Source organism: Chiloscyllium plagiosum, chromosome 26 (genome assembly GCF_004010195.1).
Source record: "Chiloscyllium plagiosum isolate BGI_BamShark_2017 chromosome 26, ASM401019v2, whole genome shotgun sequence".
In the NCBI taxonomy this organism is placed as follows: Eukaryota; Metazoa; Chordata; class Chondrichthyes; order Orectolobiformes; family Hemiscylliidae; genus Chiloscyllium; species Chiloscyllium plagiosum.
In genome coordinates, this window is record NC_057735.1 from 11,250,175 (window position 1) to 11,322,263 (window position 72,089).

The 72,089-nt window shown below is 42.5% G+C and overlaps 2 protein-coding genes across 3 annotated transcripts in view; both read left to right on the plus strand.

Annotated features, from left to right (window-relative positions):
* The first annotated feature begins 14,960 nt into the window (after positions 1 to 14,960).
* LOC122563080 lies at positions 14,961 to 27,384 on the plus strand. The gene is made up of 7 exons (XM_043716486.1): positions 14,961 to 15,052; positions 17,333 to 17,641; positions 17,773 to 18,096; positions 21,693 to 21,813; positions 23,207 to 23,295; positions 23,835 to 23,887; positions 24,612 to 27,384. Exons 1-7 carry the CDS (start codon positions 15,016 to 15,018, stop codon positions 24,921 to 24,923), a joined length of 1,245 nt encoding a protein of 414 aa, XP_043572421.1. The 5' UTR covers positions 14,961 to 15,015; the 3' UTR covers positions 24,924 to 27,384.
* Positions 27,385 to 61,504: 34,120 nt separating this feature from the next.
* LOC122563083 (CMRF35-like molecule 5) overlaps positions 61,505 to 72,089 on the plus strand; it is a 12,863-nt gene continuing 2,278 nt past the window's right edge. For both annotated transcript variants that reach the window (XM_043716492.1, XM_043716493.1), the window contains exons 1-4: positions 61,505 to 61,631; positions 64,493 to 64,825; positions 67,116 to 67,164; positions 70,336 to 70,446. In XM_043716492.1, coding sequence (XP_043572427.1) covers positions 61,592 to 61,631; positions 64,493 to 64,825; positions 67,116 to 67,164; positions 70,336 to 70,432 — 519 coding nt within the window. In that variant the 5' untranslated portion in view covers positions 61,505 to 61,591 and the 3' untranslated portion in view covers positions 70,433 to 70,446. The remainder of the gene's footprint in view (positions 61,632 to 64,492; positions 64,826 to 67,115; positions 67,165 to 70,335; positions 70,447 to 72,089) is intronic.

A 72,089-nucleotide genomic window follows, 5' to 3' on the forward strand; every position in this document is an offset into this window, starting at 1 on the left:
TTCATACAAATTTCCTTATACAGTTGTAGAGTCATGGAAGCAGACCTTTTGATCCGACAAACCTCTTAGCACTGACTGAAAATGAAAGTCAGATTCTGGAATGATCTTGTCTAAGCCCAACGGATAGTTCCCTAGGAACCCTGGGTAACTTACTCTCAGTTGGAATTGTTTTGGAGGTGTTGGTATTGGACTGGGGTAAAGAAGATCAAAAATTAGATGACGCCAGGTATAGTCCAAAACGTCTTCAAATAAACCTGTTGGACTATAACCTGGTGTCATCTGGTTTTTGACCTTGTTCCCTTGGAATTATAGACATTGTAATTTTTATAAGCTAATTTTTAACTCCACACAGACAACCCATGCCGTTGAACCAGTCTGCCAGTATTTGCCCGTCTCCATGGCTATCTCAAAACTGCTTCAGAAGGCATCGGGCTGATTTAGTCAGACACTTCTGAGAGTGAAAACAATTCATAAAGTTGCTATTATCTTTCCATGGCAATAGGAATGCTCAGTCATGTGACTTCCCCCACAAGCCTTCCACCTCCATGACAAGAATCCACTGGAAAGGCAATATTTTCTCAAGTTGTGATTGAAGATTGTTTTGCCCAATTGTTTTAAATAAGCTTCAGTATTAACCTTTTTTAACTGGCGACTAAGCTGCAACTGTTCTCACCACTGGGAACTCTGCTGCCAAGAGGACTGAATCAAGAATCCATCTCGACACAGTTCCTTGGCAATTTACCACCATCTCCATCCCACTACCTGGAGACTGGTAAAATTTCACCAGTTAATTTTCACTCCATTTAAAGAGATTTTAAAATGATACAAGATGATATAATAATGGAGAATACATGATCAATCATGTCTCTTAGCACAAGAACTGTTAATATATTTCCCTCTTTTAAAATTGCTATTATCTTACCAGACAATAGGGCTGCTTTCTCCTTAGAGAGGCGGAAGTTGAGAGTGAGAGTTCACTGGTGGTGGTTTATGCAAAAGTGAGGACTGTAGATACTGGAGCTCAGAGTCAAGATTGAAGTGGTGCTGGAAAAGCACAGCAGGTCAGGCAGCATCCAAGGAGCAGGAAAATCAACATTGCGGGTAGGAGCCCTTCATCAGGAATCATGAGGGTCAACACACGTCAGACAAGGGGTGAGATTGATAGTGCCTTATTGCAACCTCAGCAGGTGTGGGAATTGAACTCATGCTGTTGGCATTGCACTACATCAGAGATCATCCTGTCAGCAACTGACCTACAAAATGCTATATTAGATTAGATTAGATTACATTACAGTATGGAAACAGGCCCTTCGGCCCAACAAGTCCACACCGACCCGCCGAAGCGCAACCCACCCATACCCCTACATTTACCCCTATACCTAACACTACGGGCAATTTAGCATGGCCAATTCACCTGACCTGCACATCTTTGGACTGTGGGAGGAAACCGGAGCACCCGGAGGAAACCCACGCAGACACGGGGAGAACGTGCAAACTCCACACAGTCAGTCGCCTGAGTCGGGAATTGAACCCGGGTCTCTGGCGCTGCGAGGCAGCAGTGCTAACCACTGTGCCACCGTGCCGCACGTAATATATCTTCTCTTGAACATATTATAATTCCATGCGACATAGTTCTCAAGTATTTTAGAGTGGCATTATTAACTATGAATGAAATTTAAAAAGGACCAAAAAATATTTCTTTAATGTGAAAAAAGCTGCATAATCATTTTAATTTGCCCAAAGTTTTACATGTTCAGTACATACTGAAAACTGGAGTAGTAACAAATTCTCAAAAAACACCATCTTGAATTTGCTTTTATTTCATTTCTTTTTGAAGTGCAGTTCATTAAATATTGTTTTGTGAGGCTCAGTCACAAAAGTAGGTGGTTGGTTTATATTACTCTTCACAGAAAAAAACCTTCTTCCTTCCAGTCTAACATGAATCAAGTTGCTTAATCTCTTTCATTCCCTTTGATTTACACATTACAATGTAACACTGCAATAAACTTATTGTTCATCATTACAATCTCTTCATTTAGGATCAAGAAACTTTGAAACACTTAGATTAAAATTCCCATTATCTCTTGGCTACAACTTGGTGAATTCAGTTCCATGAAATGTTCCTGCAAGATGTTTTTTGCTTTCGCTATGGAAAATAAAGAGCATAAAGGCATGTGAAGGATTAAACATGAGGACTGGTGGAATGTTACAAGGATCTGTGGAATACTCCATCAATCAGGTATAGAACAATGGCAGTATCATTATGTTAGTTCGGCAGTATAATTAGGTTAGGTACCAACTGCAGCATAATCAGGTTAATAAAAGCACATGACATACAAGTAAATGTTCGCATGATGTAATAGGGTCAACCTAGGGCTGAAGACCATTGTAGCAGATGTAATAGTAAATATCTAATCACAATATAGTAAAGTTAAGAATAAGCTTGAAGTAGAAAAAAACCATAGTGGCAGAAGTAGAGACATAACATGAACGAACATCATTGGTTTGTTGCATAACTGCAGAAAGATAGCCCTGACCAACACAATTGGACATGCTGATAAACTCGAAGAAAGCATGATAACTAAAAGGTGTAAAAAATAACAGACCCTGAGGTGCGGTGCAATCATGAATTCACTTTCTGGTTGTCACGGCTTTTGTTTGCAAATAAAAGATCATCTGCTTGAAGAACTCACCACGTCTCCTGGTAATCCTCCATGGCATCACCCACCAATTTCATGCAGAATACCTCATGGACAGAAACCTGAATTGTGCATCTCTCTGTTTGGCAATCCCCTTTCTTTTTAAGGCTTCCTTCTTCCAATTAGGTCTCTTTTTCCTCCCCTTCATCACATTTAAACGTTCATGTATCTTGCTCCCCTTCCCCTTTCCCCCTTTCCGCTTACATTTAAAATTCTTACTGGCATTCTACTAAAGAATCCCTCCCTCTACAAACAGTTATTCTCCACACAAGACTATTGATCTGAAAGTTATTAAAGTCGATCCAGTCATCAACAGGCTGCTCCTCTTCCACATCGGGACACAACGTGGCAGCAATTTAAACATTTTGTCATGAAGCATCTCATCCGGAAAAATCTGTAAATTATTTCTGTTATTTTACTATCCATACACTGACAACAATGTGTGATTACAAATAATCTTACCTTTACTGCCCTCAAGGTCCTGCACATTGATCTCTCTCTCCCCTCATGAACCATCCTTTGCTGAACTTCAATTCTCTTCCTTTCCCACTTGAGGTCTCTCATCATCTTGCCTGGGTCATCTGTTGTATCTGCCCCTTTAGCCCTGAAAATGCAGTCCCTGAGCCCACTATGAGTCCACATACTCCCCTCTCCTTCCTGGATGAATCCCTCCTTCTCCGTTCGGAGTAAGGACCCTTCAGCACCTGTACCCTCCTTCACACTGATACCCAGCTGACTCCAATCCAGGCCTGTCACTCAGGCTGCTCTCTGGGGGTGGGGCGGGGGGAGGCAACATTTCGATGATGTCACACACGGTGGAGTTAGAGCCCACTGCGGGCAGCACAAACCCAATTTCAAGATTGTCCCAAAGCTTGACCAGTGGGGTAAGAAAATATCCCGACTGTTTCGATCATTCCCTGGGAATTTGGAACACCCTGAGGCTCTGATAAGGGTTTATATTAATGATTACCTTCATCACATACCAGATGGAATGCAGCTGATTAAAATGAATCTGTGTATATTAAACATTTCTTTCCAGTCAAATTTCTGAAATATTTCTCTTCAGTGTCAGGTGCTTTTGGACAAAGAAGCACATAACAGGAATTTTGGGAAGAGTGATCATAATATACTGTCTCTACGAAGCACGGTGGTACCAATCAAACAGGAAATATTGGTATCACAGATGAAGTTGTCAGTGTAAGGTTATAGCAACGACAAATTGGCCAAATGAGAGTAGAACATCAGTCATTGATGACAAAACACAAGGAACATTTCTTGTCACAGTGATGAATCTTCAATGGGGAGGTGCAGGATGGTGTGGGATTGGGATTCCTGGCATTTACCATGATCTCGTGTCTAATGTAAATCTGCACATGTCTGAAGGTAAATGTCTCAGTGATTTTCTTAAATTACTCTTTACTGATATGTCTGATCAGTGTTTAATCCAGGATGAAAGGGGGTGACAAAGCGTTGGAAGATATTTGATTATTCAATCTCTCAATAATTGTTTATTTACAACAGAAGCCATCCCTGTTCCTGGGCTTCGATTTTTATCCAAACCAAATGTCTCATGTTCTGGAGGTTCAGTGACAATCTCCTGTGATTCTGCCCGGGGATCTCTCCCCATTCACTACACATGGTCTGAGAAGATGCCATCTCAAGATTCAATGATCTCTTACACCAATAAACTGTTTGTGTGTTGCAGAAACTATTCAGTTAAAACACACCTAACTCATGTTGCCTGTGTACGTCATGGAGATGGGGAGCCTCATCTGTCTGTCTCATGGATCCGTATCATTCAGTTGATGGAAAATCACTGGAAGGATGGAAGTGACGACTACCAATATCAGCAAGTGATAGCTCCATGTGAAACCCATGGTTTTAAACAATTGGGATATCAGGGTGTAGTTACCAGCCCAAACCCTTTAACAAACCCAGATGGAACACACCAACTCACAGATTCAGGGAAAAAGTGAACAAGATCATCTTTGTGTGGAACTACAAGAGATAAGAGGGATACAAAACAAATATTTGGCGCGAGTCTTTGCTTTGGTGAAAGACATAGAGCTACAAATCTTCTCAAAACTCGCAAAGACATAGCGGCTAGGGAACTCAGGGAAATAAAAATGATGTCATGAAAATAGTCCACATTACACAAGAGGAAGTGCTGGAGGTCTTAAAAAACACAAAGGTAGATAAATCACTGGGATCTGATCAAGTGCATCCCGGGACATTGTGGGAAGTTGGGAACGGAATTTGGGGAGCCCCAAGCAGAGATATTTGTATCATCCACAACTACAGGTGAGGTCCCAAAGGACTGGAGGGTGGCTAATGTTGTGCCTTTATGTAAGAAAAAGCCCAGGAATTGTAGAGCTGCGAGTCTGACATTTGTGCTGGTTAGGTTGTTGGAGGGGATTTTGAGTGACATTCATGTCACAGTACAGGTGACCCCACTGCACTATATGCTCTCTCTCTCTCTCTCACACACACTCCTACAAACTACCACACTCACGTTACCCTCTCTCATACACAAGCTCTCTCTCATATGCTCACACATATACAGCCCCCACACTCACACCAAATCACACAGACCATCTCACAGACTGAGAGCCCATTACACTCACATGCATTCACACACTCTTTCATATGTACTCACACCTATCCCACACACATTCACTCAGTCTCCCTTGCACACATACCTATGTTTCTGGGGTGCATTTGTACTTGCAGTATTACATTTTAATTTGCATAAATTCATGTAAGATTCTGTAAATCCCACTTTAGAAATAGAATCAGTCTGACCAAACATTGGGACACAGACTTTAACTTCACACCTTAAATGCATTATCTGAGCTGAGGTGAGTTATTTGGGTGGAACTGAGAAATAAGAAAGGGATGATCATCTTATTGGGATTGTACTATAGAACCCCTAGTAGTCAGAGGGAAATTGAGAAACAAACTTGTAATGATCTCAGCTATCTGTAAGAATAATAGGGTAGTTATGGTAGGGGATTTTAACTTTCCAAACATCAACTGGGACTGCCATAGTGTTAAAGGTTTAGATGGAAAGGAATTTGTGAAGTGCGTACAAGACAGTTTTCTGATTCAGTATGTGGGTGTACCTACGAGAGAAGGTGCAAAACTTGACATACTCTTGGGAAATAAGGCAGGGCAGGTGACTGAGGTGTCAGTGGGGCAGCACTTTGGGGCCAGCGACCATAATTCTATTTATTTTAAAATAGATGTAGATTAGATTACTTACAGTGTGGAAACAGGCCCTTCGGCACAACAGGTCCACACCGAACCTCCAAAGAGAAACCCACCCCCCTCTAATCCACCTAACACTACGGGCAATTTTGCACGGCCAAATCTCCTAACCTGCACATCTTTGGACTGTGGGAGGAAACCGGAGCACGCGAAATAAACCCACGCAGACACGGGGAGAACGTGCAAACTCCACACAGACAGTGTGAGGTGGGAATTGAACCTGGGTCCCTAGTGCTATGAAGCAGCAGTGCTAACCACTGAGCCACCGTGCCACCCTAGTGATGGAAAAGGATAGACCAGATCTAAAAGTTGAAGTTCTAAATTGGAGAAAGGCCAATTTTGACGTTATTAGGCAAGAACTTTTGAAAGCGTTTGGAGGCAGATGTTCGCAGGTAAAGGGACGGCTGTAAAATGGGAAGCCTTCAGAAATGAGATAACAAGAATCCAGAGAAAGTATATTCCTGTCAGGATGAAAGGGAAGGCTGGTAGGTATAGGGAATGCTGGATGACTAAAGAAATTGAGGGTTTGGTTAAGAAAAAGAAGGAAGCATATGTCAGGTAGAGACAGGATAGATCGAGTGAATCCTTAGAAGAGTATAAAGAAAGAAAGAGTACACTTAAGAGGGAAATCAGGAGGGCAAAACGGGGACATGAGATAGCTTTGGCAAATAGAATTAAGGAGAATCCAAAGGGACTTTACAAATATATTAAGGACAAAAGGATAACTAGGGAGAAAATAGGGCCCCTCAAAGATCAGCAAGGCGGCCTTTGTGTGGAGCCACAAAAAATAGGGGAGATACTAAATGAATATTTTGCATCAGTATTTACTGTGGAAAAGCATATGGAAGATGTAGAAAGTAGGGAAATAGATGGTGACATCTTGCAAAATGTCCAGATTACAGAGGAGGAAGTGTTGGATGTCTTGAAACGGTTAAAGGTGAACAAATCCCCAGGACCTGATCAGGTGTACCCAAGAACTCTGTGGGAAGCTAGAGAAGTGATTGCTGGGCCTCTTGCTAAGATATTTGTATCATTGATAGTCACAGGTGAGGTGCCGGAAGACTGGAGGTTGGCAAAGGTGGTGCCACTGTTTAAGAAGGGTGGTAAAGACAAGCCAGGGAACTATAGACCGGTGAGCCTGACCTCAGTGGTGGGCAGGAGAAAGTGAGGTCTGCAGATGCTGGAGATCAAAGTTGAAACTTTATTGCTGGAACAGCACAGCAGGTCAGGCAGCATCCAGGGAACAGGAGATTCGACGTTTCGGGCACAGGCCCTTCTTCAGGAATGTTCGCAGTAGGTTGAAATCTTCGAGGAGAAAGTGAGGTCTGCAGATGCTGGAGATCAAAGTTGAAACTTTATTGCTGGAACAGCACAGCAGGTCAGGCAGCAAGAAGAAGGGCCTGTGCCCGAAACGTCGAATCTCCTGTTCCCTGGATGCTGCCTGACCTGCTGTGCTGTTCCAGCAATAAAGTTTCAACTCAGTGGTGGGCAAGTTGTTGGAGGGAATCCTGAGGGACAGGATGTACATGTATTTGGAAAGGCAAGGACAGATTCAGGATAATCAACATGGCTTTGTGCTTGGGAAATCATGTCTCACATATTTGATTGAGTCTTTTGAAGAAGTAACAAAGAAGATTTATGAAGGCAGAGCAGTAGATGTGATCTATATGGACTTCAGTAAGGCGTTCGACAAGGTTCCCCATGGGAGATTGGTGAGCAAGGTTAGATCTCATAGAACACAGGGAGAACTAGCCAATTTGATACAGAACTGGATCAAAGGTAGAAGACAGAGGGTGGTGGTGGAGGGTTGTTTTTCAGACTGGAGGCCTGTGACTAGTGGAGTGCCACAAGGATCGATGCTGGGCCCTCTACTTTTTGTCATTTTCATAAATGATTTGGATGCGAGCATAAGAGGTACAGTTAGTAAGTTTGCAGATGACACCAAAATTGGAGGTGTAGGGGACAGCGAAGAGGGTTACCTCAGATTACAACAGCATCTTGACCAGATGGGCCAATGGGCTGAGGATTGGCAGATGGAGTTTAATTCAGATAAATGCGTGGTGCTTCATTATGGGAAAGCAAATCTTAGCAGGACTTATACACTTAATGGTAAGGTCCTAGGGAGTGTTGCTGAACAAAGAGACCTCAGAGTGCAGGTTCATAGCTCCTTGAAAGTAGAGTCGCAGGTAGATAGGATAGTGAAGAAGGTGTTTGGTATGCCTTCCTTTATTGGTCAGAGTATTGAGAACAGGAGTTAGGAGGTCATGTTGCTGCTGTACAGGACATTGGTTAGGCCACTGTTGAAATATTGCATGCAATTCTGGTCTCCTTCCTATCGGGAAGATGTTGTGAAACCTGAAAGGGTTCGTAAAAGAATTTATAAGGACTTTGCCAGGGTTGGAGGATCTGAGCTATAGGGAGAGGCTAAACAGGTGGGGGCTGTTTTCCCTGGAGCGTCGGAGGCTGAGGGGTGACCTTATAGAAGTTTACAAAATTATGAGGGGCATGGATAGAATAAATAGACAAAGTCTTTTCCCTGGGGTCGGGGAGTCCAGAACTAGAGGGCATAGGTTTAGGGTGAGAGGGGAAAGATATAAAAGAGACCTAAGGGGCAAGTTTTTCACGCGGCATGGACGGGTTGGACCGAAGGGTCTGTTTCCACGCTGTACATCTCTATGACTCTATGGCACCTATTGTTAAAATCAAATTTGAGAATGTAACTTTTTAAAAGTTCTATAATTTACATATAAAGGAATCAAAACTAACTTGGTCATTCGAAATGATGAAAGATTTAAACTAAATTTGTTTAATATTACGTTCCATGACACTGCAATCTTGTTGCTATAAATTCTGTGTCTTATAATTGTGCTCCACAACCACCTGATGAAGGAGCAGTGCTTCGAAAGTTAGTGCTTCCAAATAAACCTGTTGGACTATAACTTGGTGTTGTGTGATTTTTAACTTTGTCCACCCCAGCCCAACACCAGCACCTCCCCATCAAGGATATTACAGGACAGCACAGGGGCTGCTGGATCCCCCAGGAATACATTGTCCAGCAGGGGACAGTGACCAGCTCAGTGTCTGGAACATTCCTTTACATTTGACAAGGATGAGAAAGGGGATCTCAGGAATATAGTCCCACCAACCTCAGCCTTTCAAATGCTTTAATAAGGATACAGGAGCATCAATGTCCAGGCGAGGATCCAAACACAAATTATGTTCAAGCTAGGTCACTACCACATCTCTCCAGACAGGGGGAGTTAGAGAGCAATGAATTCAACAAAATCCATTGTTCACAACAAGCCGTGAGGTTCCATTGGTGAGGAGAGCTCTCTTGGTTGTCTGGAAGTGAGACCCAGATGAAACTGAATATTTTTTGATGTCTCAATAGGAAGTGAATATACTTGTGCAGTCTCTTCAACAATGTCACCAACAACAAGATCATCTTCAGACCCAAGTCTGTCTGTGAAAGATAGAACAATTTCATTGTCAAGATTTCATTGATTCCAAATGAGAATCAGTGATTTAGCATAAAGGCTTACATTAATTTTCAATTTCAGAAGATAATTTATCAGAATGGAAATGAAGCTGATATTATATAGTGCTATTCTGTTCCCTTCCTTATAATGGTGCTATTTATGTGATTGGAAATTCATAACAGGAAGTTCTGTACCAATTTTCTGTTTGAACTCGCCCAGATTTTGGTGCTGTTTTCAGCATTAAAATTCAATGCTAAATTATTTATCTCAGCTCACGGTGTCTATTACAGACCAGCAATGAGAGCTTTTTTTAAGCCGGGGTGTTCTGGAGTATCACTGACAGGGACATTACACTCTCTGTTGGCTTCTGCTCTTCCATCCTCTTCTTATACATTATTCCCAAACTGAGAGGGTGGGAAGCTATTTGGTTCCAGCTGGATAAGACTGGCCTGTTAGCAGGTGCAAGGATCAGTGTGGGATGATGATATTCTGAGTTCCTCACTCACTGAAGAGACATCTCACCCACTGGAATATCACACCAGACTGCAGTGCCACTTGTAAATGTCCAACCATTTAACCTTATAATCCACACGTATGACATTGGGCTGACCATTCCAGGACATGTTACTGCAACTTGTTTCATTTGACCTTTATCTGTTGTTCATTTCTGTGGCTGTAAGGTACATTTAGACCAGAGGCTGTTCTGAACATCTGTTGATTTGTCAGGACTGCAATAGCCACACCTTGTCTACCAGTGACAGGAGCTAACATAAAGACTGCCTCATCAGGTTTAAATACCATGACAGGATATACTACAGCACTGAAACTTGTTTCTTTTGACTGCTGTATCTGCTGTACATGTTGGTAATAAATTAAACTGTAATTTAAGTTTCCCACATAATTCCCTGAGCTGTGCTGCTTTATTTTGCTACAATGCCCTGCAGTGTAAACAGGGGATAAATGTTTGAAACATCAAGCAGTCTTGTTTACTTCAAATTATTTTGTATTTCTTCTGTTTTACACAGTTGTGTTGTCTGGGATGTGATACGCTGGGTACTCTTCACTCTCCTGGTGATTTGTTCTGTTTCAGTCACGATGTTTACACGAAAAAAATAGGCGAGCATCATGGCCTTTACATGAATGATTTTGAGCACTCTAAGTTCCCCATCAATGAGGTGGCCCTGGGTGGAGGGGTTTCGAAGCAGGAGACACAGTTTGAGAAGAATGGGTTGACCATTTGGGACTGAGATGAGCAGGAATTTCTTCACTCAGAGGGTGATGGTTTGTTGGAATTCTCTGCCCCAGAGAGCTCTTGAGGGACCAGCCTTGAGTATATTCAAAACAGAGATCAATAATGTTCTGGGTAATAAAGGTAGGGAGGGACATGGAATTAGTGCAAGAAAAATAGTATTCAGGTAGAAGATCTGCTCTGATCCAGGTGAATGCTGAATGAGCCTCGAGGGGCTGAATGGCCTACTCTGGTCCTGCCTCATCTCTCTCCATGATGACCTCATGCTGTTAAATGCTGTCATTGGACCAGCCTCCATCACTTCCTCTGGCAGCTCATTTCATACACACACCCACCATCTGTGCGAAAAAGTTACTCCTCAGGTCCTTTTGAAATCTTTTCCCTCTCACCTTCAACCTATGCCCTCTAGATCTGGACACTCTCATTGGAGAAAAAGACCTTGGCTGTTCACCCTGTCCATGCCCTCGTTTAAACCTTATTGGATAATATAGTCATGTGTCCTAATCTGGAATGAAGACAATGTAAATGCTGTTGGGTAGAGAGACAAGTGAGTTAGTATGTAATAGTTTGATTGGATGAAACCTTGTTATCTGTTAAAATAATAAAATATGTTTGTTGCTGTCCAAACGATTTGATCTATTTAGCATTTATTGGTGTGAACAGCTCCCACACAGACATTAATAAATATTTTTAAACAACGAAACCTGCGTCTTGTCTGATCTAAAGAGGAAATACAGGGGAGGGTTGGGGCCAATAAGGGCTTTGTAATTCTCAAAGACATGGGCCTGATGGGAAATTAGGGACATAATGGCTACAGAGAGAGCGAATGAAGAGAAATGATGAGGTGACAAAAGATCATTGAACCCACAGGGACAGCAACAATAAAGAGAGAAAGAAGGATCATTCTGTATCACAGATAGAGTCTGTTGTTAATTCACAGAAACACCCCACTGCCTGTGTCTGCAGCGTATGGAGCACCTTATTGAAGCTACTAATAGTTCTGAAGAATGATCAACGGACCCAAAACAGTAACTCTGCTTTCTCTCCACAGACACAGTCAGGCCTGCTGTGTTTCTCCAGCAATTTCTGTTTTTGTCACAAAAACATTCAGTTGACACTTCACCAATCCTGATCCAGTTGCTGCACAGTGGGCGGCACGGTGGCTCAGTAGTTAGCACTGCTGCCTCACAGCGCCAGAGACCCGGGTTCAATTCCCGCCTCAGGCGACTGACTGTGTGGAGTTTGCACGTTCTCCCCGTGTCTGCGTGGGTTTCCTCCGGGTGCTCCGGTTTCCTCCCACAGTCCAAAGATGTGCAGGGCAGGTGAATTGGCCATGCTAAATTCCCCATAGTGTTAGGTAAGGGGTAAATGTAGGGGTATGGGTGGGTTGCGCTTCGGCGGGTCGGAGTGGACTTGTTGGGCCGAAGGGCCTGTTTCCACACTGTAAGTAATCTAATAATTGTGTAAAATGATTGACACCAGATTACAGAGTGCATGTGGAGTCAGTTATTCAGATTTTGGGATGGGGAGGCGAAGAGGGTGGGGGCGAATGTAAAAGTCTATTAATTTGAAACCTATTCGGGGCAATTGCATCCACCATGCATCCACTGATTCAGTCCTATCACTGGCATCAAATTACACTTCAACAACAGGTCACTCATTGTCCAGAAAGAAACATTACAGGTGATGGCCTCAAGCAATCATTGACTACAACATTGTTCACCCTCGGTGTCTCATTAACGAGGCGAATGTAATCAGACAAGCTCATTTTAAAGTTCCAGTTGGGTTTGGTATTTTGGTAATGCACTATCATGCTATCAGTGGAAGACAGCAATTCTCAGCTGCCACGTTCACACACTGAATTGTAAGTCTGTGACGACGTTGACTACAATGTGCAATGGTGATTTATTTCTAAAAATGTTTCTGTCAGCAGCAAGCTGTGTGTGAATGACTCATTGTAAATGAACACACATTCAGTTTGGGCCCATTCCATTAAACCCTCAAACAGGTTCATGGTCAATGAGGAACATAACTGAGAAACAGGACAGGTCAGGCAGCATTGAAGGAGCAGGAGAATCGACGTTTCGAGCATCAGCCCTTCTTCAGGAATGAGGCTTGTGGGCAAGGACTGAGAAATAAAGGGGGTGAGCCTGAGGGAAACTCAGCATAACTCAGGAGTCAAGAAATACTGTATATCACCAAGTGATAAAGCAGGGACATTCACCAACTCTTTTAAAATCCTTAAAAAGCTTATTAGACACTTGGGGTTGATCTCCTGCTAAAACTCCAGAGCCTGTGGGGAAAGCCCATTGTGAAACCACAACCCATACCTGCAGACACCCATTGCCTACAGCTCAGTAAAGAGGGAGAACTGTGTCACCTGGAGCAATATGTCTGCAGCCACGTTTGCGCAGCCACTGACAGAAATGTTCAGTGGAGATGCTTTCTGGAAAGGCAGGGAGGGGGCAGTTTTCTTAGAGTCCACATCAGTGTTAATCAACAGGATATTGTGGGTGATTAGATTACTAATCTTTAGATTAGATTAGATTAGATTACTTTACAGTGTGGAAACAGGCCCTTCGGCCCAACAAGTCCACAACGACCCGCCGAAGCGCAAACCACCCATACCCCTACATTTACCCCTTACCTAACACTACGGACAATTTAGCATGGCCAATTCACCTGATCTGCACATCTTTTGGAACTGTGGGAGGAAACCGGAGCACCCGGAGGAAACCCACGCAGACACGGGGAGAATGTGCAAACTCCACACAGTCAGTCGCCTGAGGCGGGAACTGAACCCGGGTCTCTGGCGCTGTGAGGCAGCAGTGCTAACCACTGTGCCACCGTGCCGCCCACTCTGGGTCAGTCAAGGCTGTACTGAGAGTTTTCAGACCCTTTGTTCGCAATCTCTGGGAAGGAAACGTCCCGGGACAGGCTCATGTCCACGTTGTGGGTGGATCACTGCACCATTCCAGAGCAAATGGGACATCCATCCGAATGGGGGAGGGGCTTTGTGGCAGCTCCAGGTCCTGCAATTGTTCGTCTCAGAAGAACGGTCTTTTAAAAACTGCTGAGTGACAGTCTACCAGGATGTGGCTTTGACACTGAACAAGTCACTTTACAGGATCCCTGACAATTAGATCAGATATTCTTCACTTTGTTAATAACTGCTGTCTTCACTGTTTCATCACAGAATCTAATTTTTCAATCTGGTCCGATTTTTCCAACTGATTCAACAGTGTCCATGTCATTCAGGGGCTGGGGGATCTCTGCTCTCTGTTTCTGGCCCTCAGACACTGGTGACCTGACAGCAGAGGGGTTTCATCCCCATTGGGGTATTAACCTCCAAATGTTTCCAAGTGTTCTCCAGGAGTTTACCCAACGTGTTGTTTCTGTTTCCCAGACAGAGTATTGCGATGGTCCTCGTTGGTTCAGTCTCTGGGTAATGACTCCAGTGACACTCCTTCCATATTAAGGGTTAAGGTGGGGGCACTGCCTTCAGCATTGGGGCTGGGGATGAGCAGGGTTGGTGAAGGGTGTCAGCCCCTTTGATCTTCTCAAAGGTGAAACCCAGCTTGGTTCACCAGACTCACTCATCATCAACCATGTCCTGGTGAATACAAAACCCCATGTCAGTCGGTTCACCAGAGGGATCCTCACCTTGGAATTGAAGCTCACTCCCAGTTACTCAATCACAGCTCACTTCCCCCTGAATTTTCTCCCTGTCGGTTGAGTTTCATTCTCTGCCTGAAATCGGCCCCAGGACCTTTTACTTGGATCTTGTGGAAATGGAGCAGAGGGTGTCCTTCTCCTGCCCATCTAGGAGCTCAGATCCTGACACAATAATTATTCAGCACAGCTGATAGGAGGCATATTCTGCAGACAAAATATTCGAAAGAGTTCTATTTTTAGCTGAAGGCTTAATTTTTGCAAACTAAATCTATGTCTGTCTAAAACTGTAGGTTGAAATTTCCTAACATGGGAGAATGTGCCAGTTGTCATTCAAATGAGATTTCAGTATACATACTGAGCTTCGGTCAACATTATCCTGAGCACCTGATGCATTAACTGTCTTGATTTCAGAATTTTCTGTTCATTCAATGAAAATTCTTTAGCTCTGTTAAACATAACCAAGGAGAAAATATTCTTCAGGATTAAATTTCACCATCTGGCTCACTGTAGTTTCAGAAGCTGGTTTCCTGTATCCTCTTCCTCATTTAACTTCTTGTAGACATTGCATTACACGCTAACTTCAATGTGAGAAACAAGAGCCGAGAGAGTGACATCAAGAACTGAACTGATCTTTGAGAATAAAACGATGTGGATTTTGATTCTCCTCATCTGTTCCATTCCCGGTGAGTGACCATCTGAGTTGTATATTCAGATAATCCACACTTGTTGAAATCCACTGTGTTATAAAGTAGAAATGTTTAAATATTTGAAGATACATAATTGGAAAAGGGAGAGCTTGTGACACAATGGGTAACATTGTTATTGCTGTGACAAATGCTGAGAGTTCAATTCTCACAAAAGTACACTTTTCAAAGGAATGTGTCTTCTCACAAAGCCAAACAGGTTCATTTTCAACCTACAAATCCTTCCAACATACAGAGAGCAGGACTGGGTGAGATTCCACATCAGTCTTTTCCAATGCACACTTAAAAATCACACAAAACAAAGTTTTAGTCCAGCAGGTTTATTTGGAAGCACTAGCTTTCAGAGCACTGCTCCTTCATCAGGTGAACACAACCAGCTAATGAAGAAGCAGCTAATGCTTCCAAATAAACCTGTTGAACTATAAACTGGTGTTGTGTGATTTGTCTACCCCAGTCAAACACCGGCACCTCAAAGTCATGGTTATCCAATGCAGAGTGACACCCTTCACATCACAGCAACTGGCTTCAGGCTGGTGACAAGCTGCAGAAAACAGACACAGCATGGACTTTGTCTGCCCCATGTGACTCTAAATATGGGCGCCATTGAAGCTTAAATGAACAAACATAAAAGTACATGAACAACATCACAAAATGTAATAATTCTACTGAACACTTTATAATCATGCTGCAGAGTTCCCAAATAATTTAGAGCGGCATAATGAATTATGAATTAAATTAAAAGGGTACCATAACCTTTCTTTTTTGTGTAAAAAAGCAGCACAATTATTTTAATTTGACTGAAATTTTCAATTTTCAATACACACTGAAAAGTGTATGAGTAATAAGCCCTCAAACAAAACATTTTGAGTTTGCTTTTATTTCTTTTATTTTTGAAGATCAATTCATTAAATATCGCTCTGAGGCTCAGTCAAAAAAGGAGCTGGTTGGTTTATATTTCTCTTCACTTCGAAAAGCCTTTTTCCTTTCAGTCTAACTTGAATCAAGTTGTTTGCTCTCTTTCAATTCCATTGATTTACATATTACAATGTAACACTGCAATAAAGTTAATGCTCATCATTGCAATCGCTCCATTAATGATAAAGAAATTTTTGGAAGACTCAAGAATAAAATTCTCAGTGTCGCTTTACCCTAGGCTACAGCTCTGTGAATTCTGTTACATGAAAATCCCCTTAAATGTTTTGTGGCTCCGGCCCACCAACTTCATGCAGAATATTTCATGGACAGAAATCTGAAACATGCACCTCTCTGTTTTCACAATTCTCTCTCTTTCAAGGCTTCCTTTTTCCAGTAAGGTCTCTGTCTCCAAACCAGCATCATTTTTAATCATTCACGTATCTCCGTCCCTTTCATCTCAGCTCTCCACCTCTTCACTTACAATTAAAATCCTTGTTATTTTACTCAAGAATTGTTTGCCACATAAAGGGCAGTTCTCCCAACAAAACTGATGGTCTGGTATTTATTGAAGTAAAGTCTACCCAGTCATCAACAGGCTTCTCCTCTTCAACACCAGGACGCAATGTGGCAGCAATTTCAACATTTTCTCATGAACCATCTCTCTGGCACAATCAGTAAATTGCTTCTGTTATTTTATTATCCATACAATGACAACAATATGTGATTATAAATAATCCTGCCTTTGCTGCCCTCAAGATCCTCCACATTGATCTCTCTCCCATCGTGAACGGTCCCTTGCTGAACTTTAATTCTCTTCCTTTCCCACTTGAAGCCTCTCATCATCTTGCCTGGGTCACCTGTTGTATCTGCCCCGTTAGCCCTGAAAATGCAGCCCCTGAGCCCACCATGAGTCTCCACACACTCCCCTCTTCTCCCTGGATGAATCCCTCCTTCTCCGGTCGGAGTAAGGATCCTTCAGCACCTGTACCCTCCTTCGCACTGATCCCCAGCCGACTCCAACCCAGGCCTGTCACTCAGGCTGCTCTCTGGGGGGGCGGGGGCAACATTTCGATGATGTCACACACGGTGGAGTCAGAGCCCACTGCGGGCAGCACAAACCCAATTTCAAGATTGTCCCAAAGCTTGACCAGTGGGGTAAGAGAATATCCCGACTGTTTCAATCATTCCCTGGGAATTCGTAACAGCCTGAGGCTCGGATAAGGGTTTATATTAATGATTACATTCATCATGTACTGGATGGAATGTAGCTGATTAAAATGTATCTGTTTGTAATAAGCAATTCTTTCCAGTTAAATCTCTGAAATATTGTCTCCTCATTTTCAGGTGCTTTATGGGCAGAGAAACACGTTACGGGAATTTTGGGAAGAACGATCACAATATCTTGTCATTACGAAGCACGGAGGTACCAATCACACATGAAATATTGGTGTCATGGATGGACTCGTCTGTGTCAGGTTATAGCAACGACAAATTGGCCAAATGGGAGAATATCAATCACTGATCACAAAACACAAGGAATATTTCTTGTCACAATCACGAATCTTCAATGGAGAGATGCAGGATGGTACAGATGTGGGATCGAGACTCCTGGCCATGACCTAATGTTTAATGTAAAGCTGCACATTTCTGCTGGTACGTGACTCATTTTCTTTTAAATTACTCTCTGCTGATGTGTCTGATCAGTGTTTTATCCAGGAAGAAAAGTGACAAAGTGTTGGGGAATATTTGAATTTTCTCACAGAATAATTGTTTCTTTCCCACAGAAGCTGTGTCTGTTCCTGGATTTCAATATTTATCCCAACCAACTGTCTCATGTTCTGGGGGTTCAGTGACAGTCTCTTGTGAGTCTACCCAGGGATCCCTCCCCATTCACTACACATGGTCTGAGAAGACCCCATCTCAAGATTCAAAGATCTCTTACACCAATAAACTGGATCTACATTGTCAATCCTTCACACAGCAACATCATCAATATTACTGCACAGCCTCAAATACTCAGGGAACAAAACCCAGTGAAATTGTTCATGTCTCAGTCAGCAATGTAAGAGAGAAGAACTGCAGTTACAGGATACAGACCAACAGCATCAGTAAGTGTGATGTAAACAACGTTTGTTTATTATCTCTCTCTGGGAAACTGTAATTGAGAAAATGCACTCCATTTGTTTCATTATCAGTTCTGAACAAAGACAATGGTTTACACTGTACTTTGAAAATGAGCAAGTTCATAAAATCCTACCCACAGCATAGAGAGACCTTGCAACATCTCCAATGATTCCAGCAAATTAAAATAGCATTTGATTGACAGACAATTTGCATTTTTCTAACAGAAGGAATTATTAAATTCAGTCAGTGACTGTTGTGTGCAGATTTAGGACACATATTGGAGACAGATTGGAGATCAGTTGCACAAATGAAATACAGAGGAACCTCAATTATCTGAACGTCGTTGATACTAATTTTGGGTTATCCAAACAGGTTCTCAAGGTCCCGATGCTTTGGTGAACTGTATTATCCAAACATTCGATTATCCAGACAAAACATTCCCTTCCCGAGTCATTTGGATAATTAAGGGTCCTCTGTATATGTAAATATTGCCTGCAGCCATTTCCTGATATGATCTGTTTGAGCTGTCAGAGAAGAAGCAAGTCAGCATCAAGTCGAAGTGACACCCGGGAACTGTATTTGGAACTATCAGCAGCAGCTCATGTGGCTGCACTCTCACTTCTGATGGCAGCATGTTGGGGGTTCCAGTTCCCCTTCGGGGTTAAAATTCAGCTGGATCCCACTGCCCAGCAGAGAGAAGTAATGCTGTGCTGTGGCAGGTGAGACAGTGTCGATGAGGCGATAAACTGAGAACCTGTTCCCCCTTTAGGAATGGCACCATTTGTAAACTATTTACAGAATAGAGGTTCTCCTGGTGTCTGAGCAAGCATTCATTCCTCAATCAATGTTACTAAAAACAATCAGATTTTTGATAGAATGATTTCAATGCTATTGGCTGCTGCAATTTAAGTTTGAGATATTGTTGCATTCCAATTGTTTGTTTCCATCTCCTCAGATCCTGTAATGTACCAAAACCCATCTGATTCATTAATGTCCTTTAGGGAAGGAAATCTCTAGCCTTTCCAGGTCTGGTCTACATGGGCCTTCAGCAATGTGGTTTCTTCTTAAACTGCCCTCTTCAAAAGGTTTAGAAAGTCACTCAGTCAGGTGTAATTAGGAATGGGCAACAAAAGCTGGCCGTTAAAGACCAAAAGATAGAGAATTAACAGTTTATTTGTTGCAGAAATAATTCACATAAAACACACCCAAGCCGTATTGTCTGTGTACCCCTTGGAGATGGGGAACCTCATCTGTCTACCTCATGGATCCTTATGGTTCAGTTGATGGAAAATCTTTGGTGGGTTATGTGTCTATAGATGAGGTTTCCCATTATTCCTGCAAGCTCAGAAAACCCCCTCAAGAGGGTGGAAGTGACCACTGTCTATGTCAACAAGTGACAGCTCCATGTGAAACCCGTGGTTTTAAACAAGTGGGATATCTGGGTCGTAGTTACCAGCCCAAACCCTTTAACAAACCCCAATGGAACACACCAACTCTCAGATTCAGGGAAAAAAGTAACCGGGATCGTCATTGTGTGTAACCACAGGAGATGGGAGAGATACTAAACAGAAGAGGAAGTGCTGAAAGTCTCAAAATGCATAACAAGAGATAAATCTCCAAGATCCGATCAAGTGTCATCCAGACCAATGTGGGAAATTAGGGAAGAAATTGTGGGGCCCCTAACAAAGCTATTTGTATCATCCACAGTCACAGGTGAGGTGCTGGAGGACTGGAGGGTGGCTAATATTATTCATTTAGTTAGGAAAGGCTGTATGAAGGAGCCTGGGAATTATAGATCTGCAAGTCTGACAGTAGTGGTGGGTAGGTTGTTGGAGGGGATTTTGAGAGATTGCATGTATATCCATTTGGAGAGGCACAAACTGATTAGGTATCATGCATTGGAAATCGTGTGTTACAAACTTGATTGAATTTTTTGAGGACGTAACTAAAAAGGTTGATTAGGGTAGAGCAGTAGGCAAGGGTTCACATGGTGGACAAAATAAAGTTAGGTAACATGGGATTCAGGGTGAGCTTGCCAATTGAATACAAAATTAACTTGATGGCAGGAGACAGAGGGTAATGGTGGAGGGTCATTTTTTTCGATTGGAGATGTGTGACCAGTGGTGTTCTGCAGGGATCGGATTAAGTTATCTAACTGATTTGAATGAGAATTTAGAAGACATGGTTAGCAAGTTTGTGGATGACACCAGAAATTGGTGGTATTGTTGACAGTGATGAATGTTTAGGGTGGCACGGTGGCACAGTGGTTAGCACTGCTGCCTCACAGCGCCAGAGACCCGGGTTCAATTCCCGCCTCAGGTGACTGACTGTGTGGAGTTTGCATGTTCTCCCCGTGTCTGCGTGGGTTTCCTCCGGGTGCTCCGGTTTCCTCCCACAATCCAAAGATGTGCAGGTCAGGTGAATTGGCCATGCTAAATTGCCCGTAGTGTTAGATAAGGGGTAAATGTTGGGGTATGGGTGGGTTGCGCTTCGGCGGGTCGGAGTGAACTTGTTGGGCCGAAGGGCCTGTTTCCACACTGTAATGTAATGTAAAATGTAATGTTATCTATGATTACAAAGGGATCTTGCTCAATTGGGCCAATTAGCTGAGGATTGGCAGATAGAGTTTCATTTGGATCAATGCGAGCTATAGCCTTTTGGTAAAACGAACAAAGACAGGACTTATACAATTAAAGGTAGGGCCCTGGGTAATGCTGTCGAACAGAGACCCGCGGATCTTTGAAATTTGCATCACAGGTAGACAGGGTGGTTAAGAAGGTATTTAGCATGCTTACCGTCATTGCTCAGACCAATGAGTGTTGGAGTTGGAACATCACGTTGAGCTTGCATAGAATGATGGTGAGGCCACTTTTGGTTTCGTGTGTACAGTTCGAGTCACCCTGCTTCAGGAAGGTTATTATTAAATTGAAGAGGTTTCAGAAAAGATCAACTAAGATGTTGTCGTGATTGGAGGGTTTGAGTGATAAGGATAGGCTGGGACTTTTTCCACTGGATCGGAGAAGGTTGAGAGGTGACTTTATAAGAGGGTAATAAAATCATGAGGTGAATAGCAAAGGTTTTTAATCATGAGGCAGAGTGAGTTCAAAGTGAGGAGGTATATTTTTAAGATGTGAGGAGAATAATGGAAAAGGGACCTGAGGTGCCACACGTTCACACAGAGGGTGGCTCATTTGTGGAATGAAATGGCAGAGGACATGGTGGATGAAGCTGGAGTTACAACATTTAAACGACATTTGATTAGATACATGAAGAGAAAAGGTTTGGAGTGACATGAGCCAAACGCAGAAGAGTGGTACTAGTTTATTTTGAGAAACTTGTTGGGCACTGATGCGTTGAACAGAAGGGTCTCTTTCCGTGCTGACCATGACTCTAACATTTTCAGCAGAGTTAGACCACTGATAGGTGTCATTGTTACCATGGAAGGGGAATTGATGCAAAACTCCATGATATCAAATGGGCTTTTCCCCAAGTAATGAGGTTCCATTTGTCCATGAGGTTCTCTTGGGTAACTACAAGTGAAAAGGACACTAATCTGAACATCATTTCCTTGTTTCAACAGGTGAACAATATACTTGTGCTGTTTCTTCAACAACATCACCAGGAACTGCACATTCCCCAAATTCAAGTGGAAGTTCCTCTGCCAGTCTAACCCGACTCTCCGGAAATAATTCCCATGAAACGTATGATATTATCTTTTTCATTCCATATGTGAGGTTTACAATATTTTTGAACAATTTTGGCGAAACGTGTCAAAGCCTTTTGTTGTTTTGGAAATGAAAATGGTGCTGGGTTTATATTGGGCTCCTGTGTTAGTTCTATATTAAAGGTTCAATTGTTTTTGAAAAGCACAAATGGAAAATAATTGTTTCTATTTTGTTGGCCCTCAGATGGCATTGCTCAGCTTCATTACTTCACCATTAAACTACATCATGTGTGATGTCCCCTGCTTGCCAAACGTACCTTGCTGCTGTGATCTTCAGTGACGTTTCAGGATAGTTTCAATCCTGCTGGTGAAAAGGAAGGTTTGAAGTGATATCTCTGCACAGGGACAGATAGCTTGCAGCGTTAGGCTTTAGACTGAGCTCATCAGCCTGAGCTGTTGGAAATAAGCTGCAGGAACTGCAAGTGTGATATAAACACTGAGGAAATAATTCTTGAATGTTACAATGGTGATGAAGAGAAAGTGCCACTTAAGTGTCAGTCAGAAATGGAGAATATTGGAAACTGTGATTTAGTCCACATTTGGGCAGAAATAGTTCAGTGCAGAATTCTTCACAATTCTAGTCCACACCCGAAGCAACCCCCAGATACTGTCTGATCATACCTTTCCAGCAACTTCTGTTTTTCATTCAGGTCTCCAGCACATGTTATTCATTTGTTTTTAAACAGATAATACTCTGGTGATTCAAAAAGCATTGAAAGTTTATAAATTTTATTTGCGGTCCTATCTATATGTCTATTGTGTAAGTTTGTGTAAATGAAGATCATCGGAATCTAACATCCATTATCAAACCTGTTGTTGCTAATTTTTAGTGGCCATCCAGTGTTCTTTTATTCCATTTTTACTGAGTGAAATTTACCACATCTTAAAAAGACTCTGTGGTGGTACACTCACCTTCTATGCCAGAGATTGTGAGTTCACTTCCTCTTCAGAACCATGGGCACATTATCAATGCTGAGTCTCTAGTGCAGTACTGAGGGAGTGCCATGCTATTGTGGTACTATATTCCCTGTGTGATGAATCCAGACCCCATCTCCCCGTCTCAGGGGAACGTGACAGATCTCATGGTGATATTTGTGGAAGAGTAGGGCTGTTCTCCCTGGAGACCTGGGCAATACTTTTCCCTTAACAATCCCAAATTGCATGATCAGTCATCTGATTATTGTTTGTTGGAACATACTGTGTGCAAATTGAATACCATGTTTGCCTAAAAAACATGTAATATTTCACTTCCTGCATTGTTTTTGGATGTCCTGAGGTCATGAAAGTGTTTCTTAATATATTTCTTGCATCAAATGGCCTAGAATCGATTGTGAACTAAGACTGTCCCTTTTCTATTCTCAATATCCCAGTCTGGTTTACGTTGTGGTCGGTGTACTGGGGGCCATTCTGGTTGTTTTTGGTGTTGCTCTACTTTTGTACCTGAGACAAATCAACAAGGGTGAGTTTTTATTTCTCTTCAATTGTTTCATTTACCTCAATAGCTTGTAGTTGAGAATAGTAAGTATATCAGACTTGGATCTTCTAATGGCTAGAGATCTGATATTCCAGTACAGTCAGGAGCTGCATGTGGGAACTCTGCAGAATCTCCATCCTAGCAGACGCTGAAGGGATTGCCCTGAAAATTGAATGTTCCACTTGGCAATTCCTCAAACCTGGGACCATTCATTTAATTCAGAGATTTTCAATAAGATTCAGTAAAATCATTACTCAGTAAAAGTTAGTGGCCAAATAAATGAGTGGCCAAATGTCTGAGTAACTGTTGAACTAACCCCATACTTACTTCACATGTCCCGAACTATATCTTCTCAAGCCTCCTTCCACCCCTCAGACCCATGTTGGGAATTGTGTTGTGATGGTGATGAATGAAGTTCAGTGCATACAGGATTATGCACACTGCAAAACATGTTCAGTTTGAAGATTTTGAACATCCAGCATTCCTGTCAAATTAGCTTGAACAATTCAATTGTAATGTTTCAGGTACACTCTGCATCATGTGTCAACAAAGAGATAAGTCTCTTAATAATGACCAGGTAAGGATGATAAATATTAAACTGTTTAGAAATTTGCAGAACATAGAAAATGTCTGTGCTGGAAATCCTGTTTGGTCCATATAGTGCATGTTAGCTCTTATCCTCCTCACAAGATTTCCTGAACTCCTTTTCATCTAACCCTATCAATTTCCAACTCCTGCTTTCTTCACATGCTTATCAAATTCTCTCTCAAATATCACAATGCAACTTGACTCAACTCCTCCCTTCGAAAAAAAATAGAAAATTCAGGAGAAACCTTGTTATCCGAAGAATGTCAGAAAGTGGAACTTATTGCCATTAGGGGTCCTTGAGACAAATATTGTAAATCCATTCAGAGGGGCAGCTGGATAAGCACAGGAGGATGAAATGAATAGCAAGATATATCAATGAGATTGGATGAAAATGGATAGAGGAGGCTCAAGAGGAGAAGGGCTTTTAGCCAAAACATCAACTCTCCTGCTCCTCGGATGCTGCCTGACCTGCTCTGCTTTTCCAGCACCACACTTGCAACTCTAATCTCAGCATCTGCAGTCCTCACTTTTGTCTAGTCAAGTGGAGAATTATTTTACTACTGGGTTGAAATGCTTGTTCTACACTGGAAGTGATTTATAATATCTTCTATTACTGTATATTGATTAAGAATCATCAAGAATTTGCTTTCTCTTCGTAATGACACAAATCACTCATTCAAGTGAATGAAAAATATGTTTTTCTTCCATTTTAGGAATTGGTGCCAGTGGAAGAGAACTTGGTATATGCAAACATAAACCACATTCAAAGGAACACAGCAGAAAGACAGAGAGAGAGAGGAAGCAACTTGAATAATGATGAAATCACCTACACAGCATTGGAATTTCAAAAGAAATCATCATCACTGAGAGGTGGGCTGGCAATGCACACAGGTGACAACTCAAACAGTGTCACCTACAGTGACCTCAACTTTCCAAACCAGCCGCCAAAGGGGAATAAAAAAGCCCCAATGCACAACATCCCTCAAGAATCTGGCAGGGACGTTTATGCTGATATTGCTTTTTAGGAAAACCATGATGAGATATTTGTACTGTTCATTTTTCCTTCTTACTTTACAATGCAGTTGTATTGAATTTTGCCTGTTGTAAGCTGCCCACACATTTACATTGTCCAACTCCTTAGGATTTGATCCCAACAATTCCATGCTCTTTCCAGTTTGGTTTCCTCAGCAAATGGAATCAATTTACCTTCAATTCCCAAGTCCGGGTCATTTGTATAAAATAACAAGACTAGAACTCCAAATACCAAGGTGTTTGTCAACCCAATCAGTCCCCATCTCCCTGTTTCCCCTCTCTAACCTCTGAGTCACAGATTCCAGGTTGGAGCCCCATTCCCAGAGCTAAGTTCAAAAATCAAACTTGACGTGCTAGCATGGCACTATGGGACCCTAATGATTGTGTGACACAGACCTTGCACATTTTTAAAAAGAGATGCAAAAGTTAAAGTTTTTGTTCCACTTTCATCAGGACTAAGCCACAAGAAACCAAACTTCAAAAGGGAATATCAATATAAACAGCATGAGAAGGGAGTGCAAATTGTTTGGATAATGGTTGACATGGAGATGCAGCAGGAACTGTTAACCAGCAAGCTTAACTGATTAAACTCAGACCAGCCAAGTAGGCTCTGATTCGTTCAGGCTGCAATGATTAGCAAAGTGCATGATTCTCTCCTCAATTAAAGAGGTGAGATGTACGGACATATTCATTTTCCTGGAAAGAACAGGGCCCTCAGTAGTAATATATGTAATTTCTAGCCTGCACAAATGAATCACACTGCAAGCCCAGTGGATAATCTGAAACTGGGGTTTCCGGTGTGTTTCTGTGCTCAGGTGGAATTGTTCAATATTGTTCAACAGCAGCATCATGTCTAATGTTGGATATGTCACCCTGGGATTACAGTATGGGCTCGTTAACATGGTTGCCTCACTGCTGGCCTGCAGTGTTGTCTGATTTGGGCAGATGTACAGCCTACACACTTGGCATCACAGTAACATTAAAGCTGGTATTCCACAGTGTTTCTGGATTATAACAATTGGGAAATGGGACTGGTTGGATATTGGGTTGAAGAGGGATTTAACATGTGATTGCTGGAAAAATGTCAAAGGTCAAGTCAAACTGCTTTTTTTGGCTGTGTACTGGAAAAGGAAATAATTTTGGGAAGTAGGCAATCTAAAGCTTTTAAAAGAAATTGTATTTGTCTAAATGTCTGAACAAATTTGAAGAGAAATCCTCAGCCTTATCCTGTTGTCTGAATTCATCTCACCCACAAACCCTCTGCAGAGCTGTGGGCAATGATGTAAAGGTGCCAGTGTTGGACTGGGGTGGACAAAGTCAGAAGTCACACAAACCAGATTATAGTCAAACAGGTTTACTGAGATCACAAGCTTTTGGAGCAATGGTCCTTCAGGTGAAGTCACCTGATGAAGGAGCAGCGTTCCGAAACCTCTGGGCACAATCTTCTCTGTCCAGAGGTGGTAGGCATGGGAGGTGGCAAGTGAGCTTTGTTCGCTTGTATGGTGGGGCACCTCACCTAGCCACTTCTCCACCCTGGGTTGAATTTGTATCACAGCAGGAAAGTCCAAGCTCCAACAACACCAGCCCACCACCAAGTGAGACCCTTAAGTGCCCATTCCGTCCCCAGGTAGGACACAAAGAGCGAACGGTGTGTGGGGTGTGGGATGTGTGTCCAATGAGATGTATCTTGTCGAATAAGCAAAATGTATTTATTGCATTTATTGCAACTCTTTAGAATTTAGAATAGACTTCACATTTCTTTAAAGAAGGTCGTGAGGTCACCTAGCCTCAGTTGTTACTTCACTCCCTCACCAAGTCATTATGATATATCAGTCAGTAATGATTCTTGCATTCAATTAAATGTTAACCCTTTCAGACCCTTCCATACCTATATACAACATCTCCCACAGGTTTTGTTTTTGCATCAGTATTATTATTATTATGTATTTATTTGCAATTACATTTAGCACTACCCCAGCTCCCTCCAGAATCTTTGACTTGACAAGTTCAGATGCTGAGGAGGGTTTGTTTTGTTATTCATTCGTGGGATGTGGGGTTGCTGGCTAGTCAGCATTTATTACCTGTCCCTAGCTGCCCTTGGGATGATGGTGGTGAGCTACCTACTTGAATTACTGCAGTCCCTGTGCTATAAAAGAGACCCACGATGCCGACAGGAAGGGAATGCCAGGAATTTGACACAGCAACACTGATTGAATGGCGATGATGAGTGGCTTGGAGGGGAACTTGCAGGTGCTGGTGTTCACATGTATCTGCTGCCCTTGCCCTTGCAGATGGAAGTGGTTGTGAGTTGAGAAGGTGCTGTCTGAAGATCTTTGGCAAATTTCCAGTGCATCTTGTGGATAGCAAATACTGCTGTGACCGAGTGTTAGTGGTGGAGGGATTGGATGTAAGTGGGCCCTACGTCCTGGATGGTGTCAAGTTTCTTGAGTGTTGTTGGAGCTGAACACATCCAGGCAAGTGGGGAGCATTCCATCAGATTCCTGCCTTGTGCCTCTGTCTCTAACCAAGTTTGTGCCTTGTAGCCTATGGGGAGTCAGGAAGTGAGTTAGGGTTACTGCAGTACCTGGAGAAGTGAGGTTGATAAACAGCAGGTCCTGCAAAGCAGAAGGGTCATCTCAGTTAACCTCGTGGACAGCGGTCTTCCCTGTTTCTTTTCCCTCCACCCGTAGCACCAATGTTTTTGTCTATGTCAGTCTGCATGTGTGTGTGTAGGGACTGCATCATAAGGAGGTTAGGGTTTTACTTGGTTGAGTTGAATGTCAACAATTTGTAGTTGTTTATTTGTGGTTAGAATCTATTTATTTGCAATAAATAGCAACTCCTGTTAAATCTTGTTGAAATAGGCAGGTAATTTGGAGAATTTTTGCATACTTTGATAAAATCTTTCGTTTCTGTGGTGAATCTGGGAGTTGGGATTTTGAGTTTCAGTGTTCTACCTCAGTGAGGCTAGAGATTTCCTTCCAGAATTATGAGAATAGAAAGTGGCTGTCTTAGACTGTCTTTGTTACGGTCTGAGATCCTTTACGAAACTGGAAAACCTCTCATTTCACGTACTTTTTTTTGTACAAGATGTCCACCCTTTCTTTGCAGCATCTTGACTTTGTAGACATTGCTTATCTTTTCTTAATAGTGTCTTCCAGGGAGTTTTATGCACCACATCTCCAATTTGTATCAGTGGATTTTTGTTCTCAATTCACCTGTATATCTGCACCAAAGCAGACAGACATTTTACTTCAACTTTGTTTCGTTTAGAGGTTCTGTTCATCATCAATGATTAAATTATTGCAGAAATTGTTTGTTTCCATGCTATACAGTTCTATGACTCCATAAGTCAATTAACTGTCTTCCTTGGTTGTCTTACCTGAAGACTCCTATTTTTTTGAGATGATATCCATTATGTTTGTTGAGACTCTTCTTTGGAAGTTAAGGAGGTCAGATATTCTACATGACCCTTTCCCTTAGTCTTCACCTCAGAAGCTAACTTGAATTTGCTGTATGTAATTCTTCACGCCGCTAAGTTGTAATATAACTCAATTCAGTCTCCGTTGTGTCAGTTGTCTGAAGTGGTATGCACTATTCAGTTGTTGCTTCTTCGTTTTCCTTACTTCTTGAACTTTGCTGTCAATTAGAATTTCAACTCCTTTCAGTGTTGATTGCAGTGGATTCTTTTATTTTGCCAAGCCAGTTTGTCACAATTTTTCATCTAATTGATAGTATAAAACAAACTTTTATTCCTGCATAATTAACTTTGGGGGATTCTGCTTTTTTTTTCCTCTTCTCCCCCATGATCTTAAGGAGCCCTCCAAAATCCTCTACTGGTTGCTTTTTTTGTGTGTTTTTGACTGGACTTGCCTAGTCCAGCTATTCTTTGACATGTTGGTGTTTAACCATTTTCAGCATAAAAATGAGATTCTGGTTAAGACACTCCTTTCTGCTCAGATTAAGAATCCCTGTTACCAAACTGTGTTTTCTAATAGTTGTAATACTATAATCTGTGAAGCATCACTGGAGTCGAAATGTTTATCTCTACAAATGATGCCAGTCCTGCTTTACTTCTTCAGCATTCGCTGTTTTTATTCCAGATTTCCAGCACCTATTTTGTATTTACTTTTCTAATATCTGATGTTGCTTATGGTGGAGTGACACAAATAGTATACTTTTAATGCTAGGTGTAAAGTCCCTTAGGCTATGTGGTTATATTCAAATCAGATGTCATCAGTGTTTATTCTGCAAAAGCTTGCCATGTCATCAGATTCTGACACTTCCCATTATATGTAACTTGAAATTCACAAGGCTGACAAAAATGTGAGCATGCCAAATCATTTGGTCAGGTCACCAATCTCTCTGTAGGAAAACTTTGGGTTTATCTTCTACAGCAGAATTTTCGACCTCGTTTACCTCTTTGTTTGGGTAGTTCTTTGATCATTTGCTTTGTTGTGGCTGCATTGTACTTTGTTATAAATGTTTTTGAAAGAGATGACATTGATTCTAATAGCATTTAGTTTTAAAGCTGGGTACCAGTTTGTGTTAATGAGGTTTCGCTGCACCACAATGTTGGCAAGGAGTTCACATATCTGCCCCAACCACAGCATTGGCTTATCATGTATCTTTTTTCTGATTCTGTATATGAAGAGTAGAATGTATTCTGAAGGTCTGACGGATGGAGTTTGATCTTCTCCCCTGAGGATTGATTGGTGTTCACCTGCAATAAAAATTCATCAGTAATGACTACAACATTTTGGTTCCTTATGAATTCTAACTTTAAATCAGCATTGTATACTTCTTCACTGATTTGTAGGGGTCATAAACAAATCATCAAAGAGTCCCCTGCAGTCTGCATTCTTCCACTAAATCTCAATCTTCCAAAATTTTATTAGTTCCAAGGTGGAAAGATTGTCAAAGGCTTGTAATATCTCTGCTAATGTGAGTGTTGTTTTTCTTTCTCCCTTTTAGTGAACTATATTATCATTGGTTATAGTCCCATTTTGTTTCCCCTGTAGCACATTCGGTCCATGCTGGTCAGAAACAAGTTCTAACCATTCTAATCTGATTTTCCACCACTTGGCTCATAGCTTTGTCATTACAAATGCACATCTAAATACTTCTTTAAAATACGATAAGTATTCCTGCTTCTACCACCTTTCCAGTTTCCCAGCATCCTCCAGGTGAAAATGGTTTTTCTCCTCTCTCAGCACGGTGGCTCAGTGGTTATCACTGCTGCCTAACAGCACCAGGAGCCCGGGTTCAATTACGACCTCTGGCAACTGTCTGTGTGGAGTTTGCACATTCTCCCTGTGTCTGCATGGGTTTCCTCCGGTTTCCTCCCACAGGTTAGGTAAATTGGCCATGCTAAATTGCCCGTAATATTAGGTGCAGGGGAATGGGTCTGGTTGGGTTGCTCTTCGGAGGGTCGGTGTGGACTTGTTTGGCCAAAGGGCCTGTTTCCACACTGTGACGAACCTAATCTAATTTTTAAACCTTCTATTCCTTCCCTTAAATCTACACCCCGGTCATCAATCCCTCCATCAAGGAGAAAGAATTCTTCCTGTCTATTTTATCTATACCCCTCAATTTTATGCATCTCAGTCATGTCACCTTTCAATCTACTCTGTTCTAAGGAAAACAACCCCACTCTGTCCAAACTCTTTTCATAAAAGAAAACTCTCCAGCCCAGGCAATATCTTGGTAAATCCTCACTGCACCCTCTTTCATACTATCACATCCCTCCTATGATGTGGATTCCAGATCTGCTCTTCGACTCTGGCCTAGCCAAAGTTTTATACCGCTCCAGAAAAAAAAACCCTGCTCTTAAGCTTAATACCTCAGCTAATAAAGACAAGTATCCCATAAGGCCTTCTTAACCACTTTATCCAGCTGTCCTGCTATCTTAAGAGACTGGTGTCCTTATATACCAAGCACCCTCTGATCCTCGGTTCTTCCCAGGATCCTACTGTTCATCATTAATTCTCTTGCCTTGTTTCCTGCCCAAGTGCATCACCTCCCATTTATCCGGAATAAATTCCGTTTGCCATTGATCATCCCATCTGAGCAGGATTGAGTGTAGTCACAAATGTTTAAATTTATGACTACATTCAATACTCATAATAATAAGTATATGTTTCTTTTGAAGTCCTCTGAGTTATCATCATGTTAGTCACATTGATTCTGTTAAATTAAATAACATCACATGCTGATCACCATGTTGCCATCATATCTTGTAAATGTGTGGGTTCTTCAGAGATTTCTGCATGTGTGTGCGTGCGAGAGAGAACGAGAGTATGGCCTAATTCTGGTCTAAAGAAAGAGAGTAAACAAGATGTAATTTATTGCATTCCTTCAACTATTTACAGATCATATAAATAGACTCAATGTTACGACAAAAACTAGTGGAATTAGCCTGAGGTCTGACACACACAAGATCCTGCTCAACCCTCCCATCTCAAAGCATCAAAGTGTGGTAGTGTGTATTGCACTCAGTCAGTTCTAACCCTTACCAGCAATCCCTGGATCTACTGAGAATTACCCCCAGCACCACATCCCTAATGCTCCATACACCTTCTCTATATTAACCCCATCCTGCAAGACTCCACCTCTCCACTGGATAATATTTTGTACTGGGGGGGCCTGGAGATTTGTCATTGCCCTGTAACAGACATGACCTTCCCCGTGGCACTGCCAAATTCAGATGCTGCTGGTCTCTGATTAACCAGGATATGCCTCCACTCAGGTCCTAACTCCAGCAGAAAGCCCAGCTTCGCAGACTGTCATGATTTGGAAGTGCCGGTGTTGGACTGGGGTGGACAAAGTTAAAATTACACAACACCATGTTGTATTCCAACAGGTTTATTTGGAAACACCAGCTTTTGGAGCGCTGCTCCTGATATCACAAGAATGTGGTACTCTTTCCTGTAAACGCTCTTATAAAACATGAACTTATTTCAAAACTGGGACATTCCCGACTCTCAGATATTTCTCAACTGTACTTGTTACAGTAAGTTCTATTACTTTCTCTGATTGGAAATGAAACTTTCATTTGTGGGAAGCCAATGAAGCAATTTCTGGAAGAGGATTCTGGACTCAGAATCACATGGCAGCCGAGTTAATTCATAAAATTAACACATTTAGTAATAAATGCCAAAGACTTTTCATGTCCACTTGACCTAGTTTTTAATAAAAGAAAATCCATTCCGTGTCAGGACTAGACGTGGTAAATGCAGAAAAGGTGTTCCCAATGATCAGAGTATCCAGAACCAGGGTGCAGTCGAACAACAGGACTAGGCCATTTCGGACTCAGATGAGGAGACATGTCATCATCCAGAGGGTGGAGAGCACTTGAATTCTCTGCCACAGAAAATGGCTGAGATCAAAACATTGAAAGTTGAACCTGAGGGGCAACTTATGTTTAAAAACACAGGGTGGTACGCATATGGAATTAGCTGCCAGTGGAAGTGGTTGAGGCGGGTACATTAACAACATTTAAAAGGCATTTGGGCAAATACATGGATAGAAAAGGTTGAGATGGCTATAGGCCAAGTGCAAGGAAATGGGGTTAGCATGGATAGACATTTTGGTCAGAAAGGGCCTGCCTCCGTGCTGTAGAACTCCACAACTCTAAGGAGTAAGGCATAGTTCTTACGGCTAAAGGGATCCAAGGATATGGGGAGAAAGTGGGAACAGGTTACTGAATTGGATGATCGGCCATGATCATATAGAATGATGAAGCATGCTTGAAGGGCTGAATGGCCTATTCCTACTCCTATAATCTGTATTTTTAAACAAGCGTTTCACTTCAGGGCGAGCTTAAAAATAATGTAATGTTGGGGATAGAAAGGTCTAACCGCTGGGAAAGCAGCAAACTAGATGATAGGATGATCTTGGCAGTGGTCCAGGAGCCTCTCGTGCCAAGGCTACCAGGTAATTGTTTGGGATGAAAACAGAAATAGCTGGCAAATCTCAGCAGGTCTGGTAGCATCTGTGGGAAGAAAGCAGAGTTAACGATTTGAGTCAAGTGAAAACTGATATCAGCTGGAAAAGTGGTATTTATGCTGAAAGTGAGGTGAGGTGGTGGGATGATGGAAGAGGTGACAGAATAGGAGCCCAGAGAGGAGAGATATGAAAGAGGGTAGGCAGAATGTTCCCATTTACCACCAGTTCATCTGAGCTCATCCTCACTTTGAACAACGTCTTCTTTAGCTCCTCTCACTTTCTTCAGGTCAAAGCTGTGGTCACACCCACATGGACCCTAGTTATGCCTGTCCCTTTGTGGGGTATGTGGAACATTCCTTGTCCCAGTCGTACTCTGGCCTCCATGCACAACTCCTTCTCCGAAACATTGATGATATCATCACTGCTGTTTCACTCTCTCATCCAGAATTGGAAACGTTGATCAATTTCCACCCAGCCGTCACTTTTGCCTGGTCCATCTTGGACTCCTCTGTTTCCATTTCTGCGATAGGCTGGTCACCAGTATAAACCCATGGTTACCTTAACTATATATCCTCGAACCATGCTTCCTATAAAAACTCTATTCCATTTGCTCAGATTCTCCATCACATCTGTTGCAATGCTTTGACAAAGAGAGCCTCTGAAACGTCCAACTTCCTCCTCAATCTAAGGATTCCACAGCTGTACGGTTGATAAGGCCCTCAGCCCTATCCAACCCAACTTCTACACTTTTGGCCTCATATCTTCTCTTCCCACAACAATAGGGTCCCCCTCATCCTCACCTACCATCCCACCAGCATCCACATCCAAAGAATCCTAAGCCACCATTTGTATCACCTCTAACAGGATGCCACCACCAGACACGTGTTCTCCTCGCTTCCCTTATCAGTATTTTGCAGGGACCGTTCCCTCCACGACACCCTGGTCCACCCCTCCTCCACTCCCAACATCGTCCCTCACCCCAACATCACCTTCCCCTGCAGCAGGTGTAACACCTAACAGTTTGCTTCCTCCCTCCTCATGATCCAAAGCCCCAGACACACCTTCCAGGTGAAGCAGTGCTTTCCCTCAATCTAGTCTATTCTATGTACTGCTTACAATGTGGTCTCCTCTGCACTGGGGAGATGAAACGTAGACTGGGCAACCACTTTACAGAACACCAATCTTCTATCCACAACAATGACTCCAAGCTCCCTGTTGCCTAGCACCTCAACACACCGTGATCTCTGGCCAACGTTTCTGTTACAAGCCTCTACCCCCCCTCCCCATTTTGCCTTCAGCATAGCCATCACTTTTTTCCAAGCTGCTATCAGTTCTGATGAAGAGCCACTGGATTCAAACCAGTAACTCTGCTTTCTACCCACAGATGCTGCCGGCAGTTTCTGTTTTTGCTTCAGATCTCCACCATCCACTCCTTTGTTCCACTTGTCTATGAGGCACAACAGTAGTCTCTCTTTTGTTAAATCGCCAATGGAGCCGAAGGTTCATCCTTTATCACTGCTAACAACGGTGGGCACCGATTTTAAAGATTCTTTTAATAGTGTCCGTATCTCTGGGTCAGAAGGTTCATGTTCAGCCTGTTTCAGAGACATGACTGAACAAGTTGATTAGAAATATTTTCCTTTTTAGAATAAAAAAGAGTATTTGGGGTTTTCAATTTGAGTTTGGGTTAGTTTGGTTTAATTTGAGTCAATTGTTTTATTTATTTAAATGATAGAAAGGAAGATTGGTGGTTGTCCTGAATAGACACAGCAGTTGTTTCCAGGGATATATCCCACGCAAGAGCCAGAAATGGTCCTTCCTTCCAATTACTTTTAAAGGCCACGAAATCCTTCCAAGGTGTATATATATCATAGAATCCCAACAGTGTGGAAGCAGGCCCTTCAGCCCAACAAGTCCACACTGACCTCCAAACCACCCAAACCCATTCTCCATTACTCTACATTTCCCCATGCACTCAACCCACACCTCCCTCTACACTATGGGCAATTTAGCATGGCCAATTCACCTAACCTGCACATCTTTGGACTGTGGGAGGAAACCCACACAGACACGGGGAAAATGTGCAAACACCACACAGACAGTCATCTGAGGCTGGAACCGAACCCTGAGTCCCTGGTGCTGTAAGGCAGCAATGCTAACCATTGAGCCACCATGCTGCCCAGTACATTGCCCAGCATTTTCAATGTGAACTTTTCTCCTAATTATGTATTTTGGAAATGATATCCTTCATTTTATTTTCTTGTCTATGAGCAGGCATTTTGAATTTTATTCTGCACTGGCTGATGCTGACTTTTGCAGTTACCCTGGAGTTCTGAGCTTGTTAGATCGAGGAAAAAATTGAAATAATCCCATTAATAAGGTCCCAGACACTTGTATGGATCAACCTTCAAATTGCTGAGGAATCAGCTCCTTCAAACGCTTATCGAAGTCCAACTATCTTTGCACCACATAGAAGAATTTATGGACAGTTAGATAACTGCTTCTTATTATTTAGTTAAAATACAAAGGAATTTACATTTGTACAGTGAAAGCAGAAATTGCAACATAATTTTGCAGAACCAGGAAGCTAATGGTAAACCTCAATGCTTGCGTCTTTGAGGCTATTTTTGAATGCTGAAATATCTCAAACGGTTTTTGTGACATACAAATGGCAAGCATACTGACTTGCAAAATGCAAGTGTAGGGTTGTTGTACTGAATTGATATTGGATACTGACTGAACCTCAGCTGGAGCATTGCGTACAGTTCTTTAAGCCGAATGTGAATGCATTGCACAGAATGCAGAAGAGTTAATGAGAATGTTTCCAGGGATGGGAAGCTTCAGATATGGGGATAGATTGGAGGTGGGGGGATTGGACAGGAGAAGGCTGAAGGAAAGAGAAACAGAAATGGCTGGAGAAACTCAGCGGGACAGGCAGCATCTCCGCAGAGAAAACAGAGTTAACGTTTCGGGTCCAATATCCTGTCTTCAGAACTGATTGCTGGGAAAAGATTGCTATGTATGCTGAAGATAGGGGGATGAAAGGAAAGAGTAAATGATCAGTGGAGATGGAGCCCAGAGAGAGAGAGAGAGAGAGGGGGAGCAGCAGTTGGGCTGACAAAAGGGGTGGATAAGTTGGGCAGAAAGTTGGGCAGAAAGCAAAGCTGCCAATGGGGACTATTAGTGGATGAACATGGATTGGCTCTATTGAAAGTGTCACATGTGATGAGGTGTGAAGGTAGGTTAAAGACATGGAAGAAGGTGCTCAATTTTTCTAAAACCAGATGAGAGAGAGAAGCAACACTAGTGATGTCAATGCATCGGAGGAAAGGTTGTGGGTGGGGTCCAGAGTAGGACTGGAACAAGGAACTTTCACCCCAAAGATTCAGGCATAACTGGGGTCCTGGGCCACTACCCATGGCAACACCATTGACTTAAAGGTAAATTTGGTAGATGTTTTCAAAATCATCATGATGGGGTCTGGATAGAATAGCCAGGGAGAAACTGCTCATAACTGGATTGAGAACCAGAGGGCCCATTTCTGAAGAATTTCCAAAAGAAGCGTATGTCGTGTGAGAAGACAGTTTTTCACTCAGTGAGTAGATGGAGTATGGAACATCTGCCCAGAAGAGTATTGGAGGAAGGTTCAACTGAGGCAGTCAAGAGAGCATTAGATGATAGTCGAAATAGAAACAATAGGGCAGAATCATCCCAGACATTGAATGTTCTGCGCTGTGGTGAAAAGTTTAGGAAATTTGAGTGGGATGTCCAATGAGGCCCTGCTCGACATCAAGACCAAACATTTGCATTTCCCACATAAGTATAGGAAGGCGAGAAGAGATTACAATTAGTGAGTGGTGAGAGGTGCATTATCTCCTCATTATTACTTAATCTTGCTTCATGAAATACAGTCTCCAATTCTCCCACTTGCTGGATAGAAACTAGATGCTGAGAATTCCTCACATGACTGTTGGAGAGCTTACCTGGTTGCCACTTACTCCTTGACCTCCATCTTGGATACACAGTATCTCAGGGGATTCTCCATGGGCAGTGAGCATTGATGGATGTTGGCGTATCACACATAGCAGCCTCTTTGCATCTTCCTGGCACATCACCAATCCACTGAAGGACACTTCTACACTTCAGTGCTGGCATTTGGAGTGCACCGGTGTCTCTCATTGCAAAGCTGCTGTGAGGACACTTTGCACACAGGAGCAGGCACCCTGTGACTGGATTGGATTGGATGTTGCAGCATCTCAAGGCTGCGTGCTCACTCCCTCAGCACTCACTCACTTTGCTCCTTCCTCAACGGCTCACAGCATCCCTGCCATTTTACAAAGTTAAAAATCACACAACACCAAGTTATAGTCCAATAGGTTTAATTGGAAACACTAGCTTTCGGAGAGCTGCTCCTTCATCAGGTGGTTGTGGAGAGTAAGATCGTAAGACACAGAATTTATAGCAAAAGCTTACAGTGTGGTGTAACTGAAATTATATCTGGGCTGACATGACACCAATTGTTAAAGTTCACTTGAGAATGTAACTTTTAAAAGTTCTGCGATTCACATTTGAAAGAACTGAAACCAACATGGTCATTCTAAAAGATGAAAGACTTAACAAACAATCCAGGTCTTTTTCAATATATAATTTTAGTTACATCACACAGTAAACTTTTGGTATAAATTCTGTGTCTTATGATCTTACACTCTACAACCACCTGAAGGAGAGCGCTCCGAAAGCTAGTGTTTCCAAATAAACCTGTTGGACTATAACCTGATGTTGTGTGGTTTTTAACTTTGTACTCCCCAGTCCAACACCAGCATCTCCATATCATGGATTTTTTTACACTTTGGCCTATCAGCCAGACTTTTAAGGCTTATTTCTGACTTGCCTTGCAGCTTAGTACAAACCCCAAGCCAGGCAGCTTGTGCTGGTTGTCAGCAGTCATGGGTCAGGGGGAGGTGGAGGGAATGTTACTATTTGGCACTGTGCTATGTCATTGTTACCCCTGCAGCAAGTACCAGCCACACATATACAAAAATGCTACAAGTGCTGCAAGCAAACAGCCATGACTCGCAATCTAATGAAAGTACTCTTTAGTAAGGTACAGGGTGTTATCCTTCACACTTTGAACACATGGATAAAGCAAGGCTTACAGCAGTCCATCTGTAAGAAAACAATTCTTGATAGTTCAACAGTTAATAATTTCACTCTGGGTCATGAAGGCATAACTTGTTGGAGTAACATTGTATAAAAAGGGAGATATTGTGAGTGAAAACTACAGAATATCATTTTGAATTAGTACGTAGCACTTTCACCACTGAAGCAAGAAGTTTGTGAATTCAAGTTACCATCCAGAAATCTGATCCTTGGACACCCAAACGTTTGACATTCAATGGCATCAACATTGCTAAATTCCCCCACTACCAACACCCTGGAGGTTACCATTGACCAGAAACTGAACTGAACTAGCCATTCTAAATAATTGCAGTTACAAGAACCAATCAGGGGCAAGGAATCCACAGCGAGTAACTTACCTCCTGATTGCTCAAAGCCTGTCCACCATCTACAGGGCACAAGTCAGGAGTGTGATGGAATGCTCCCCACTTGCCTGAATGGGTGCAGCTCCGACAATACTCAAGAGGTTTGACACCATCCAGATGAAGCAGACCACTTGATTGGCATTATCTCCACAAACATCTACTCCCTCCACCACCGACACTCAGCGGCAGCGGTGTGTACCACCTCAAGATGCACTGCAGAAATTTATCAAGGCTCCTTAGTTAGCACCTTCCAAATCAACAATGACTTCCATCTAGAAGGCCAAGGGAATTATATATATGGGAATACTTCCAATCAAGTTCCCTTCCAAGCCAGTCACAATCCTAGATCGCTGTTCCCTCTGTCAGTTTGGTGAAAATCCTGGAACTCTCTCCCAAACAGAACTGTGGGTCTACCTCCACCAAATGGACTGCAGTATTGTAGAAGGTAGCTCACTAATATCTTCTGAAGGACAACTAAGGATGAGCAATAAATGCTGGTTCAGGTGACACAGCACATTTCCAAAGAATAAATTAAAATAAGTTGAACACTGACTGCACTCTTAGGTGGGAATGAAAACATCCCACTACATTTTGTAAAAAAGAGATAGGAACTCTCCCTGAACCAACAACTAAAAATCATCAGATGATCTGGTAATTTAAACATTGGTGAGAGATTACTTCCTATGAATGGCTGCAGTATTTCCTACGTTAACTCATTGGCTGAGAAGAATTTTGGAGCGAGAGGAAGTTCTAATTAGCTCTGAATTCTGTTGCTGAGATAATTCAATATTTTTGAATAACTGACTTGTAAAACCTCTATTTCTAAGTTACTGTGAAGATTAAAAAGCCTGTAAATGAATTTGAACACAACCACCTAGAGTGGTTCAACATCACAATGAAGCAAGAACTTGGATCACGTGCTTCAACCATTAACTTCCCATCCAGACATGTCAAACTTCAAAATAAATGGTTGAGTTAAGGGGATGAGCTTTTATTCTCAGAAATGCAGCTGTAACAATTATAACCTGCTCTCTCCTGAATGAGGAACAAGCATATGAGGACGCCCATAAGGTATACTTAGCTGTCTGCAACCTCTGTAACACATCTCAAGGGAAGAAAGAAAACAGACATGAACCCAAGAAATCGGAAACAGAAAGCAAAATTGCTGGTGAAACTGTGCATGTCTGGCAACATCTGTGGAGAGAAAGCAGAAATAATGTTTCGAGTCCAGCGACCCTTCTTTTGGGCTGACAGCAGTTTGGAACAGTTGTTCAAATTGCTGAAAACAGGGGATAGTGAGTGGGTAGGCAGAGATAGAGAGAGTGATATTGAGAGAGATATAGAGAGATGAAGTGGGAGATGGCACAGGACAGAGCGACACTAGGCACACAGACGCACTGAGCCTTCAGTTGGTCATTTGACACACAAGATGGCTGTCAGCCTACAATGTAGAGAGAGATGGCAGAGCAAACACAGACACTGCCTGGGGCCACCAGAATGCCAGCACAATGCATTCACAACCTGGTTGATTAGTTTAAGGCGGTTGGGGGAGAGAATACACATGACTCACGTACGCTGCCATTGAAGTGTCTGGGTCCAGCCAACACCTTTGATAGAAATGCCAACAGCTTGATACGGACTCAATACAGAGAGCTAATAGCCAGGGCTGCAGTAATCGTCCTTCTCAGAAACACCGATTGGCACCCATGACTTCAGCAATGGACTTCCACGCAGAAATTGAAACTGACTATGTCCACACTGAAACTGACAACGATCATGCTGAAATTAACAAAGGCTGCGCTGGAACTGACAATGACTACATCGAAACTATCAAAGATTTTGTAATGTTACTATAAACAACCATGTTACAATGACAACAATCTCATCACTGACCTATTGTATCACAAGATGGATAAAAATATCTTGACATGTGCTCCGAGTTGAGAGAAGACTCGCAGCTGACCACTGTGCTTTGGTCACTGAGCAGTTGGTCACTGCTGGATGGTTTTGTAGAAGGGGAGAGAGTCTATCTCTTTCTCCTCTTGTATTTTTTTCTAATGTGAATTCTAGATCCTTTCTCCTGCCCTCCAGCTCTTTAACTTTCTCCTAGTCCTGTTCCACCTACTCATGGAGGCACTCACTTGTTCAATTCGACCTGCTAATTGGTGCACTAGCATTACCCCTATCTTTTTAATTTTATTCTGTTTCTGCTTATCTATCCACACTCTCTGTTGTGCTAACGTCTGGGATGGGTTTTCTTCAATTCCTTCCGTCAGCCCTTGCCTGTCTGCCTTGGTGTCTTTCTCTCCCTGGAGCTCCGGTATTTCCTTGTACACTGTCACTGAACTCTGTCACTCTGACTCCGAGGCTGGTGATTTCCCCACAACAATTGGTGCTACGAACAGGGTTCTTATTACCGGTGCCTTAGTCAAAGGCCACAATCGGGGAGCCAGGGTAAGAACCAAATTGTACCTGCAAACGGGAAGAGACAAACTGGGCCAAAGGCACAGTTTAAAAGGTATACCGATTGTAATGTCTAAATTGTTGCAGTACTGAGTTAAACATTTTTAAAGTGCATGTCCGTGGAGAATAAATGATAATTGCATTAACTGTTGTAAGAACCTGCTGCTTGTGCTGAAACAGCCAGAGGACAAGGTAGTGCCTGTCTCAGAGACCCTGCCCTAAACCGGTTGTTAAGAGGGGTAGGGTAAAGAGTCCCACCAATAGAGAGCACACCCTATTGAGCCAGCATTCCCAACCGACTATTACGTACCGACTAGTAATGGTGGCCGGGGGGAGGGGGGGGGGCGGGGTTAGAGAAGTCCCACCAGTAGAGAGCACACCTTGCTAGGAGGCTGCTGCAGCCATATGGATGGTGCTGGGACAGTATTGGACGGGGGTGTAGAGAAGTCCCCACTGATCAGGAACACTTTACTGTTGGTGGTATCCAGGGGCACACAATCTGCTAAATGGCAGATCAAAATTTTAAGGGGGATACTGCAGGTTCCCTTATTGAGAAATACAAGGCAGACAGACAAGGGCTGACAGAGCAATTGAAGAAAAGTGGTTGGGACCCATCCCAGACATTAGCACAACAGAGAGTGTGGATAGATAAGCAGAAACAGAATAAAATTAAAAAGATAGGGGTAATGCTAGTGCACCAATTAGCAGGCCGAATTGAACAAGTGAGTGCCTCCATGAGTAGGTGGAACAGGACTAGGAGAAAGTTAAAGAGCAGGAGGGCAGGATAAAGGATCTAGAATTCACATTAGAAAAAAATATAAGAGGAGAAAGGGATACACTCTCCCCTTCTATAAAACCATCCAGCAGTGACCAACTGCTCCCTCTGTTGGAAAAACCATACAAGAGGATAACTTAGCGCCATTAGAGAGGAGGGACAGAATCATAGCCCAAAGCGAATTATAAACCCTTCACTCCAGGGGAAAGGTAGCAAATTATGGCCTCCCTGGGCAAATTATAGTTCTGGAGTGCAAACACCAGGGAAGGGCTGGATAGTGTATGGGTAGGGCACCAACTACACCTGAAGGACCTACACCAGCTGGTCTGGGCAGCTTGCCCAGAGGACAAGTGGAGGCAGGTAGCTGGCGGACATGATGCCACAGCAGCCCGAGACTTTAGGGGAGGATGATGGACACATGCTGTTGCCCCCACAGCTGAGACAGATGCCCAGCAAGCTCCCTTCACCGACTTTAAAGAAGAAATCCTGAGGGTGCTAGGAAATGATCCCACAATCTGGAGCAAGTTCACGACTTAAAGGGGAGGGAGCCTCTGATTATGGGGAATGATTATTTCGGATCTATCAGGAATGTTCAGGACAAGCGAACCCAGATCGGGGGGGAATGGGCATTCATCCAAGCTTTTAATGCTGGACTCTCTAGCACCCACCAAGCCATCCTGAAAATGGTTGTAATAATGTCCCAGGATTATGAGGACCTAGTCGAGTGGGCTAGCGGAGTGCAGGATGCAAAAGCTCCCGCAGCAAAGGCAAGACCTGACAGGGCAGCCAACCGGAATGGAGGCAAGAGGACAATAAAATGATCCTGCCACAACTGTGGCCGACAGGGGACACTTTGCTGGAGAGTTTGGGTCCCATGAGCAGGAAATAGAGCAGGGAACAATGTAAAATACTGCAGCCACTGCAACAGAATAGGACACATTGAGGCAGTGTGCTGGGGAAAGCATGGGGCACCCCCAAACACCAGCCGGAACACCGCGGAACCGCGGGAGTCCAAGGTCAGCAGAACTGTAAACAAGCTGCCCCCATTTGTGAGGGTAAGGGAGAGGGGAGAATTTACATCCCCACAGTAATGGGAGGGAGGAAATGTGAAACGCTAGTAACACAGGGGCGGCTGTATCTTTGACAAGCTTACCCTTACCCCACACAACTAAAATGATTCACTTAACTGGGGTAGGTGGGGATAAAACACCGGCTTACCTAAGCGAAACTACCCTCAAATTTACAAGTCACCTTGAAACTATTAAAGTGGCTACAGTCACCAGTGGGGACTGGAATCTTGAAAAGGGGGGCATTCGGAGCCATCTGCGCCTCCATCCCCCGAGCATGGGCAGAAACAAAGTTAGATACAGGTCTAGTTAACTTAGACCCGATAACAGTTCCCAGACCGGAGCATAAGCCCCACCGGCAATACCCAATAAAACCCGAAGCAGAAAAAGTAGTTGTGGAGATAGTGAAAGGACTAGTGAAACAGGGAGTCCTGAAAGAAACCACAAGTACAACTAATTCCCCGATGTGGCCAGTACTAAAGCCTGATGGGAGCTACAGGCTCACCATTGATTATACAGGGCTAAATAAGGTCACCCCTAAATTGCACCCCATTGTAGCAGACCCCTCCACTATTTAAATGGCTTGGCCCCCCACCCGAGCAGAAGATTTTTATTGTTTTAGCCATTGCCAACAGATTCTGGTCTATCCCGTAACACCCTGAGTCCCAGAACAAATTCGCTTTTTTCAGTAAGGGGCGGGCAGTATACATGGACTCGCCTGCAACTAGGGTTCCACAACAGCTCCACTATTTTTCACAGGGTGATGAGCAGATTTACCAGAGGATAGCACTGCCCTGCAATATGTAGATGATATCCTAATTGCCTCAGAGTCCGAGTCAGGACACCAGGAAGCTTCATGTCTAGTATTGCAGGAATTGGCAACCACAGGGTTAAAAGTTACAAGGCACAAGGGCACAAATTGGCAAAACACAAGTCTTATACCTGGACGCCTCATATCCAGGCGACTCAAAGAAATGCCCAATGACTGTAAGGCAGCAATCCAACCGATGCCACAACCTGCCACTGTCGGGGGGAGGGGGTCAGAAAGGTCATGGGGCTATTCAACTACAGTCAGCACTTTATACCCAAATTCACAAATTGGCTGAACCAATCGAGATCTTAATTAAAGGAGGCAAACCCGCTTTGTAACCTGGGGACCAGAACAGAAGGAGGCATCCAGTCTGTTTAAAACTTGACTCATATGGATCCCAGTAAGGAATTTTACATCCCCTGTAATAATGAGGGAGGGTTTGACTCCGCAGTGATCACTCAAGACCGTAATAGCAAGAGAAGGCCCGTAGGGTACCACTCAACTACAGAACGGCCAGTAGTCACCGCATTGCCCAGGTGCACAGAGGCCTTAGACTGTGCTGCTTGGGCCATTAGGGTTAGTGAGTTCATAGTAATGACAGGAAATGTCATCCTCCACACTAAACACACCTTCGTAGAGATGCTAAACACAGGGAAACTGAGAGCTGTATCCAAAATGAGAAGGGCAAAGTGCGAGGCAGTTCTTTTACCCCCAAGTCAGTCCGTGGTAATAGTTAGGGATACAGGAGAAAACCCAGCTAGGGGAATTCTAGACACAGGGGAACCACACAACTGTGGGGATATAGATGGAGATGAGGATGGAGGGAGAGTAAATGATACCCCCATAGACACAACCGAGGAGACCCTCTTCATTGACAGGTCACAAACATACGTAGCTGGGTCACCACGAACAGGATGGGCTGTGGTAAGTGATAAGTTAGAAACAGAGCTGAAAATGTGTTGCTGGAAAAGCGCAGCAGGTCAGGCAGCATCCAAGGACCAGGAGAATCGACGTTTCGAACATAAACCCTTCTTCAGGAACGTCGATTCTCCTGTTCCTTGGATGCTGCCTGACCTGCTGCACTTTTCCAGCAACACATTTTCAGCTCTGATCTCCAGCATCTGCAGTCCTCACTTTCTCCGATAAGTTAGAAACAGTGATGGCCAGAAGGATTGATGGAAGTCAGTCTGCACAGGTAGCAGAATTGGTAGCACTCACCAAAGCACGTGAACTAACAAAAGGAAAAATTGTGAATATATATATATACGGACAGTCAGTATGCCTTTGGTGTAGTCCATGACTATATGGTGACATGGGGTAGAAGAGGTTCAACACCGTGGGGGGGACGTCCCTATGAGACACGAAGTAAGACTTCAGGCACTATTGCGAGCCAGGGAACAGCCAAAAGAGGCTGCAGTAATCAAATAAAACCTCATCAAAATGAGCCAGCAAAAGAGAACCCAGGTTTGCTACAGTTCAAAGGACACCAGGCAGCAGGCCAAGCAGCTTAGAGAACCCTCGAGCAAGAAGCCATGAATGAGGCTGCAATAGCCACTATTGAATTAGCAAAAGACGCTATCCAAATTCAGCGGCTACAGGAGGACACCCCGCAGGAAAAGAGAGAACAATGGAAACTGCAGGGGGTACTCTAAGGGGAGGATAGTGGCTGGAGGGGAGCAGATAGGGTGGTAGCACCAGCCTGTATACAGAACACATTGCTTGAACTGCACCACGGACTCTCCCATACAGGTAGAGAGGCCATGATAGCAAGCCCTGGGAGAGAGTGGTGGTGAAAGGGAATGGGAAGACATGTGGCCAAGTACTGGCACAGATGCATGGTTTGTGCACAACATAACCCAGAGAGACCCATAAAAGTTAGGATGGGACACCAGCCCAGAACTAGAGGACCCTGGGAACACTTTCAGGTGGATTTTACAGGGCCACTATCACCTTCCCGTGGGAAAACGTACTGCCTGGTCATCATAGACCAATTCACCCGGTGGGTAAAGCATTCCCAACCAAAAGCTGCACTGCAATCACTGTGGCCAGACTATTAGCAAAGGAGGTAATCCCGAGGTGGGGGATACCCCTCCAGATCGACTCTGACCAAGGGACACATTTTCTGGCAGGGTCATGAAGACTGTCTGCCAAGTACTCAGCATTAGACAACAATTTCACATTCCCTATCACCCCCAGAGCTCAGGGATGGTGGAGAGAATGAATAGAATGCTCAAAAATACTTTAGCTAAGGCTACGCAAACCTCAGGCAGAACGTGGGCCGAAGTGCTGCCAGCCAGACTAATGAGATTAAGGGCCACCACAAATCAGGCAACCGGGCCAACACCATATGAATTAATGACCCCCGGGCGAGCAATGCAATTGCCAGAGACAATAATTACTGGTGGCACCGATGTGGGTCCACTAAAAGACAAAATTTGCCAATATGTGATAGAATTAAATGCCCAATTGAAAGGGGATGCAGAAATCTGTAATTGACAAACAGGACAAAAAGGACAGGGGAACTCCAAATCTTCCCAGACGTCCCAGCAGCAGGAAGCCATGTCCTGGTGCGAGCATTGCCTGACAAACTAGACTTTGCCCCAAAATGGAATGGGCCATACGACGTGATAATAAGTGGGGATACCTGGGCCTGCATAGACATTAAAGGAAAAGGCACATGAAAGCACTGGACCCAACTAAAGACTCCTGTGACCAAACTAATGTCATTGACCATTCCCCGGGTGCAGACAGGAACAGCGGAGAAGACGGTCATCCCGGGGGGAATACAGAAAACACAACAGAACAAGCTGTACAGAGGCACAACTGCACCAACTGATGAAAACAAACACTTTGACTGTTAACTTTATTTTAACTGCAAGAATGTATATACCTGTATGTATTGCACTGTGTTTAAGTGTCATGACTGTTGGGAGCATGTCAGGATTTAAAGATACCCTCTTCTATAAAACCCACCTAAGTTTCCATGGGAACCAAACTGTCTGCTACCCACTGGTGTAATCAATAGAATCCCTCGGTATACAGTAGACACCTTGGGAGTGCCGCGTAAGGGAAATACAAACGGGGACTCAAAGGTAAATGTATGCAGTTGGGCAGGATCACAGGCCCATGAGGCCAGCTCCCCCAGCCTAGGGAGGGGATTATATCTGTCATAATTATATTAAATGGCTGAGCAAACTCAAGGGGCTAAATGGCCTACTCCTGCTCCTTATTCTTATGTTCACACGATTTTTGTATCGATGGACTGGCCCCATACAGCACTGCAGTGTTGGCTCAGACTCTCTCAGCTAATGCATCTTCTTGGGGCAGGGTGTGCTGTTCTTATCTCGGTCGGCATTTCCAGTGCAGGATTGAGGGATTGCTGCCCTATAGGATGGAGATGTAATGTTTCAGATAAAACATTAAACTCATCTACCATTTCAAGAGGCAGAGCAAGATCCCATTGCACCATTTCAAGGAAGAGCATGGGGTTTCTTCCTACTATTCTAACCAATACTTATCCCTCAGCAACATCATTAAAACAATGGTCTGGTCAGTGACACATTGTTATTTTCTGTTGTGCGCAAGTTGGCCGATCAATTTACAATATGATATCGGAGACAGCGCTTTGTTAGTATATGGCTCTAAAACATTTTGGGACTTCTCCACTATAAGACCCTGTGCACGATGAAACTTTTTACACATAGTGCCACATCCAGGTAAAGGTTTGGATTATATTAAACTACATCGGTGATTGAAGAAGGATCATGGAATAAAGTCATCAAACAAGGTCATCAGGAGACACTGAGGACCCATCGTATTATTGGAAATATAGTCTTTTAGCAAAGGCATGAATCTCAGGCTCACACAGTCTGTGTTCACGAATGAAGGTAAAGCTGAGGAACAGAGAAACATAGCAGCAGGAGCAGGCCATTTGACCTCTCAAGCCTGCTTCTACTTTCAACATGATTACGGCTGATCATTGAGCTAATCCCACCTTCCCTCCAAGATACCCCTTGATTCCCTTCAACCACAAGAACTATATCTAACTCCTTTTTGAAAACAGTCAATGTTTTGGCCTCAGCCACTTTCTGTGGCAGTGAACTGCACAGGCTCATCATTCCCAGGTTGAAGAAATTTCTCCCCATTTCAGTTCTAAAAAGGTTTACTACTTATCCTCAAACTGTGATACTTGATTCTGGAATCTCCCCACTATCAGGAACATCCGTCCTGCATCTAACCTGTCTAGTCTTGTTAAACTATATAGGTTTCTATGGGATCCTCCTCATTGTTCTCATCTCCTGTAAACACAATGCTAATTGGTTCAACCTCTCCTCATACGTCAGTCCTGCCATCTCAGGAATTAATAGACCTTTTGCTGCATCCCCTCCACAGCCAGAGCATCCTTCCTTAGACAAGGAAACCAATACTCCACACTATATTCCAGATGTGACCTCACCAATGTCCTGTATAATTGCAGCAAGAAATCCTCGTCCCTGTACTTAAATCCTCTCACTATGAAAGCCAACAGCCAGTTTGTCTTCTTTACTGCCTGCTGCAGCTGTGTGCTTACTTCAAGCAACTGGTGCACTAGGACACCCAGGTCTCATTGAACATTCCTCTCTCTCAATTTACACCCATTCAAATAATTATCTGTCTTCCTGTCTTTGCTACCAAAACCTCACATGATACAACATCTGCCATGCAGTACCATTGACAGGAAACTCAACTGGACTTGCCACAGTGGCTACAGGAGCAGGTCAGAGCCTAGTAATACTGCCGTGAGTAACTCACCTCCTGACTCCCCAAAAGCCTATCCACCATCGACAAAGCAAAGGACAGGAGTACGATAGAATACCCCTCACTTGCCAAATGCATGCATTTCAACAACACACGAGCTTCGTACCGTCCAGAACAAGCAGCCCACTTAACAAGCATTATATCCACTCCCTCAATCAATCGCACTCAATAACAGTGGTGAACTATACCCAAGATGCACTGCAGAAATTCACCAAAGGTGTTTTAACAGCACCTTCCAAACCCACAATCACTTCCATCCAGACGGACACAAGCAGCAGATGCATGGGAACACCACCAACTGCAAGTTGCCCTCCAAGCCACTCACCATCCTGTCTTGGAAATATATTGTCATTCAATTACTGTCGCTGGGTAAAAATTCTGGAATTCCCTCCCAAAGGGCATTGTGGGTCAGCTTACAGCCCATGGGCTGCAGTGGTTTAAGAAGGCAGCTCACCACCACCCTCTCGACTGCAGCTAGGAACAGGTCAGAAATACTGGCCCAGCTAGCGATGCCCGTGTCCCACAAGTGAAGCAAATAAATTTGCCCACTCATTAAGATTGGTCCAAATCACACTGCATCCTCCTCACACCTCACACTTCCACCAAGTTTGTGTCGTCTGCAACTTTTGAGATATTACATTTAGACACTTTCTCTCAATCGTTAACGTCTGTTATGAGAGGCTCGGGTTCTAGTACCGAATTCTAAGACGCCCCACCAGATACTACCTGCCTCTTGGAAAAAGACTTATTTATTCTCACCCTTTGTTTCCTGTCTGCTAACCAAATTTTCCATGAATCTCAGTACACTGTTCACAATCTCATGCACTTGAATTTTATACATTAACCTTCCACATTACACATGCATAGGAGTTCTTCCTGATACCCTCCATGCTGTAGTGAGGAGTTTTCTATTTTAAGATGCATTTGTAGAGTGGTTTCTGTTTCACGCAAATGCTCACTGTAAAGTAATTTTGAGGTAAAATACTGTAGAATTAATAAAGAAAGCAGCACAGTGATGACAAGGTCTGTCCCAGGCTTAAGGGAAACAAATGTGCCCTCTAGAGGCTGAATGAAAAATCTGCAATTTGTAATTAGGGAGATTCAGGGTCTTGGTGATGGTTTGTGATACAGGTTGTTCTGCAATAACGTACGTTTCATTAACATGAGTTCACTATAATGCGATTGATGAAGTGGGGACACTGTTCCTAAGGTGCAAAGCTTTAAAGCATGTATTAGTCAAAACTCGATTCCAGCACCATTAGTTTAAATGATGCTTATAACATGGGATTGCATGAGAACGGAATGATCATGTGAAAGCAAATCTGACTAGATTCCTATTTCCTACTTCCTCCCTCATGCCAGAACTCAAAATCTGAAGAGTTGCATTCTTTCGCAACCACAGGCATTCCAAAGCATTTTACATCCAGTGATTACTTTTGAAATGTCATTGCTGTTACCATGCAGAAAGCAAAGCAGCAAACCTGCACACAGCAACATTCCCACAAAACAGCACTGTATAAATCAAATCATCTTCTTTTTGTGATCTCCATTGAAGGATAAATATCAGAAAGGATGCTTGGGAAAAGTGCCTTGCCCTCCTTCGAATCAAGGAACCTTTAGCTCAGAGGCTAGGCATGGATTCAGATTATCAGCTCATCTGCTCCAGAGGTATATAATGATAACTCTGAACAAGGTCAATTCAATAATATCTGTACTCATCAGTGTTCGGTTTAGCTAGGTCATTCTTGTAGCTTGTGTGCAGGATGGATGCCCAACTACCAAAGACAGCAATCTGAGCAAGGAACCCTCAGTAGGTGACATCCCAAACTTGGGTGTGAAGACAGCATGAAAACTAAAGAAACCTTTATCATCAGGCAATGTTGAACTTTGCAAAGAATGAAATCAGAGCTCAGCACAAAGCCATCCATCCAACCCATACACTGTGCAGTATTTGTAATCGGTTATGCAAACTGAGACTTGGCTAAACATCAAACATGAGAAAACACCCACTAGACTGGGAACTAGTCCTTTAATTTTCCTCTTCTGCTGAACATTCACCCATCAAAGTGCTGAGAGAATCTATCACAACTCTTCCTGTGTAATGGAGGCTGCTCAGTACATCAGGCCTGCATTTGACAGGAAATGTCCTCAGTTGACTCCTGTTCGTTTGCTTGTGACCTTGTTTCTATATTACCTCATTACTGAACCTTTTGCAATGGGAGCAGTTTCTCCTTATTTTCTCAATCAAATCCCAATGATTTTTAAAGGTTGAGCTTAACTTTCTTGTTTTTGCCTCTATCAATAAAGCCTTCACTTTTTAACAGCTTTCTCATCTTGTCCAGTCACCTTCAAAGGTTTGTATATGTAGTCAGTAAAGTACCATAGTCCTACCTGACCATAAAGCTGCTCTGTCATCAGAGAGAGAGGTGATTTAACCTGAGGGTCACCACATCTCAGGCGATGGGAGAGGTTAAGAAGGAGAGCCCTCAGCCAGTAAGGGAACCCACACAGTTGGGATCACTCTGCAACACAAACCAGCCATCCAGCCAAATGAGCTAACTGACCCTATTATATGCATCCTGAATGTCTCTCAATTCTCACATCCAGTCTAAAACTGTACAATGTAGTTAATATTGCCTGCCTCCATTCTTCTTTCCAAATGTAGAATTCACAATTCAACTTGTTATGTGTCATCTTCCATGTGCCTGCCCATTTCCTCAGTCTTCCTATGTTCTACTGAAATATTTTATACAGCCATAGAGTCATACAGCATGAAAACAGACCCTTCAGTCCAACCAGTCCATGTTGACTATATTCCTAAAATTAACTAGCCCCACCTACCTACACTTGGGCCGTTTCTCCCAAAGCTTTTCTATTCATGAATTTATCCAAATGTCTTTTCAATGTTGTAACTGTATCTGCATCCACCACATTCTTTGGCTGTTCATTCCACTCATCAGTGACTCTCCGTGTAAAAAAATTTATCCCTCGCGACCTTTTTAAACCTTTCTCCTCACACCTTAAAAATATGCCCCCTAGTTTTGAACTCCCCAACCCTAGGGAAAAGACCCTTGTCATTAACCTTATGAGTTTATCATGATTTTATCAGCATCAATAAGGTCAACATACAACCTCCTATGCTTCGGTGAATAATGCCCCAGTTTTTCCATGTCTTTCCATGTCTCAAGCCCTCCAGTCCTGGTGACATTCTGGTAAATATTTTCTGAACCCTCTCCGGTTAATATCCTTCCTGTAACAGGGTGACCAGGACTGCACACAGTACTCCAGAAAAGGCCTAACCAATGTCCTGCATAGGTTCAATATTGTTGAGATGTTCCAACTCCTCATTATGTATTTTTGCCACTGCAAAATTTTGAAATTTTGTCCTTTGCACCCCTGTCCAAATCATTTCTACATAAAGAATCCTAATATGGTGATGAGGTGAATGCTACTAAATACTTGTTTTCAATCAAAACAATGACCAACCTTCAAAACTTGAGTATTGCTGAAGGAAAGCACAATTTGTACAAGGTTATCATCTTGCCCTCATCAGAGAAATTCACAAGAATTTCTAATTTAAAGGGGAGAAGCAATAGAGAGTGTAAAATGTTATTTCCCTTTAAGTCAGTTTTTCTTGCAGATTGTCCTGACAACACTAAAAACCTTGTGTAAAATGTCTTTTGTCATTCACTATTACTCTCCCTTTCCTTTGGTCTAATTTGCATTCGCATTAGGATGGCTCTTTTATTTACATGTGCTCCAAAACTGCCAAAAACTCAGTTCTGTGGTACATCTGGAGCACTGTATGCAGGTTTTGTCCCTTTTAGATGTAGAAGGAAGTAATTGCATTGGACGCAATTCAGAAAAGGTTCATTTAATTCATCCCAGAGATAAAAGGCATGTTTTATGAAAAGAGATTAAGCAGTTTTGGCCTATACTTGCCAAAATTTTGAAGGGTGAGAGGAGATCTAATTGAGGTAAATCAGATGCTAAAGGAGATTGACAAAGTGGGCGCAGAACAGATGTTTCCCCTTGTGGGGCAAACTGGAATGAGAGGGCAGAGTTTTAGGCTCAGGGGTGACACATATAAAACAGAGACGCAGAGGAATTATTTCCCTCAAAGGGTCACAAGTTTGTGGAATTCACAATCACAAAGGGTGATGGAAACTGGGACACTGAATAAATTTAAGGAAGAGAAACAGATTTTTAATTAGTAATGGCTAACAAGATTATGAAGAGCGGATAGGAAAGTGGAATTGAGGCTGAGATGACACCAACCATAAATCATTGTCAAATATTGGAGCAGGTTCGATGGACTGAAATGCTGATTCCTGCTCAGCATTCTTATGATCTTAGGTTTAAGTGGAATTTCTATCTTCTGTTATATCTATTTGTGGGTGTTTCCTATTGCTTATTATTTCATAATAAGCAGAAGGTTTTTAAAGGCACCAGTGGAAGATTATTTAGATTGGGTTAGGCTCAGGATCTCAAAAGGACTTGGATAACAAATTGTACTTACTGTCTAATAGAAAGGCCCAAAGAGATTTCTGGCATTTCCCAAGAAGCAGTTCTGTTGTTAAAACAAAGATAGTGAGATTTTGGGTATAAATTATTGCAATCTTTCCCATTCTGTCAGTTCATACAAAACTGCCACTGCTGGTTTCACGAGGGTTAAATATTGTTTAGTGAAAAGGAAGTTTTGAAATTATTTCATATTTCCTTTGCTTTTTTTTCTGCGTGTCACATGAAGCAACAACAGGAGTTAAGTATGCATTTATACGTCAAAAGCAAATGTCTATTGTCACAGTTTCAAAACGGATCTCCCCATTTTCACCAGATAGAGGACACTTGCCTCCATCAGTATCCATTACGCTGTCCCAGTCCAAAAACCTGCCATTCAATTTACATGGCCAAGATATATTTGATGAACTGCCAGTTGTGAGAGAGTGGAGAAGTATTATAAATTCATGAGGGGTATAGATAGACTTAATGGTACATGTATTTTCCTTAGAATGGAGGATTCCAATACTAAGGGGCATATTTCTAAGGTGAGAGGAGAGAGTTTTAAAAAGGCATGGAAGGCAAAGCTTTTGCACAAAGGGTGATTCGCATGTGGAAAGAGCTTCCTGAGGAAGTGATAGTTATGGGTGCAATTGAAATGTTCAAAAGACACTTAGATAAGTACATGAACAGAGAAGGCGGGTGGGACTACTTAGTTTGGGATTATGTTCAGCATGGACTGGATGGACCAAAGGGTCTGTTTCTGTGCTGTATACTTCTGAGGAATCACTGGCTATGTCAGCATCTATTGTCCATCCCTAATTGCCTCGAGGGCAGTTTAAGAGTCTGCTACCTTACTGTGGGTCTGGAGTCACATGTGGGCCAGATCAGGTGAGGATGGCAATTTCTTTCCCTAAAAGACACTAGTGAACAAAATGGCCTTTTCCAACAATTGGCAATAGATCCATCATCATTGTTAGACTCCTAATTCCAGGTTTTTAAAATATTGAATTCAAATTCCACCATGTGCTATAATGGTATTCGAACCTGAGAACCCTAGGATATTACCTGGCTGTCTGGATTGGGAGTCTAGTTACTTCTTACATTATTTATCATTGGGTTAGTAAAATGTTTGCTGCTAACATTTTTAAAAATGATTTTAAAAACAGGAGGAGGTTATGACAGGATGCCAAATTTGTATATCCTTTGAATTGCTTCCTAAAAGGCTGAGGGTGGAAATTAGGTGCCTCTTAATCTTAACAGGCAGGTTTGCATGATCAGGCAGGCAAAAGTGAGGACTGCAGTTGCTAGAAACCAGAGTTTAGATCAGTGGTGCTGGAAAAGCACAGCATCCGAGGAGCAGGAAAATCGATGTTTCAAGCAAAAGTCTTTCATCGGGAATCTTTCCTGATGAAGGGCTTTTGCCTGAAACGTTGATTCTCCTGCTCCTCAGATGCTGCCAGGTTTGCATGATCAGTCTGTTGCATAGAACCCCAGGGCACAGTCCAGATCGTCATTCACCCATGCCCTGTTCAGATTTCATTGCGAGCTATCACTAACGTGGAGAAAGTGCCAGCTAATATCATCAAGAAGATGTCCCCAAGCCCAAAACTGACCTCCCACTTTGGAATGTACAAAGACCTCCCATTATTTTGAATCACAAACCCTTCAGGGCTCCAAGTTTTACTTCAGGGTTTGAGTACAGAATTCAGGACTGGTGCCTTAGTGCAGTGCTGAGGGTGTGTTGCACTGTTCGAGGCCCCATCTTTCCAATGAGACATTAAACCAAAGTCCCATCTTCCTGGCCAAGTGAATGGAAAAGATCCCATGGCCTTGTTGAAAGAAACTTAGGGGAGTTAATTCCAGAATCCCAGTCAATGTTTGTCCCTCAACATCACACAAAAAAAATTAATTAACTGCTGATTACTTCATAGCATTTTTTAATAGCAATTTGCAAAATACATATGGGCGGCATGGTGGCACAGTGGTTAGCACTGCTGCCTCACAGCGCCAGAGACCCGGGTTCAATTCCTGCCTCAAGCGACTGACTGTGTGGAGTTTGCACGTTCTCCCCATGTCTGCGTGGGTTTCCTCTGGGTGCTCCGGTTTCCTCCCACACTCCAAAAGATGTGCAGGTCAGGTGAATTGGCTATGCTAAATTGCCCGTATTGTTAGGTAAGGGGTAAATGTAGGGGTATGGGTGGGTTACGCTTCGGCGGGTCGGTGTGGACTTGTTGGGCCGAAGGGCCTGTTTCCACACTGTAAGTAATCTAATCTAATCTAATCTAATCTAATCTAATCTAATCTAATTATATATCCCTTCCATTCCAACAGTGACTGTACTCCATTATCAATAAAAGGGCTTTGATACATGCAATAGTTATGAAATAAGCCATATATTTTAAATTTTAAAGAAACTTTGAAATTTAAAAGTTAAAAATGAATCAATCAATAGAAATTTTCCATTTGGAAAATTTCTTAAAATTTTCTCTGCAACTTTCTCCCCATTTATTTTATTATTCAACAATACCATTCTCCATGCATTTAACGATTTACTTTAAGCAAAATCATATTTTTTCCTTCTGATCAATTTGGGATTAGAAGCAAGATATACACAAGACTGATTTTTTTAAAAAGTGAGCAGACATTTTCAAAAACAATAAGAAAGGCAAGAACATTGGATATCAGTGAAGGGGCAATAAATATGGTTTGTAGTGTATTGTAATGGTGTCAGTTGGTAAAAATGTTCCAATTTTGAAATGGACTGCCTACTGAGCTAATGGGTACAGTTACTGAAGTAGTTTTCAAAAGGGAATTCAGTAACTGCTTGAAGAAGAAAAATAATTGCAGGGTTACGTGGAAAATCAGAGGCTTGGAATCTACTGGAACTAGCAGAGACTAGATTGGCCGAATCACCTCCTTCTACCCTATAGAATTTGTTTTATGTTGGAGGTCTCTGAGTTTGCTTTACTGAAGGAACCTCGAGTACCCAGCCCTCCTTATCACACCCCTTCCAGCATAAGGCAAGTCATGTAAATAATCACAGAAGGTCACTGATGTACATTTTTAAAATCATATTTCTTCCATATTTTGGCTGATCTTTCTTCTAATTTGTTGTGTAGCTTTTGCCCATTGTATTGTGAAACATGAGTTGCACAAAGCATTGGTTAATACTTAAGCTTCTGCAAACAATTTATTGCTTAGTCCTCGAATATAGAGTCTTTTTTTTAACTAAGTTTCACAATCTTTACTTTTCACTAACTTCTAGTACGAGTTAAAACTATTGTTTTTTCTCCTTCCTATCAAGATGGATCTGGCAACATATATTTTTACCCAATGTTAAATACTGATTTTTTTCTCATTCTTTATTACCCTAGGGGCAGCACGGTAGCTTAGTGATTAGCACTGCTGCCTCTCAGCGCCAGGGACCCAGGTTCGATTCTAGCCTTGGACGACTGTCTGTGTGGAGTTTGCACATCCCCCCTCCAGGTCTGTGTGGGTTTCCTCCAGGTGGTCTGGTTTCCTCCCATAGCCCAAAGATGTGCAGGTTAGGCTCAATTGGCCAAGCTAAATTGCCCACAGTGTAGGTTATTAGTCAGGGGTAAACACAGGGTGCGAGAATGGGTCTGGGTGGGTTACTCTTCGGAGGGTCAGTGTGGACTTGTTGGACCGAAGGGCCTGTTTCCACACTAAGGGATTCTGATTCTAATTCAAATTAAATAATTACCACAATAACAGATAGTACATTTTAAAGTATCTGATGATATATTTGTGACATGTTTGCTTTCATCTTGAAAAGGTAAAGTTGGCATAGACTTACCAGACCATAGGACTGTTTGCTCACTGAAGAGAGATGATTGGTGGTGGTTTAACCAGAGACAACCACACCTCAGGCAAGGAGAGAGGTTGAGAAGGAAAGTCGTTTATGGTTGCCTCAGCCTATGCAGGAATTGAACATATACTGGCCGGTACCATGCTGCATCTTAAACTAGCTTTCCAGCCAACTGAGCTAACCAATCCCACTTTCATAGCATTTAAGAAGAAACACAATTGTTTTAATGAGCTTAATATTCCTTATATTAGTCTTTGTCTTAACTAATTCTCTGTTGTTACTGAAGAAAGGTTAGACCCGAAAAGTTGTCTTCTCTACCTCCTGATGCTGTCTGGCTTGCTGTGTTCTTCCAGCCTCCTGCTTGTCAACCTTGGATTCCAGCAACTGCAGTTTTTTTGTCTCTTTATTACTAACCAGGCCAGCACTGATTAGTCATCTTAGTTATACTTGGCAAGTCCATGGTTGACCTTAAACCTGACGTTTTGTGGCCCATGTTGTGAATATAGTGACTTTGACTGAGGGAAGATGAAGAGACAACAATTCATGTTCCTAGTGGCAATGTTGTGTGACCTGGAGTGGAGCATGAAGACAGGACATTCCTATAAATTCTACCCTTCTAGGAGTTGGAAATCTCAAGTTTGAGAAATCCAATGGTTTTCCTCAGCAATCTTGACCCATGCCATTTTTCTCTCACATTTCCACAGATCAGGAATGTTCAGTGTGCAAATTATGGTAAGATGGGCATCCTCATTATAAATCAAGGATGAAAATCCAATTTCCTCCCCAACACTGTTATGTCTTGTGACCCAGGAGTTTCAAAGTATATTAAAAACACATCAGGTGCAGACATTTGCGTAGAAACTGGAAAGCCTAGTGAGAAGTCAGGACTATTCCAAAATGTAAGTGCAAAGTGTGTCATTGGGCATTATATTATAATGTGAGTGTATTTTTAATGCACTGATTCAGCATAAGGATCTGTCCCTGAAAGGTGAATTGACTTTTCCAACTTATGCATTTGCTCACATACTTTACACTACTTTTCCAATAGAAAAAGGACCATAATGCAATGCTTTTCCAATAGAGAAAGCACCACAATGCATTGCCTTTCCAATGGAGAAAGGACCATGATGCATTGCCTTTCCAATGAAGAAAGGACCATGATGCATTGCTTTTCCAATGGAGAAAGGACCATGATGCATTGCTTTTCCAAAGGAGAAAGGACCATGATGCAATGCTTTTCCAATTGAGAAAGGACCATGATGCAATGCTTTTCCAGTGGAGAAAGGACCATAATGCATTGCTTTATCAAAAGAAAAAGGACCATGACGCAATGCTTTTCCAATAGAGGAAGGACTGTAATGCATTGCCTTTCCAATGGAGAAAGCACCATAATGCATTGCTTTGCCAATGGAGAAAGGACCATGATGCAATGCTTTTCCAATGGAGAAAGCGCCATAATGCATTGCCTTTCCAATGGAGAAAGGACCATGATGCAATGCTTTTCCAATGGAGAAAAGACCATAATGCATTGCTTTTCAATGGAGAAAGTGCCGTAATGCAATGAAAAGTGTTTTAATGCTTCTTGTCATGCTGTCATCTAAATTGCTCTGTAATTTTAAAGAAAAGCTGGTATTGTCACTTGAGAAAAACCTGACCATTGAGTATCTTATATTGATTGACAGAAACACTGTTTTGCAACTGAACTGAGCACTTTCCTCTTCTTTCCCAGAGACCAGTTGATTATTTAAGCATTTGGAACCGTTAGTATTACCGAATTAAGTTTCAAACATGAATGAATTTCAGCACAGTGGGTGCCCCTTTCACATGAAAATGAATGATCGTTTTTACTAATAGCTTATGACTTGATGCAGTTTCTGTTTTAATATAATCTAATAAAATTGTATGGTTTCATTAAAAAGTGTTTTCTTGTTTTGGCATGGACTGGTTGGACGAAAGGGTCTGTTTCTGTGTTGTATGGCTATGACTCTATGACTCTGGCTGGAAATGTTGGTTTCTCAATATATTTTCCAGTGAATGCAAAACATTTTCCATTAATTTTGCAGGAATCTGAGGACTGTACCTAGTATGTACAAAGTGACAGGCTATGGAGAGCTACAGAGTGTCATGGGTGCTCTGAGAGAGACGGTGGGGTACAGGCATAGACCCGGCTCTTCCTCAGAATAGGGTAATGGAATCTTTTTGAATCCACCCAAGTAGGCAGCTGACTTTAACACCTCATCTGAAATCTGGCACCTCTGGCAGTGCAGCACTCCTCCACTACTGCATCAGACTAGTAACCTTGTAACTGGAAGCTTATGATTTGGGAACACCAGGACTGTGAATGACACACATACACACATCAATTTTTTGAAGGCAGTCTGGCATCTGTTCAGAACAACTAGGGATGGACAATAAGTATGGCCAAGCAGATATTAATTACACTTTCAACAAAGAAAGTTACTTAAGTTTAGATATTTTACACTTCAGTCTATAAGGTACAACCACACACATTCTAAACTAGGTTATGTAGCAACCCAAACTAATGCTTCAAGGTCATAGGCTTGAAGGTCAGTATATAACAGTTACTCTAATAAACAACTGTTTGATTCTTCAATACTACAACATCCACATCCAGTTTCTTATGTTGTGAGGGATAATATGAGCATCAGGTAACATAACCTGTTGGAGATAAAATCATATCAAACAGCACCTGCTCCAGGCCAATAATGGGTGGGCTATAAATACTGACCTCATCAGCTCTGACCATATTCTGTGAACGATTAACAAAGAAAACTCCAAGGTGAGAATTGAGCATATTTTCCTTTGGATATAATTAAGATTTTTATCCAAATCCATTCGATAGGCTGTTTTGTCAAAATAGCTGATTGCAGCATAATAGCAGCTGAAGGTTGTTATGATTTCAAGAAGGAATCAATATCAGCAAAAACTGTAACACATTACCAGAAACCAAAGAATTAGGGAAGTATTAAATATCCTTATTTATCATAGTTCTGGCAGCAAAAGAATGGACTTATTTAACTTAATTAATATTGCTGAGCCTTCCCAAATGGTTAATAGAAGTGCAGTCAGCCAAAGTCTGATACCAGACCACACACACAGATATTAGTACAGGCATTCTGAAAGCATGATTAAAATGAAGTATTGTGGAGATTCTTGATGGACGACAGAGCAGATTTAGGAGGGAAATCTGGAGCTGAGGACCTAGAATGCTGAGGATACCACTACTAATGGTACAAAGAAGGGAGTTGAGTAAGAGGAACATAGAATTCATGGAGAGTTGTAGGATCAGATGTAATTATCAAGAAAAGAAGGCTGGGGAGAGATTGGGACACAATGATACTTGGTGACAAGATGACAATTTAAAATCTGACATACTGCTGGACCTTGAGTTAACTATTTTACATTGCAAAATGTTTTCCAGTGTAATACATATGTAATACATATGATTTTGTCAGCAGTTTTGGTAGGAGTTGTTATTATAATGATAATAATTATAAGTCATTGAACAGAGTACAGAAATCCCACATGAAGTAATACAAGCCACATAACAGATCGTAGAAAAAGATTTCCATCTTTTGAAACAAGTTGATTGGGATTTGATATTTCCTGCAGTTGCAAAAGCCAAAGGTATTTCTTAGTTATGCAGGACACTACTCCTGATGAAGGGCATATGCCTAAAACATCGATTCTCCTGCCCCTCGCTTGCTGCCTGACCTGCTGTGCTTTTCCAACAACACATCCTCGACTCTGATCTCCACCATCTGCAGTCCTCACTTTCTCCTCGGACACTATTTACATACATTTGAGGAAATGAGAGAGTCTGATCAGTGAACGGACCTTTATTTTACTTTGTCAGAAAAGACTTTAGACGGTCCCAAGGTGTTTCACAGAAGTATTATCAAGCCACATAAGGTGATATTAACATCGGGTCTACCGACAATGATCACTCTCCAATTGAAATAATTGGCCTTAAGGTCAAGAAGACTATTGCAAACAATTGACCATTAAAGTTCAGTTGAAGACTATGCTCTTGTGTAGTTGGGACAGAAGGGCAAAAAAAAGCAAAAACTTCCTCACAGAACAGTTTCGAAACCACACAAAATGCACTGGAGTAGAAACTGGTTCATGTGATCTGTGGGTAGGATTTATAGAATCCTGCACTGGAGTACATGAGGCCAATCCCTGAACAGATTTGAGTATTGACACTCATTTTAATAAGAATGGCAAGCTGTCACTGCCGAGTGTGCATGCCTTGCTGACTCACTGGCGAAGGCTATGATAAATAATCATACCAGACTCAAAACATTAACTCGACTTCTCTCCACCAGAGGCTGCCAGGCCTGCTGAGATTCTCCTGCTCTCTCCAAATGTGTTCAATAAATATCAGGCTGCTGTGATAGAGGTGGCCACCCTCTGGTAAGCTGCAGAAGAATTGCTTTGAAGAGAGTAGAGGAGATGGGGCAGTGATCGAGAGGGTTTAGTCCCACCCACCCCCTCAGGAATCCTGCTTCTACATTAGAAGTACATTGTTTAATATCATGGTTCATTCATCTAGGCAAGTGTTTCAGATTAATGACGATTAACGCTTTCAGCCAACTTTTAAAAACAGGATAACTTGGCATTCCATTAATATTAACTTACTGCTTGATTTGATTAAGCACCCAAAAATCATCCTTTTACTAATAGCCTTCACTTTGTCACACTTCCACAGTCGGAAAACATACCCATCTAAGGTTAAATTAATCCATCTTGTCACATGTTCCTCCTCATTCCTCAAAATATCCTGGAAACTGGAAGTGAAAGAGACTTGAATTACCACTTCACTTTCAGTTGCATTGCTCAGTAAAGCTGAGTGAAGGGATAAAGTAAGAACAATTCTATAATTTTCTTTGCATCACTTAAAATATGGATTTTACATTCCATCTCTTCATGCTGTCCTTCTCAGGTAAGTAACACAAATTGCATTAAACTTCACTGGGGAAATTAAATAGTGTGCATTAGACCAGGTTTTATAGAAACATAAATTGTTAGCGGAGGTCTCTTCTAGTCCTACTGTCTTATTATGCTTGGAATCCTTGCTATCCAATCATCCTGTAGCAAATCCAGTCTGCAGAACATCCATTAGTTCTGGCTCAGTTGTGGAACAGTAGCCTTGGCATTCAGAATATTATGACTCAAGTCCCACTCTAGGAGACTTCAGCACCGAAACTATGGTAACACACCAGAATAGAACTGAAAGCTGAGACCCCCACCTCCCTTCTCCAGAATGTGAAAAAGGTTTCATGTTGTTAAGTTGAAGGAGATCAGAGGAATGATCTGCCCAATCTTTCTTCTTCAGTCATCTACAAACAATTCATTTAATTGTTAGTTTAGGGAGTTTACTGACCGCAAATTAGTCAAGGTATTCCTTTCTCACATTGTGATAGTGACTGTAACTACAGCATATTTTATTGGTTCTAAAGCACTCTGAAGTCATTTAAGATGCTATGTAAATGCAGCCTTTCCTTATTTTTTATCATTAGCCTAACATCTCTTGGCAGTCTCCTAGGATTCCAGGCAGCTCACCTCCCCATTTCAGCCCCAGAGTGGGGATTCAGCCTCTGTCATACAGTTCAACACTATGATTGATTGAGATGTACAAAATCAAGGCTGACCACTACCCTGTGAGTGCCACCCGTCTGCAGCAGGTCCAATTGAGCATTCAGTCCTCTTATCCATCACTTGCCTTTCCACACACTATCAATTGCAATAACTTGATTTTAAAGAGCTGCTGGGGGAAATGAGAGAGGTTTCACACCATGTATTATGCTTAGGTGGTTTGATCTGTCTTGAGCCACACTGTGAATTATGAAGGAAACTTCTTCCATTTAGGATGAAGCAAAGCAGGCTGGCGTTGAGCAGGTGCAGTAAAAAGAGATGATTGGAAAATCACATTCTTGCAAAAATCTAGCTACAACCTGATTAAGTATGCTCTGTCTTCCTGACATTGAAACCGTCAAAGGTTTTGTGGCTTTCTGTTAAAACTGATGTGGTAGCAGGCGAGAGCAGTAGCTCTCTATATCGGTTAGCCTGATCCTTCAAACAGGATGAGTGCTCTGTCACATCGTGTTGATTTATGTTGTAGCTCTTTCTAATTCTTTTCTACAAATTGGAATGAGAGGAATTTTTTTTTAAACTCATGGCCATCTGATTACTATCTGATTGGCAGGGTTAAGCTTTCAAATTTTCCGTGGAGACTTCCTGGATAGAAGTTTGTAAAGGTCTAAATAATGTGGGCTATGGCAAAATTAGGTGATAATTACTAAAAGACCCATCTCAAAGTCGAAATCATCTCACTCCTTGAACATCTGACTGGCCAACTATTTGCTCTCAACAAAGGAAGAAGGAATCCATCGTGTTACACGGTACAGGGCCAACCGTACCCAACCAAAGTACATCTAATCAGATATATGTACAGACCTCTATGATCAACCCTTTTATGTATGTCATTGATCATGCAAGAATTTTGTTCCTTGCCACACGTTCCGATTTACTTTAAACATTAAGGGCATAAGGACTATCTCATAATACTGTAGTTGTTGTGGTTCTGTTTGCCGAGCTGGGAATTTGTGTTGCAGATGTTTCATCCCCTGTCTAGGTGACATCCTCAGTGCTTGGGAGCCTCCTGTGAAGCGCTTCTGTGATCTTTCCTCCGGCGTTTGTGGTTTATCTCTGCTGCTTCCGGTTGTCAGTTCCAGCTGTCAGCTGCAGTGGCTGGTATATTGGGTCCAGATCAATGTGTTTGTTGATTGAATCTGTGGATGAGTGCCATGCCTCTAGGAATTCCCTGGCTGTTCTCTGTTTGGCTTGTCCTATTACTATACATCAAGAGCAAATTCTGAAAATCTAGCTAAATTGATATTTCAGGCAGGATATGGGTCAGCTCTACTCCTGATATGCAAATGCAACTCTTTGGACTTTAAATAGACACACATGTGTCAACAATTGAACAGATGTTGATGTTAATGCGCTCCTTATGAATCATCTTATTTGATCACTGGGAGTTGCTCCAATCTTCTATGTTTCTGTCTGCTGAGAGTATCTCCCTCTCAGTTCATTCCTGTTAAGCCTGATCTACGTTTTGAAACTATTGCCATCCAACAGAAAAATAGTTTTCCTTCACCTAATCCCTTTACAATATTGACAAATTGAAGGATTGCAAGCTGTGTACAATGTCTCCCCGTAACAAAGCCCTTGGAGCTGATAGTCCCAAGGGGAGCAAGGTTCCAATTCAGAATGCTTCCTGCACAACTTCTCAAGATGCGCTGGGCACAGGAGTCCCTTGAAAATGTCGTTAGAATGATCAAAGTAGGAGTTTAAGTTGAGGAGTCTCAATGTCCATTTTTAAGTGTTAAGTATTCGAGATACATTCTACAGCTGTGGGTGGCATGGTGGCACAGTGGTTAGCACTGCTGCCTCACAGCACGTGAGACCCAGGTTCAATTCCCGCCTCAGGGGACTGACTGTGTGGAGTTTACACATTCTCCCCGTGTCTGCGTGGGTTTCCTCCGGATGCTCTGGTTTCTTCCCACAGTCCAAAAATGTGAAGGTTAGGTGAATTGGCCATGCTAAATTGCCCATATTGTTAGGTGAAGGGATAAATGTAGGGGAATGGGTCTGGGTGCGTTGCGCTTCGGCGGGTTGGTATGGAGTTGTTGGGCCGAAGGGCCTGTTTCCACACTGTAAGTAATCTAATTACTCATCTGTTGCAGTGATTTACTTTATTGAGTTTTAATGCATATTGTGTCATAATTTCTCACTGAACAGTTTCAGGCGCCATACTAACTGGAGCTGCTGTCATAAATGGATCAGTGGGACAATCCATTATCATCAGGTGTAAATACAACAAACATTACAGCAGTTCTCCAAAGTACTGGTGCAAAGGTGACAACAGGGAAGACTGTGTAATTTTAGTCAAAACCCAACATTCGAGGAAGACAAATTCTGATGGAAGAATAACCATAGAAACTGACAATGATGCAGGAGAATTCTTAGTCATGATGGACCGCTTAACAAAGAGTGACCAAGGGCTGTACTGGTGTGGAATTGCAAGGTTTTTGTGGGACTTGTTGAGTCCTGTGGAACTTAATGTTGCTGAAGGTAGGATGTTAAAAATTTTATTATTGTGCTCGTTTCCCAGCTGGATATTTGAGTTTGTTGTATGGTAGATAACATGTTTTTCAAACATTTCCACTTTTCAGTGGGCAGTTGGAAACCTAGTAAATAATGAAAAATGACACTGAGCCAAGTCTAATGGGATGTTTCTATCTCCACCCAGAGGAGTATGGGATACCCACCCAGCACAGGAACAGCAGTCTTGCCGCAATCTAGCAGCTGATTGGCCATTCATTGGGTGCATCCGGGTTCCTGGTCCAAAGAACCAAGGAATCCCTGGTCCCTGATGAGGAGTCATCCAGACTCGAAACATTAGCTTGCTGTCTCTCCCTGGATGCTGCCTGCCCTGCTGTGAGCTCCAGCATTTGTTATTTTCACCCCTGGCCTCTGATTGGCTGGAGTTCTCCGAGGGAAAGCTTCCTGTCTCTGAGGCATGGAGGCCCCACCTTCAGGTTCTAAGTTTGCTTGCTCAGCTGATAGGTTTGTTCTCAGATGGTTCGTCACCATGCCAGGTAGCATCATCAGAGAGCCTCTGGTGAAGCGCTGGTGTTCTGTTCCCGCTTGCGGTTTGTGTGTCTTGGTCTGTTGTGGTGGGTGATATCACTTCCAGTACTTTTTCTGGGAGGTTGGTAAATGGGGTCCAAATTAATGTGTTTGTTAATGGAGTTCTGGTTTAAATGCCAGGCCTCTAGCAATTCCCGTGCGTGTCTCTGTTTAGCCTGTCTTAAGCTGAATGTGTTGTCCCAGTCGAAGTGGTGCCCTTCTTCGTGTGTGTGTAAGGATACTAGTGATAGCCGGTCACATCTTTTGGTGGCAAATCGGTGTTCTTATATCCTGGTGGCTAGTTGCCTGCCTGTCTGTCGGGTGTAGTGTTTACTGCAGTCCTTGCAGGGTATTTCGTAAATGACATTCACTTTGGTTGTTGGTATAGGGTCTTTCATCACCTAAGTCCCACTTCAGTTTGTGGCTTCTCACCTGGACCACACCAGAAGGCGTAGGAGAGGGTGTTGGGTATGGGTGTATGGGTGATTATGGTGAGTTGAGGGGGTGAAACTGGGGCAGGGATTGGGATCAAACTCAGGGGCGGAGAACAGAATACCCAACATTGTGGCCACCCTCCCCACCTTGCCACAGCTACAACAAGGAAATATGTCGGACTGAATGTTTGGCAAGAGCCTTCCCACATACTTATCGAATCCCAGCAGCTGTAGGATGACGTGCCTAAGGTTTGTTTCATATTCATTCATGGCATGGGAACGTCACTGACTAGGCTGGCTCCTTGGATGCTGCCTGACCGGTTGTGCTTTTCCAGCACCACACTCTCATTTCTGACCTGCAGCCCTCACTTTCTCCATTTATTGATGGTCCCTAATTACCCTGAGGGGAGTTAAGAGTCAACCACATTGCTGTGGGTCTGGAGTCATGTGTTGGCCAGACCAGGTAAATCCTTTCCTGAAGAGCATTAGTGACTGAGATGATTAGATTAGATTACTTACAGTGTGGAAACAGGCCCTTCGGCCCAACAAGTCCACACCGCCCCGCCGAAGCGCAACCCACCCAGGCCCATTCCCCTACATTTACCCCTGCACCCAACACTACAGGCAATTTAGCATGGCCAATTCACCTGACCTGCACTTTTTTGGACTGTGGGAGGAAACCAGAGCACCCGGAGGAGACCCACGCAGACACGGGGAGAACGTGCAAACTCCACACAGTCAGTCGCCTGAGGCGGGAATTGAACCCGGGTCTCTGGCGCTGCGAGGCAGCAGTGCTAACCACTGTGCCACCGTGCCACCCCTTTGGGTTTTACCTGACAATTAGCAATGGTTTCACAGTCATCATGAAACTCTTACTTCCCAATTTCTTTTACTGAATTCAAATTCCACCAACTGTCATTTAGGATTTGAACCCAGATCTCCAGACATTATTTGGCTCTCTGGATTAATAGTCAATCAACAAAACTACTCAGTCATCAACTCCCTGTGGGGCATGAATAGCCTACATGGGCATCAATTGGTCTAGCTCTGGGCCAGCAGGCTTTGTAAAAATGTAGAGGGCAGCACTGAGTAGGTTGTTGGCAGATATGGGATTAGATGTACCCCCTTACTTTTAAACCTGTCAGCATTAAAATCAACCCACAATGCCTCTTTTTCATGCTAATTCTATCTTAGCAAAGTTTCTTCATTTTTTATCTGCAAATCTCTGATTGCTTAGACTGTTGTGTAATACAATTTTGTGGGGGTATAATCTAATATATTTACACCGTTTTTGACAGATCCCAAGGTATCTCTTTCAGGCTCGCCAGCAGAAGAGGAAATTCTGAGGTAAATGTTGTACTTACCTAAACCTAGTCCTTTCTGAACTTCTGTCTGCAGCTTAATGATCACACGAAAAACATGAGACAGCAGGAATATGTGAGGATCATGCCATGGCTGAAACATATTAGCTCTGAGGAATGATTGGAGAGGCAATGATCATTTCATTGGAACAAAGAAGGCTGAAGAATGATTTAATTGAGACGCATAAAATCACATGGGGCTTGGGCAGAGTCAATTGGACAGACAAACCTTCCTTAGCAGAGTACACAATAACTCTAGGATACAATATTTAATAGAAGATTGAAAGGGAGAATGGGGCATGTGTGGTAAGGGTCTGAAAGTCACTGCTCAAAGGGCTAGTTGAGCCAAAAACCCTCTCTGGTTTTGGATTAGTCAGAGATGGAAGATGGGTTGGGAGACCCTATTGGTAACTAATGCACAGATGCAGTGAAATTGTTCAGAAAACTTACACTGGAGATGGATTCACCTTCTGCAACCCTCCCTGATGCTGAGCTCAGGGTGGAGACGTGTGCTGGGTATGGGGAACCTGCCTTTTTGCTTTGGAAATAGCCTGGCCAAACTGATTAGCATTCAGTGGGGCCCAAGTCAACATCATAATGAAACTCATCTAAACACCCCCAATGAGTGACTACAAGCCCCTCCTCACCTAACCCCCAGTCCTGACTATTCCTGAAACCCTCCCATATTGCCCACTCACCTGCCTCAAAAACCTCACACATTCACAAATCTGTTCAATTACTCACCCATTCATGAACTCATTCACTTACAGAAAAACTTTGACTTTTAAAAGCTTAACTCAATGGGGCATATACTATTGTAAAACAAAATCATGTCCTCAAGATTCCATCTCTTCTTGTACCTGACATTCTCCACTTGAGAGGCTGGGAACTTCAACTGGTTTCAAAGGCATGGCCAATAAACTATAAAAGGGTCAGGCCACAGACCTCTCCATGGGCAGTGCCAATCTACTCTACTGACCAGATAAATCTGGACCATTGTATTTAAAAAATACTTGGACATGCAGTTAAGGTATTTTAATCCACAGGGCTACAAACCAGTATAAAGAAGTTGGAATTAAGCTGGATTACTCTCTCTTGGCTGGCAAAAGAATTCTGGGCTGAATGGACTCCTTCTGTCCTATTTCTTTATGTTTGTAATGAGCAACTTCCCTCTACAATAAAAACAGGAAATGTGAGAGAAACCTAGCAGATCTGGCAACACCTGTGGAGAGAGAAAAAGAGTTACCATTTTGAGTTTGATATGACTCTCCTTCAGAATTCTCTGTAAACTTTATTTCAGATTCCCACCATTCACAGTACTTTGCTTTCACTTGACAGTCCTCCTGCAATTTAGGAGACTGATTAGCATGCAGGTCAATGATTGCAGTGTATGGGAGGTCAGTGCTGTGGAATGGATTTTATACAGACATATTTGCAATATTGAACTGGCAGCCAGCTTCACATCTTTCCTGTTGAAACTTAGGAAGGTCACCTATATTAATTGGTCACTTCATGCACTCTGATGCCCAATAGACCAGCCTACAGATGCAGATACATCAACTACATCTTTGTACTTTACTATCCTTTAGCTGTGCAAAATCATGAAATCATTCCAGGTCGTATAATGGATCTCTGAGTTTTAGTTAAAGAGTTGCACACAAATGAGCATGGAATTCTCATTGTCTTGTCATAGCTTTAGTAGATGAGAGAAATCCCAACTGAAATGGTGCAAACAGCCATGACAGTGAGAGATCAGCTTACCATGGATTGAAATTTCACATCAGCCATTCATTTCTCAGAATGATGGAGAGCAATGAAAACCTAATCTGCCCAGCAGTTGGACAATATCTAGTCCTGATGAAATGTTACTCCATTACATTTCTCAAAAAAACTAAAATGATCAAGTACAATATTAGTTTTGCAATCTCCACTGCCCCACTCTCAACACCAATCTTAACATTGGCCAAGTATATGTGACAGTGTTCCATCTCATCCTAAGTGTTTCTTGCCCAGACTTAAGTTAAAATTATTCCCATCTTTTCACTAGCAATATGCACTTCATTTAAAACCCACCAACTAACATCATCCATTTATAGTATTGGTTGAGTGCTAAAATCAAAACATGAAAATACTTTTTAATAAGAACAAAAACGAAGATCCTTTATATAACTGCATCTGCGCTGAAAACAGTTAAATTATCATCCCAGATTGCACATCTGTTACTGCTGATGGACCTTTTTCCTCAGCTTATATTTCATTTTCAATTGTGTTTTTCACAGCAAAGTGTGTTGGTAGAAGCTAATTCATGTGTTATGCTGTCATTGCAGCATGATGGGTATTGAAAAAGAAATTGTTGGAATGTTGCATGCAATTCTGGTCTCCTTCCTATTGGAAAGATGTTGCAAAACTTGAAAGGGTTCAGAAAAGATTTACAAGGATGTTGCCAGGGTTGGAGGATTTGAGCTATAGGGAGAGGTTGAATAGGCTGGGGCAGTTTCCCTGGAGTGTCGGAGACTGAGGGGTGACCTTATAGAGGTTTATAAAATCATGAAAGGCATGAATAGGGTAAATAGACAAAGTCTTTTCCCTTGCAGGGGGGAGTCAGAACTAGAGGGCATAGGTTTAGGGTGAGAGGGGAAAAATATGAAAGAGAACTAAGGGGCAACTTTTTCACACAGAGGGTGGTACTTGTATGGAGTGAGCTGCCAGAGGAAGTAGTGGAAGTTAGTACAATTACAACATTTAAAAGACAAGTGGATGTGTATATGAATAGGAAGGGTTTGGAGGGATATGGGCCGGGTGCTGGCAGGTGGGACTAGTTTGGGTTGGGATATCTGGTCGGCATGGATGGGTTGGACCGAAGGGTGTGTTTTGATGCCATACATCTCTATGACTCTATTTACCACTGTATCACTCTTGGCACTTGGTAACACTGGGATTTGTGCCTTTCCAACATGGTGCTTGTTGTCTGCTCACTTTAATGGTTAGAAAGCCATGAGTCAAAGTGTGTAAAAATGTCACATGCTCCAGGAGAACAAAAGCCGAAAAGTATTTTTGATTATCTGCAAGTGTAGCCAAATAACTCACAGATCCAAGCTGACTCTATGGATTCTGAAATCTATTTTGATAGAAATAATTTTGTCTTCTATCTACCTAGGCAAAATTCTACGTATTATTTTATCTGGAGCATTTTACGTTGGTTATTCTTTGCCATTCTCCTCATCTGGGCCATTTTAATCAAACTGAAAATATAGATGACGAAATACAGGTAAGTTGTTGACTTGAATAATTTCTGTGTACTTAAGCTTAAGAAAAAAATTGGAAGGATTCTCTGTACTCACTATCAATATTTTAAAAAAGATAGTGTAACCATCAGATCATCACATTTCTGAAATCAGCATTCACTAATTTCATCTTCCTCAGAGAATATTACCAGAAAAGATATTTGGTAGATTATGGTAGATACAGTCGGCATTCATTTCATTAACCTTCTAAATATAAAGTACTTTACATTCAGAATATTAAATGGATGAATATTTTACACAAGTAGAATGATAATTCCAAAACATACCTATTAAGATGTCCCAAAATACAATGGAGGGATTTCCTGCTTTAATGTAAAGTGAGTGGACAGTTGGTTAAAATATCTGAAGTTGACAATGCATTATGAAAATGAGAGCAACCCATAAATGTCTGCTTTAACTTCAACCCAATTTCCTTTCCATGGAGCACCCCCAGGAATGAGGAGGGTTTTAACTTTATTACGCAAAGACCTCACTATCACTATGTGATTCTGAATGTAACTGCATTTACAAAGGTGTCCTGAGTTTTTGTGAAACTTAGCAAGAAAAATAAGCTATGAGGACAATGAAATTTGAGGGACTGAACAGCTGACAGAGTAGCAATTGTTAAAATACTGAAATCTTGCTGACGTGAACACCTTTTATTTGAAGTCTTGTTCTGAGAATGTGATTTTACTTTGTTAGTAGGAAGGGGTCATGAAGTGAGACTGGTGAACATGGATGGGGTGTGAGAGTTATGGGGTTGTGCAGGCTAGGGAGATTGAACATGGGGAATGCAAGGTTTGGGGTGGGTCTGGTGGGATACACTTCCAATGGTCAGTGTGAACAGGTTGGGCTGAATGGCCTGCTTCCATGTTGTAGGGACTCTATGATCTTCTACCATCTAAAGGGGCTTGAAGGGTTTGGATTGTAGGATTCATTTATTGTTTGTTTTTGAAGCTTCAGTGCAGTGCCAACAGTGCTATGATTAGATTAGATTACATTACAGTGTGGAAACAGGCCCTTCGGCCCAACAAGTCCACACCGACCCACCGAAGCGTAAACCACCCATACCCCTACCTAACACTACGGGCAATTTAGCATGGCCAATTCACCTGACCTGCACATTTTTGGATTGTGGGAGGAAACCGGAGCACCCGGAGGAAACCCACGCAGACACGGGGAGAACGTGCAAACTCCACGTTGCAGATCAGGATGTCCTACTTTGCTGTCCTCAATAGGTCTTTAAACCACTTGCAGGAGGAATGGTTCCATGTCTTCTGGCTTCCTCAGTGACCTCCAACCACCTCGCGATTGCAGGCTTTAATCCAATGTCACTGGCAAAGTGCTGAATAACCTTAATCTATCAAAGTGATGGGCTAAAGTGAGAGGCCATTCAGCCCACTGCCAACAATCTTTCCACCTTACCCTCCCACTGTCAGCATTGAAAAGCTGAAAAGGAAGTTTTATTTCTAAAATCTGCCTTTAACCCAGTCTCAAAAGAACAGAAGCAAATATAAATAGAAATTGCTGGAAGGAAGGATAATGGACTCAAAATGTTAACCCTCTCACACACTTTCTGTGGATGCTGTCCACGTCTGTTGTGTTTCTCCAACAATTTCTGTTTTTG

Bases quoted from the DNA above. Each gene is read 5' to 3' on its own strand.
- LOC122563080 (XM_043716486.1), top strand. From the start codon at position 15,016: ATGTGGATTTTGATTCTCCTCATCTGTTCCATTCCCG. The intron at 21,814-23,206 runs GTATGATATTAT...TCAATATCCCAG, and splicing joins GGAAATAATTCCCATGAAAC to TCTGGTTTACGTTGTGGTCG. The intron at 23,888-24,611 runs GTAAGGATGATA...CTTCCATTTTAG, and splicing joins AGTCTCTTAATAATGACCAG to GAATTGGTGCCAGTGGAAGA.